At 38.9% G+C, this 60,948-nt stretch overlaps 3 protein-coding genes and 1 long non-coding RNA gene across 7 annotated transcripts; all 4 read left to right on the top strand.

The window, feature by feature from the left end:
- The first annotated feature begins 291 nt into the window (after nt 1–291).
- On the top strand, nt 292–14,268 carry LOC111343132 (hemicentin-1). The gene is made up of 11 exons (XM_088749735.1): nt 292–506; nt 2,654–2,947; nt 4,748–5,044; nt 5,253–5,636; nt 6,845–7,117; nt 8,181–8,213; nt 8,822–9,118; nt 11,231–11,599; nt 12,041–12,175; nt 13,205–13,336; nt 13,564–14,268. Exons 1-11 carry the CDS (start codon nt 419–421, stop codon nt 14,013–14,015), a joined length of 2,754 nt encoding a protein of 917 aa, XP_088605861.1. The 5' UTR covers nt 292–418; the 3' UTR covers nt 14,016–14,268.
- A 7,402-nt stretch (nt 14,269–21,670) lies between these two features.
- Nucleotides 21,671–30,706, top strand: LOC111343133 (fibroblast growth factor receptor-like 1). Of its 3 annotated transcripts, none has more exons than XM_088749812.1 (8): nt 21,671–21,811; nt 24,049–24,150; nt 24,257–24,426; nt 25,967–26,260; nt 27,645–27,968; nt 28,084–28,467; nt 28,995–29,042; nt 30,032–30,706. In XM_088749812.1, the coding sequence occupies exons 3-8, from the start codon at nt 24,342–24,344 to the stop codon at nt 30,325–30,327; spliced, it is 1,431 nt and encodes a 476-aa protein (XP_088605938.1). In that variant the 5' UTR covers nt 21,671–21,811; nt 24,049–24,150; nt 24,257–24,341; the 3' UTR covers nt 30,328–30,706. The 3 variants fall into 3 exon arrangements, with proteins under 3 accessions (XP_088605938.1, XP_088605942.1, XP_088605946.1); XM_088749816.1 differs by lacking the exon at nt 21,671–21,811 and adding an exon at nt 23,120–23,137; XM_088749820.1 differs by lacking the exons at nt 21,671–21,811; nt 24,049–24,150 and having other exon boundaries at nt 24,182–24,426.
- A 13,150-nt stretch (nt 30,707–43,856) lies between these two features.
- On the top strand, nt 43,857–45,254 carry LOC148742094 (uncharacterized). Its single transcript, XR_015996909.1, has 2 exons — nt 43,857–43,897; nt 44,255–45,254. It is a non-coding gene; the product is annotated as an uncharacterized LOC148742094 (long non-coding RNA).
- Nucleotides 45,255–49,066: 3,812 nt separating this feature from the next.
- LOC148742093 (fibroblast growth factor receptor-like 1) lies at nt 49,067–55,808 on the top strand. 2 transcript variants are annotated; one of them, XM_088749833.1, is made up of 7 exons: nt 49,067–49,191; nt 49,310–49,467; nt 51,034–51,327; nt 52,737–53,060; nt 53,182–53,565; nt 54,095–54,142; nt 55,134–55,808. In XM_088749833.1, the coding sequence occupies exons 2-7, from the start codon at nt 49,383–49,385 to the stop codon at nt 55,427–55,429; spliced, it is 1,431 nt and encodes a 476-aa protein (XP_088605959.1). In that variant the 5' UTR covers nt 49,067–49,191; nt 49,310–49,382; the 3' UTR covers nt 55,430–55,808. The 2 variants fall into 2 exon arrangements, with proteins under 2 accessions (XP_088605959.1, XP_088605954.1); XM_088749828.1 differs by having other exon boundaries at nt 49,096–49,191; nt 49,298–49,467.
- The last annotated feature ends 5,140 nt before the right edge of the window (nt 55,809–60,948 follow it).

The raw sequence follows: 60,948 nt of genomic DNA, 5'->3' as shown, positions 1-60,948 counted from the left end.
CCACATTGAAAATAACGCTAACACAATGCAATTTGATCGGAGTGCGCACACCGCCTGTAAGTCCCTAAAGCGTACAACGACTGCAAGTCCATTTTCATTATATTATATTAAATGATACTGGGGTAGAAAATGTTGACGAATCGACACAATGCGCACGGATCGATAAACGATAAACAAGAGCACAAAAAAACTGCATGAAGGTGGGCGAGGAAGGGATAATTTTGCGTAACCGAGGCTGTGGTGAATTTTGACCATCCGATTTGTCTTAATTTTGGTGACGTCACCTTTTCCGAATTTCCGCTTTGACGGTGGATGTCCTCAATTGGTCAGTCTACCGACAACTTCCTCGGTCATTTATTCTATAATCCGAGATATTTAAACGGAATCAGTCATACAAGAAATCAGGCAGTTCGTCAGCATGATCTCACGTTCGCTCTTGTTCAAAGCGTTACTTCTTGGTGTTGTGGGTTCCCTGGATAGTGAGAAGAACGCCCCTGTGTGTTCAGGTAAGTGTCAATTCGCCCTAAATATTAGTCACCAGAAGAGTTTGGAGTAGTGCACTTACTGGTTTGCGAAATGAACTCGTTTCCATTCAATCATAAGCCAATAGACTATGTGATGTTCTGGTCGATAATCTAAAGAAATACGAATGAAATACTGACGTCGCTTGCAGTATTTCCATATTTTTATCGCGCATTATTAGCCGCGTGACTACAAAGAATGAGTTTCCAGTAATAAGTATCTTCGAATGGATGAAATAAGCGATGAGAAACACCAGGAAATCCCTAGGTCAAGTAAAACAGCGGTGAAAAATCTATGATCTATCACAATCGTTTAATTGCAAGCAGAGACTGCGTAGACGTGAAATCTAGATCCTTAAGCTCGATGCTAATCGAACATCGTCCTCTTCTTACACTATACCAAAATCGCTCACAGTCTTTTTCTATATCCTAATTCTGATAGCAAAGTATATATTTGAACGCGGAGACTGAATTGCAAATTTACCTTCAATATTATATTGTTGTTTATCTCGTTTACTTTTCACGGTTACATCGTGGATAATTCTGCATAGATTAGCTTACCTGACGTCAGACCACGAGGGGTCCATATTTCGGGTATATATATTTGTGGTAACCGGACCCTTTCGCCAGTGCTTATTCAAGGAAAAAAATCTTAGGATCTTTGTTTATTATTTTGTATCGCACCAATTTTTCAATACAATGCCTTTGGGACAATTCAGGTGAGAGACACTTGGCTCGTTTGTTATTCCAGGTGGTGCTGTTCTACATGTAGGAACGGAACACAGGCAAAAAATCACGCAGTGAAGCTATTTTGGGAAATACTTCCGGTGGCTCTACAAAATTATGTAACTTGATAATATTTTTTGCGAAGTGGCACTAGGCTCGATTTCTGCCGCTCTCTCGAGTCCGGTCTTTTTCGCTCTTCTCCGAGAAGAGACGGCCGTCTCTTTGGGGAGGAGCGCACGCTCCGGTCAACGAACAACAATTGGTAATCGAGTCTAAAGTGGCACGTGCTAGCGCGATAAGCCTGCTGAAAAGTAATCGAGGTACCCAACAACATTCAAGTGAATTAATTTTCTATTTCTCCGCGTAAATTTGTAATTCAGTGTCCGCTTTCAAAGATACACTTTGCTATGAGTGATTTTTAGTATAGAATTGATGGTTTTCACCGTCGCACCATCATCAAAATCATTTTGCAAATAAAGTCAAGCATCAATGCGATAAAAGAAGATGAATATTCAAACAGTTTCGCAAAGGTTCAGGTCTGTGCGATGTTTCGTGCGGGAGATATTCGAAGAAATGTTTTACTCAAATCCACAAGGCTTTGTATGGAAACGTTTGTGCCCCTCAGAGCACGAGCGGCCCAAGCGTACTGTGTGTGATTTTGGAGTCTCAAGGTCATTAAGATCAAATTTTAAGCGTAAGCGTGGGCCGTTGAAAAAGTGATGATTATGAAAAAATAATTAAACTGATAAAGGATAATAAAAGGGAGGAATATAGCGTGTTGAGTCTCGTTACCCCTTTTCCACAGCTGCTTTGTCGCTTACGATTGTTTTCACGCTATTTTGGCGACTTCTTTGTAACGCGTGTAGTGCTACTTGTCAACTGTATTTAAAAAGCATAGGCATGCTACGCATGCAGGAGTTATTTTTGGGATATGTGGGTTGGAATGGGACATACGTAAAATACGTAAATTTTAATTAAAACCGCACTTCCATCACAATATACTTGTTTGTATTAGACAACTAGACCATTCACTAGTCTTCGAGGACCAGTAATTTTCACTGATAAAGTTATTGGGATGCGTTTGACGAAAAAAAATCTTAATTAAGCGCCCTTCTACCTATAAACACCCGCCTTTTCAACCGAAATTTAGAGTAAAAATAGGCACACAAATGCTTATTCCGGAAGAAATGCGATATTCTCGATTCTTGATGATCGCAACTGTTAGCTATTACTTAGCGTTCCTTAGCCTACTTGCAGGCTCTCATCGGCTAAACCATTGCTGTTTAAGAATGCAAGGAGTAAAGACCAGTAGAAAGCTTATTTAGATTTAAACGAACTACCACATGACTATTAAATTTTGTATTATTGGAGACGTGGAAGATATAGAAATAGCTCTCCTTTTTCAGTCCCTTACATCCGTCACCAGAACGGGAACGGTAAAAAGGTCATCCAGGTGACTAGCGGGAAAGATGTAAGACTCATTTGCCACATCAGAACTACCGTTCAGACCCCAAAACCAAGGTATTACTGGCTCAAAGATAATCAGACGCTCATTCCATCAGATCATCAACGCATGAGGTTAAAACCACACAGATACCTAAAGATAAAATGGGCGAAGAAAGAGGACTCTGGCTTTTACACCTGTGTCGGGGTAAACGACTGCGGAAAAAATTCCTATACATTGCAGCTCTTAGTCAGAGGTATGTAACATGCTATGAAATGTATGTCAAAGATTTAGTCGACAGATGTGTACGAGTTACTTTTTCTGGCCACTTCGTAACACTTTTAATGCTTTTCTCCTTTCTTAGGGTAATTTTCACACGATGTTGCAACGTGATACATTTTCTTGGCAGACTTCAGAATTGTTTTTTTGTTATTTTTTGCACAGCAACTTGCATCTTTGAAAATATAACTGGACGTTGTAGTGTGAATATTTTAAAGCATCAGGCCACCTTTCCTTTTTGTCTAAATGCTGAAGATTAATAGCTTTGAAAAAACCCCTCGAATTAGATCCCGCAAAAAAAACCTATTTTAAACCGGCAGCTGGCTGACTGAAGGAAAATGCGTGGTCATCCTCCCGGCTCATAACTCGCGCACACGCATCAAGAATCGAGAAACTAGTGTCATCTCCGTCTCCGACGTGGGAATAATAAAAAAAAGACTCTGAAGAGAGAACGCACAAAGTATGCCTCGGTATTACACTGCAGGGCGGTTAAAAATACGGAGCGACAAATTGTCCGTTTGTTTCTCAACAACTCACAAAACTGATGGTAAAATTCAATAACGATAGCTTAAGTGGCTTCGTCCATGGGTAGATTGTAAAAGTGAGAAAGTTGCAAAACCCACATTTGCAGGAACCTTAACCCTAACCCAAAATCATTACTCAAATGTTGTGACTGTTCTGTGCTTCATAGCTGCTCCAATGTTCACGGTGTCGCAAAACAAGCTGAGGCGCAACCTTCTTAATGTACCCGTTAGTTCTATACTGTAGATCGCATCCGGCCTAAACTTTACAGAAAACAACATCGAAACAGAGTTTAGAATTCTCTAAAGAGGCAAAGGTGGTGAGAGGTTGGATCCGAAACTCTTAATTAGACCCTCAGTGTGACCAAGATATTCCGCCTTATTCATGATAAAAAAAAGACAAAAAAAGAAAGGGAAGAGCCGATTACCGACTTCTATAGAGAAGGCTGAGAGAAAAACAAAACCAAAAAAACAAAAAAAAATTGTCATTGTTTACCAACCATGTGACCCAAAAGGAACTCGTAGAGATACGCTTCTCAGAGATTAATAATCTAACGAAGACCACATAAAATAATTTCATTTATATTTAGGAAGTGAGCTGTTCCCAGCTCGCGAAATAAGTTCAACTAAATTACATTGTTTGATACCGAGAGGAAATGAGAGGAAGTCCTGTCCCCGGAATTACTCTTGTTGGTAAGCTTCCCCATCTCAGTAAAATCTCCATCCCCTCTTAATATGTGGTATTTCCAAAGATTAGTGTATGGATAAAATCGAAAACCTTTCTAATAGCCTTTCATTTACCAATAAAAAGCCATTAGCTTTTAACTGGATTGACCTCATCCTCTTAGAACTCATTGAAAATGCAACAGCAAGTATGACAAATGATTGGCTGCATGATGATATTCGTCATCGAGCAACGAATCCTAAAGCGAATCCTTTCTTCTTCTTCTTCTTTTTCAATTTATTTTTTTATTTTTTTAAATACCTTAATCTAGCTAGAATATTAAAGAAAAGAATACAAACGCTCTTTCTCCAATGCAAATATTTGAAAATCTCTCTCCATGTAGCGGTCCACTGGTTTTGATATATTACGTGAAGCATCACCGTACTGAACCAGTACTGTAGAACACTTAGAGTAAAATAATGTTGAGATTTCATCTGTAGCTGTAACCTAAAATGTCTTAGTAAGGGCCAGATAAGGGGCAGCTGTCGACAAAATCATTACTCAAATCCTGTGGCTGTTCTGTGCTTCACAGATGCTCCAATATTCACAGTGCCGCAATACAAGATGAGGCGCAACCTTCTTGCGTTACCCGTTGGCAACTCTGTAAAGCTGGATTGTTCTGCCGATGGAAACCCTCGTCCTACAGTAGAATGGTACAAAGACAGAAAATTGTTTAAGGAAAGGAAAGGTGGCAGGAAACTCTATTTGAGTCAATGGACAACCTTGTTGAGTCTGAAGGACTTGGTTCCCTCCGATACTGGGTCATACATGTGTATTGTGAGCAACTCGTATGGATGGATTAATCATACCTACGAATTAGATGTTCATGGTAAGCACAAAAAGTCCTTCAAACTTTCCTGGCTAATACAGACTGAAAGGTACTTAAGGTTTTCTTTATCTCAGAAAAACAATCTTCAAACTCTTGTGGTCAATGTAAACCCCTTTCAAAAAAACCAAATTGAAATTAACATTGCAAATAACGAAACGTTGGATGTTTTTGCATTACATTGACAGTATTCCCTTGGTAATTTTTTTAGAACGAGTTCGTGCTGAACCAGTGGTTCTACCCATGGAAAATGTCACTGTTAAAAGAGGAGAAAATGCCAGCTTAACGTGCAAAGCATTAAGTGATTCCATGCCTCATTTCCAGTGGTTAAGGTGGTTTCCCATGCGTACCAACGGTTCGGCCAACAGTTCACCCAACGGTGCAATTGAAAGGCCACACTACCAAATCTTGAATAAAGACGACACAGACCAAAATGTAATTGTGACACCAAGTAACGGAAAAACGTTTGATTTCCACGGTGTGAAGATGACTTTGGTGAATGTCACAAAGAAGGACGAGGGAAAATACACTTGCATTGTGGGAAATGCTGTTGGTTACGCAGTCGAACATGCTAACATCATTGTTGAACAAATTGGTAAGAAAGAAATAGAGAAAACTAAAGGGCCGGTTAGAGATACGAAATTTCTCTTTGAGTGCTGAAAAATACAAGCGGCCGTATAATATCCTATGTTATATGGCCGCTTGAGAAAATTACATGGCCGTATAATATCCTATAGTATACGGCCGCTTGAGAAAATTACATGGCCGGTTAGAGATACGAAATTTCTCTTTGAGTGCTTAAAAATACAAGCAGCCATATGATATCCGGCCATACAATATAAACACTGATGAAATACTAAAACAATAGGCCATTTCCGAATTACCTCTGACCTGTTTTCCAAAACGAGGCCTGATGCTTAACCATTCTTGTAAAAAAGAGTTTAATTTTCATGTGAATGAAGATGAGCACCAGGACTCGCTTTGCCGTGAAAAGAGGCTAAATGTACTCCGAAAATGGGTATTGACTTTCGGCGCGATTTATTATGTAACCATAGTAACTGTGTTATTTTCATCGATACAAAGAATTGGTTTCAAATTTTGCTAGTTAAAACTTACCACAAATGCGTCGCACGAGTCAAATATAAATTGTTACATATAAGTGAATTCGGAGCTCTTTTCGTTAACAATATCATTTCGCAGCTGATAAATCAACAACTGAATGAACTGTCGGTATCAATTTTAAAACAGCTGGAGGTAGTAGGTTGAGAAGTTTTTGAGACCGTTAATGGGCTTTCCCGTAACATTAGGGTATTAACCACGATTGCCACGGCACGCCAACCATTTCAAACTTTCATCCATTGGTCAACAAACGTGTAAAAAGGGGAGGGTTGGAAGTACGCGCTCTGAATATTACCGATCAGAACTTAGGAAAACTGTATTCAGCCACCTTAAAGAATCCTTGCGATAAATAGCTGATGAAAACAACTCAAATTCAATCCCGAGAGAAAAAAAATTTAGACATATATGTATATAGATATATTTATAAATATGGGAGGTAGAGTCTACCTTGGCATAAAGTGCTCAATGCTGTGGTAGGAGAGCTAAGTATACATAAGTTAAAGAATTAAAGAGGACGCATCGATTCTCTGTGACTCTGAGTTTCGCGCCTAAGCGCTCGTTAGACAGAAAATATGTGTGTGTGTGTGTGTGTGTGTATGTGTGTGTGTGTGTGTGTGTGTGTGTGTGTGTGTGTGGGTAGGGCTAACGGTCAGACATTCATTTATTGTTGTGCCTTTGTTGCAGCTGAGCCTCAACTGAGGCAGTCGTCTCCTTCAAGGGTAGTTAAACCAGTGGGACAAGATGAAGTGAAGCTGATCTGTGACGTGAAGAATGCTCAAAATTATACTTGGTATAAGTTCGATAGAAAGATTCATCTGCCCTCTCTTCGATACTTTGTGAAAGCTCCGAGTTATTTGCAAATAACGGACGTTGTGAAATCGGACAGTGGAACGTTTGTTTGCGTGGCTTCTAATGATTATGGAAGAGTAAACTGTACAGTGAGGCTGATTGTTGAAGGTAAGAGTTTTTTAATGAATTTGACAGAAAATTTAAAATTTGACTTTTGAAATTTAATTGTTCCAGTGTTGAATGGGGAAGGAAAAAGAGATGGGGAGGGAGATAATAATAATCATTGATAATCATAAAATCTGTAAACTTAAGCTTATACTCCGACTAATTTTAAAACAAGGAACCAAAGGAATGGTTTAGTCAAGGAAAATAACTTTAAGTTGTCAAACCCTTCATCTACTTCGGTGAGTTGTTAAAGGATGGGAAAGATTCAGTTGCCGCCATTCTTCCTGTGTTTTAAAAAGAAAGCGTCCGCCGCATTGTTAACGAATGTACTACATATACATGGCTCAAAGTCGGCATAACGAACATCGTCTGACTTCCACATAAGTAGAAAACATCCCAATCCACTTGTTACATGTTTGGTTTTAATAAAGTAATTAAATTATACTCAACCAAATTTCCGAAAACACAAAACCAGGCTAGCCTGAAGGTGGGTCTAAACCAAACCGTTCTAGAGCAACTGAAATTATTACCAAGGGTGCGTTTTGAGAATAAACGTACAGTGGGTACTCGGAAAGCTCATAAAGCACCCACCTTCGGCTCGTGATTTATTAGCTTTCCTCGTGTTCTCCAAACATCCCGCGTGGTTTTATCACGTTAGAGAGCCCTGAAAAAATGTGTTAAATTTATTTTTGCGAGTGTCACAATACAAAAAGCTCATCCAATATCAGCCGAGCCGACAATGATCAACATAACACCATGCTGAAGTTCGTTAAAAATCGCAAAGCGTCTTCGGATCCTTAAAATAGCCAGTCAAACAAACTTCCGCAATTTCTCAAGGTAAACGCCATGTTTTCCTTGTAAAACTTACTACCCGTCCGCACAGAAGCTATCCGCTGACAATTTTCAGTGAGATTGTTTTGCAAGTTGTGAGAGCATCGTTTCGAGTTCAATTAGAGAATGTATGGGAAGTTACCTCCCCCCCCTCTGATCCAATCCCTCCCCCCCTCCTTCGGTCCAATATTTACTTGGTCAGTATTTACAAAAATATGTTTTTCTTTTATCTAAGATCCAGCAAGTTCATCTACAAATGTCTCAGGAGGTACAGTTCCTTGATCATTTGTTAAATTTTATAACTCAGTAATATGGTATCAATCTGATCAACCCCATGTTTTTTTAAGACACTTTGCTGCAGACATTTCTTAAGAAAATTCATGGTAAAGTTTTCTCTTCTTAATGATAGGGTTTTTTTTTTTCAAAATTATTTTCTAAAGGTCACTTTGTCAGTAGAATCTAAAAAGGTGGTCAATCTTATGATTTAATTTCACTTTTTAAAGAAAAGAATGAATATTTCTTCGGGTATGAGGCATACTTCTCCCTTAAAGGCTGAGTGGCAGAAATTTTCAGAACCAATCGTTGATTGTAGATTGTAATAGTATAATAGATTGTAATAAGAATCTGATCGATTTTTGGTTAGGAGACCAGTATAAAATTAAGATCTTCTATATGAACGACTAGATTGAAAAACCCTCACGACAGTAATCCAAGTGTCGCTGTTGAATGTTAACGATCTATCACGCCGGTCCCATGTCACTGCACTGTAGTTTTATTGGGTCCAGTCCTGCGTTTTTCCTACATCGTAAACCTCAGTAACCAAGCGAAGGCTTCACCCCCTTTTATTTTTATACATTTTCTTGTCACTTTTTACAGCCAAGAAGCCCCAGTTTCTGTACCCAGACCGAATGGCGATGATCAATTCACAGTATACGAAGGGAGATAAGTTTCAACTAATATGTGACGCCATGGGAACTCCAGTTCCGACGGTCACGTGGTACAAGGGTAAATATATTTATCTTGGGCATGGATCGGACGAGACGATAACACCGGAGCGTTACGACTATGTAATATCTTTCAACAAGGTGGATATTATGGATAGAGGAAATTACACATGCGTTGTGAAAAACGCATATGGTCATTTGACTCATTCATACGTCTTCGACGTTCAGGGTAAGTGGTGTGAAATAGTGGATATTTTGAATAGAAAATTACACGTTGTGGTATAAATTACCTGTTAAGAGCAACTGTTTTTCAAGACCGCGTGAGAGATGGCACATCGACCGAACAAGTTTATTAAAAGTGTTATTCTCTATTACAATCAACTCTATTAGCTCTTATAGGTAAATGTCACTATTACGATCAACTCCACATGAGATCCCCGCTGCTAAGTTAACAAGTTTCACAGCAATGACTAACTTATAAGAAGTATTATCATATAAACAAGTTTTTTTAAAAACGCTATTCATCGATATTCGTGGCCGTAAAATTACAAGATGGGAACAAGATTGAAATAATTTTAGCCTTGCGTGACAAATGCTTAAGTGTGTCACATCTACACACAGATAGCTTCCCGTCTTCAATGTCTTCGGCAAAGAATATTTGACCTGCCGTTAGAAATGATTGAATTGGCCTCTTTCAAGTCCACAATGAAGCTCAAGTTTACCCCAGAACTTTCTTAAGACTTATAGGTGTTCGAATACCCAAAGAAAAACAGACGCTCTCCGCGAGCTTAAGGAATGTGTTATTGAAAATAATTCCGCCATGGGAAATGGATGAGAATTTGAAACGAAAGCAGAGATAAAAACCAATCTGGCGTGGTTAGCTATGCAAGGCTAGCTTACTGTATTGATTTCCTGATCGATCACAGTGCTAACTTATAAAATGTGCTTGGAATTCCGGATTTAACCACGGGGTGCCTAATTAGATTATGTCGTGACGTAAATGACGATTTTTGCGTTCTTCACAAAGTTCAGCCTGGTTTTTCCGTGTGGAAAGGAAAAGCCGCAAATTAAAATTTTATATCCTCGAAAACAACACTGTTTCCACTTATCATGAGCTTAACCTGAACCGATCCTGAGTTATACCGCATGGTGAAAATGATAATTGAAAATGTGCTACAAAATGCGATACAGTTTATATTTTGAAATATTGGTGATTTTTAAAAGCGTTCCGTGATGTCAAAATTAAATGAAACGGTCCCGTTTTAGACTTAAACCATACCTCAATCCCTCCCACATTTTTCAAATTGATGCGAGCTCGCTTTCTTTTGCGCTTTTCATGGGCAAAGTTCATTTGCCTCTACTCGGGGCACTTATTTCCGCCATTTTACGGCTACCGACGCTCGTTTCAGTTTTGGTGAATTTTCTAAAATAAAGAAGCAAGTCTGGGGAAAAAACCATGCCACGTTTCTAAGCTCACTATAAGGTTTCTATGTGCAAAATATGAAGATTTTCAATTTTTCGATCATGCGCCACATTTTTCGATTTTCACTCGGTCAATTTAAACATTCGCTCTTAAATAGTTATCAAGGTAAATGATTCTCAGGTTTTGAATATCGTTGGCATTCCTACGATCTGCTATAAAACTCCGATATCTCCTAACTCCTATTATGAGACAGTAGCCAGCAAAACCCACATTAGCAGTGATCAGTCGTTGATATATAGCAAAGAGGTAGCAAGGGGCGTATAAGATTCCCGTCGCTGCATTAGCAATCTTTTTAAAAGGAGAAATGTTTCCTTTAAAAATTTTTACTTAATTTTTTTTAAAATAAAACTCCCGTGGTCATTTGACCATAAAAACCGAGTATTTGTAATTTTCCTTCATCCTTTCAAACTTGTACCACATGTCGGAAACCCAAAGACGTAAAATCGCAAAATCGAAGTGTCGGGATAGATTCATACCAGAACCACACCTAATAAACATCCTTGAATTTATATCAATCTTGAACCTTTTTGCAGTCGCAAGTTTGCAAGAATTGACCGGACTTTATGAAACTCAATGAGAGTGACTGCCAGTAGACTGTTCCTTTAATTGGTTTCTCAATTCATAGCAAGCACGCTCAAGTCGCGACCTAGCCCCTCTGAGTGACTAAACTCTATGCTTAAGGGGCTCAAAGATTAGTTGAAAATTCAGTCGAAAAGACAAATATAGATTTACTTTTAAACGATTCAGTTCCTTGCAGGCCAACCCTGGTTGGAGCAAAGCTATTGATGACACCAAGGTCTCTCCTTGACTGTTTGTTTACGTTTATCAGACATTTACTCATTTCTGTCTCTTTTACAGAGAAAATTGAAAGTCCTCTTCTCTATTTACATATTTGGAAACAGGAAGAATCTATTCAGTACGCTGGAACCGATTTGCAGCTACACTGCGTTGCCTTGTCCAAGGATAATAAGACCAAATTACGTTGGTATTTTAGCAATAGTACAAGCAACCCAAGCACTTTAATAAACCGTACTTTGTTTGAAAGTCATCAGAAGACAACATCCAATGGAGATGGTTCGTGGCTAATATTCCATGACCTGAATTTGAAACTTATTTCTGTGGCTGATTCGGGTTCATATTCTTGCAAGGCTGAAAATGTCGTTGGAAATGTTGAACGTCAGACCTATCTTAATGTGACTACAAGGCCCATTGCACCATCTCAACCAGGTAAGAAATGATTAAGCAAACTTGCAGGGCAATAGAATTAAGTTATACTAGACACTTGCTGGAAGACTCTGTCAAAAGGGTTAGGAAGCGACAAGGGATAGATTGATTCCAAATACCAGTATTCATTGGGATAAATGGTGACTTAGCGGTTCGTGTGCACTGGCCTCCGGGTCGGTGGTGGTACTGGAGAACGACATCACTAGTATCATGTTGGGGATGCAACACCAATCAATACAGAAGTTATAGGATAGGAGAATATACAATTTGTGCTGTACTTGATTACGTGGTCTCGAGGCGTGGACTATCGCAGTATCATATTAACTGAAATAAGGAAAATTCCTTTAAAAAAAGTAGTTATTATTTCATTTGGAACCTTTGATATAACAAGCTGTGCATGTTATCAGAGTTGGTCTTGACTTGATTATTTCCCCAAACTTTCAGCCCCTTTTGGTTGCGACCTCAACAGATCAATGTGCAGTTCTATGCCTTACAAGATTGATGAGTTCAGTTCGACGAATGAACATGGGAGCACTTTTTCTCCAGACAAGGATCATTCCTTTTATTACATTGGAAACGGTATGGAAAACGTCGAAACATTTTATTGTGATGAACATGAAATTAGTATATGTGAACTTCTTTAGAAAAATAACGCTTACGGGAAGAATGAGACAATTAAATAAACTGAATGAAGTCTGCTAATCTAGTCCCTGGACATTTTCAAACGCTAAATATTGTTGAAGCTACAGGAAACTATTGGTGTATTAAGCATCGACTGTCACACTCGTCTTCGTTTTAGTGAATAACTACAATTCCTTAGGGAATAACGTTCTTCGATGTCATCATATAATGTTTCTCTTTTTGTGGATATCACCCTTAAAAGGTTTGGACCAACACATACAGTTGGGAATTTAGGCGCCGGGCTCTTTCGCGTCCGCAATGGCACTCGAAAGAGACATTTACTTCTGATTGAAGCTTTGAATTTTTTTCTGCAATGTTAAAGTAGAGCCTATATGAATAAAAACTTTATATTGCAATGCTGTGAGACCAAATATGGAATTTAAAAGCGATACAGGAATGACTCGGATATAATGACTCGGATATAATGACTCGGATATAATGACTCGGATATAATGACTCGGATATAATGACTCGGATATAATGGCTCGGATATAATGACTCGGATATAATGACTCGGATATAATGACTCGGATATAATGACTCGGATATAATGACTCGGATATAATGACTCGGATATAATGGCTCGGATATAATGACTCGGATATAATGACTCGGATATAATGACTCGGATATAATGACTCGGATATAATGACTCGGATATAATGACTCGGATATAATGGCTCGGATATAATGACTCGGATATAATGACTCGGATATAATGACTCGGATATAATGACTCGGATAGAGGATTCTGAGGAGTGGCCTTCTCCTCCAACTCCGAATTGATATCAAGAAAACATCAGCTGATATCATAAAAATAATGCTTTCAGTTTTATCTTGAATTTTTAAGGTTAGTTTTATTCTGACTTCTACCGTTCATGATGTCATTCACGATAAACTAACACTCCAACGTATGTTGTTTATCAGAAGAAAAGACTAGTGATGTTCTTGTCCCTGGAATTGTCTCAGCATGTCTGCTAATTACTGTGGCTACACTAGTTGTTATCTGTTGGTGCCGTCAGTCCCTAACCAAGAAATCCGTTCATAATCCAGTTTCAAGTAAGTCTACCTTGAATCTAAAGTTCGGCAGTTTTTTTGAGTACGTCTTAGATTGTTTAGGCCTTACACACAAACCCGAAAGCTAGTCCTTTTCTGCCATTATGAATTTTAGCCTTGCCAGTCCTTATTTCATTGTTTTCAATGGGATTGGAGTCAATATTGACTCTAAGGAAATTTTGATATCAACCCTTATAGCTAAAAACATATCTTTACTTTTTTTCTTTCAGAAGATGAATTTGAATACGATGCGTTCATTATTTTCAGCTCCCAGGACTCGGATTGGGTGACTAAAACTCTGATTCCAATTCTTGAGGAAAAACACCATTTTAAATGCTGTGTACACTACAGAGATTTCGTTCTTGGGGTACCTTTCCGTGAAAATATGGTCAACAGTGTTTACAAGTCGAGAAAAACAATAGCTGTCGTGTCGATTAACTTTTTCAATAGCAATTATTGCGGTTCTGAAATGGATTACGCCCTTCATCGACTTATGGAAAGGAGAGATGATAGTTTAGTCGTCATCAAACTTGATGACGTTGACAGAGGAAAACTTCCAAAGGAGCTGCGAAAAAGAAGCTATATAGACTATCAAAAGGATGTTGAAAAAGATCACTGGGAGAGAAAACTGGTCAATTGTTTAAAGTACCCCAACGATCTGTTTAAGGAAACAATTTTGTAATCAGTTCTTTAATAAATAAGAAGCTAATTAATTTTCTTTTTATTACCGTTGTATATGCAGTCACTAACTCGAACCTTGGTGGTGTATGATTAACTATATAGGCAACATTTTGCATTTGTGGAGAACGAATTTACTCTCTACTTTCCTTTCAATTTCTTGTGCTTCCAAGTGAGGTATCGCCTCCTTTAATTCGCTCAGGCTTCCAAGTATCATGCAATTTTGGAATAAAACTTGAAATAGTTTATAATTTGAAGTATGTATAAAGCAATCATATAAGAAAATCGAATAGTATCGTATCGAAACAAGAGAAGAAGAGTGAATGAGAACTTTGTGGTCACATTGTCTAATCACAACATCTTGTGAGACCTTGAAATTCCTTATTTTCATCAGTCTTGGATTTCTGCACACCTCTTGCAATTGATTAACCAATCTTGTGAGAATTTTACCTTCGTAGCATAGGAAATAAATACTTATGGATACCAACAGATATGTTTTCATCATACTTTGAGGTTTAATATGAACAAATTGGAGCTCTTTGATAAATACTTATCTCGTGAATAAGATTTTAATGCGAAATCCCCGGTGATATAAGTAATTTACTTTATTGTCAATAAGTTAACCACTTCGCCGGGTCGTGAAAGGTTTTGAAGAGTTGTTGAGAAATAGAAGGATACGATTGCTGGAGTCTTTATTTCCAGTTGTTTATTTTCTCTTGTTGCAAAAATAATTTTCCCTGCGTGAGGTATATTAGACCATGCTTTCCATTCCATCACCAAAACATTTAGGAGCGAATGTCATCAATGGTCAAACATTTGGTGGCAACAGCTGAAAAATCAATTTCGCCCATATTTCAAAGTGGAGTAGGTCTCAATGAGAAATAAACCACTGCATACTTCGTTTGGCTGAATATCCATTTATTTTCGATAAAATTGAGTTCCGCCAAAATATGGCCAAAATATGGCTTTTCAGGCTCAAGATTTCTCGGAGCGTCGCGTCACAAAATGAAAGAATCTGGACTGATAAAAAGTACCAAATCTTGAAAAACAACATCGGAACATATGTTGATTGCAATTTGAGCAATTTTTGACCATTTATTTACACAATCTAATTGAATTTATCCGACCTAATTGCAACTAGATTAAAAATAGGTCAAAAGTAGCCGGTGATTTAACTGTGTGCCATACAAATTAAAACCATTAACTGGAAATCTGGGTTTCGGAAGGCGGAAGGTAGTTCTTTGGATCTCCAAAGGATTTTTTGGGAAATGATTTAGGGCGATTGATCAAATTTTAAAATGCTTCTGCGACCAAAAATGCACCTTTTCTTTTCTCCTCAGAAGTTGGAAGTACTTACCCTAAGTAACAAATTTGCCAAATCTTAAGGCAAAACTCCATCGAGAAGTAATATTATTTTCCCTGTAGATTCGCGATCTAAACGGCCGCCATTCTTCGAACAACAGAACTCCGCGCGAAGAAGAAGAAACTGGGTCGAGAACGGAAGTGACGTCAACGACTCAACAAACGGGGCTAATCTGGTATGCCGAGAGAGAGTTGTTTTTCTGGTTCCGCAGGAAAGAAGGAACAAAATTCGAAAGAATTGTTTCCAAGCTTTCTTTTGCGTATTTCTTGTAAAGGCATGCCTTCGCGACGTTGTCGAAGTGAGTCGATGACGTCACAACTAAAACCGCTGTAGTTATTTTCGCGGGCTCTCCTGTGCAGTGTGTTATTCGAGCAATAGCGGAAGAATTTTTAATGTCTTCGCGGCGCTGTTTTTAAGGAATAACGTTGTCAAATTCGAGAAAATTACGCTTATTCTTATAGTTTAGGGTCTAAATGTGAAGTTAACACCAGAAAATTGGGAAAATAAAAAGCAAAAATTTCGTCGCAGTGACACTTAAATTTGGATAAAATGCGCCGATTCGACGGTGTACATATACTCACGCAAACTCCATTTTTTCGCATTTTACGTCCAATCTACTGCTTATTTAACATAGTCATGCTCTTACCTTCCATGTTTCTGAGGATTGCAGTCCTGAAATTGTTGCATCTCCCTCACAATAGCGATATTACTTGGAAGGATAGTCAACGCCTCCAAATATGATTGTTCACGAAGCGTATCTCGGGGTTTTTGATTTGACGTTTCTCTGTATTCCCATTTCGTTGAAAAAGAGGTTGTAATTGCCTCACGTAAGAGATCTTTGCTTAAATTTTAGTCTTTAAGCGAACCACGAACAAAATGTAAGCGGAATTTTGCTAGCTCAGAAAGGTGCTTCTCGTAGGAGGAACAACGCAAATTAATTCAAAATGAGATCTACTGAAATCGACAACTTCGCAAAAATAGAACATTGTACTGTGAAACACGTGGCTTCAGGAACTTAAGTCTTGTTTTAAATGAACGAAACAGGAGTAAACAATCATCTAACCTCGTTCGTGGTTTTAAAAATATATCATGATTAAAATTATCATGGTATTTTTTAAATCATTGTTTTAGGTGGATAAAGCTCATATTAGGTCAAAATGAGCGAAGGATCTGCAAATGGCATAGTCCATCACTTCAGATGTGCAGTTAGAGAAAAATGCAGCGTTGGAATACTTGTTTATTTCAAAGGAGCTGTATTAGAGTTAAAACTGGAAAACCACAACCTTTACTGAAAATTTTGTATTAGCCAACGTTCAACAGATTTATATTTACACTACTTCTTTCCTTGAGCCTACCATGCCTTGTTAAGTTACTCGTGCCGCTAGTAAGACTACGACCCAAGTAGTGCGTTCTCGTATTCACATTCATCTATTACTGGCAGCGGTCCAAAAGCTCACGTCTGGTACTAAAACCATTCATTCTGCGTATCTCGAAACTCAAGAAAAGCCTAGAGTAATCACTGTACCAGCTGATACACTGAGCAGACTCGAGTGCGGGTCGGTATGCCTAAGGACTTAAAGTAAAATACATGTTCACCGAGCGTTCATTGTACTGATATTGTATCTTTGAAACAATGGCTTTGAAAGAATCAACCCAACTAGTAAGTTATTTGGTTCTCTTGTCGAAGAAGCTAGCCAAGTAAGAACTCATTTATCCCCCTCAAATACGGTCGGGTTCAAAGCCACCAATGAATTACATGGCGATATATTATCAAGTGTAGATGATGCGTAAAGACACATCATAGGCCTGTTGCCTGATCAGAACAGAATTTTCACGCCCACTGCGTAAAAGCTATTATCTACATTTTGATAGCAAAAAGTGAGTAAACAAACCCATGTTGTGTTTAATATAATCTGTCCTTCCAAGTTAATTAAATTTAAGAAGTAAATGACTTCTTCCTATAAACGGCCTAAAAAACACTTCCCTGTTTAGCTATAGCCGGATCAGCAAGGTAAATTAGTAATCCGTTAGATTTGCAGACAGGGCGCGGGTCTTTTCGCAGGCAAGGAGTTTAAGGTTTACATTAGATATTTAGTCCATACTTTTTTTGACCACAATTTTCTACCAATTCCCACAAAATATCTATACAGGGCTGCTTCCGCTTGCTGGTTATTGAAGAAACGTCTAGTTCAAGCGCGGTGCATATCTCCCGTAGGATCCCGGCAACGGAAAACTTTGACAACTTAGACTGGCAAGCGATTTCACAAATGTTGTACTTGTCAGTACCATGATAAATGACCATGATAAAATACCCTGATAAATTACCATGATACATTTAATTATGATACATTTAACCACGAAATGTTTCGTATATTTAAAACAAAGACCTAAGTTCCTGAAGCTACAGTGGCCCGTAGGGGACATGACACATTTTTTTTTATAGTGCGATAAATGGAAATTATCGCGCGATAAATGGAAATTATCGCGCGATAAATGAAAAATTATCGCGTGATAAATGAAGATTATCGCGCGATAAATGGAGATTATCCCACGATAAATGGAGATTATCGCGCGATAAATAGAGATTATCGCGCGATAAATAGAAATTATCGCGCGATAAATAGAAATTATCGCGCGATAAATGAAAAATTATCGCGCGATAAATGAAGATTATCGCGCGATAAATGGAGATTATCGCGCGATAAATGGAAATTATCGCGCGATAATATTTGTTATTATCGCGCGATAATATTTGTTATTATCGCGCGGTAATATTTATTATCGCGCGATACTTTATCATTTATCACGTGATAAATGGAAACTTGTCAGGTCACGTAATCGGCTGTCATGCATGTTGTTTCCGTGGACGACGATGACTGCCACAGTTGAGGAGCTATGTTTTGAGGTCGATGGTTCGTTTTATTCATGTAAAAAGATCATTTAGCAGTACGTTGCAATACTACGACACATAGCTCTTCGAATCAGTATAGTAAACCTTGATTTTGCGAAGTCCGAGCCCGTGGAAATTTTGTATTGTTCATTTATATTTTGTGATAACATTTTGATGATTGCATGACTTACACTGTCACGGTTGTGTTACACTAAAACCTTGAAATAAACTTTCATCAGTTTGCTCATCTTTCAGTCTATACTATATGCCCTCTAAATTTCATTGTCATTGCTCAAATATTCTGGAGGTTACGGAGGTGAAAGGGGCGGAATTCGCTTCACTCCGCGGTCTGAAAAGATTAAAAAAAAGCTCGGGCCGAATAAGGTCAAATTACTTCGTGCACACGAGTAGTTACACAATGCCTATAGGCTTTTAAAGTATCCTCTATTTCGCACAGAAATGTAAACACAGTAACTTTGACACATATGTCACCAGAACTGTCGGTCCTCTTTTGCCAGAAAGGCCTCGCACACAAAGAGAGGGTGGTATCAGGGACACATGAGGCTAGGTTTTCGGGTGTAATTCATTCCCCTTCAAAAAAAACATCATACAAGAACTGAACCAACTGTTGTCGATGAGATAAACGAGATCCACGAAAAGGTTACGGGCTTCTAGAGCAGTTGAAGTCACTTGCAACGGTTGCTCTTACATAATGATATCAATCAGTTCTCTTCATTCGTCCAAACAATTTGTGGGGCTTGTTCAGTCGCAGCATTCACCATCAATCACATCAGTGTCATCTACGTCAACTTCTGTCCGGTAATCCGTTGCATTTGTCCATGCAGGAACAGTATTGGTTATCGCCAAATGCACCAGCGATTAAGAATTGACTACAGTCTTGTTGTCCAGAAGGAGACGGTACGAGTCATAATTAAAGAATTGGATCCTGCTGGCGAACAGTCACGATCATAATTTTTGTTTGGAGGAATGCAGAGAATTGATTGATATAATATTTGATAGAATATTTGAGCAATGACAATGAAATTTAGAGGGCATATAGTATAGACTGAAAGATGAGAAAACTGATGAAAGTTTATTTCAAGGTTTTAGTGTAACACAACCGTGACAGTGTAAGTCATGCAATCATCAAAATGTTATCACAAAATATAAATAAATAATACAAAATTTCCACGGGCTTGGACTTCGCAAAATCAAGGTTTACTATACTGATTCAAAGAGCTATGTGTCGTAGTATTGCAACGTACTGTTAAATGATCTTTTTACATGAATAAAACGAACTATCGACCTCAAAACATAGCTCCTCAACTGTGGCAGTCATTGTCGTCCACGGAAACAACATACATGACAGCCGATTACGTGACCTGACAAGTTTCCATTTATCACGTGATAAATGATAAATTATCGCGCGATAATAAATATTATCGCGCGATAATAATAAATATTATCGCGCGATAATAATAAAAATTATCGCGCGATAATTTCCATTTATCGCGCGATAATTGCCATTTATCGCGCGATAATTTCCATTTATCGCGCGATAATTGCCATTTATCGCGCGATAATTTCCATTTATCGCGCGATAATCTCCATTTATCGCGCGATAATCTTCATTTATCGCGCGATAATTTCCATTTATCGCGCGATAATCTATCATTTATCGCGCGATAAAAAAATGTTTCATGTCCCCTATGGACCACCGTATAAAGCCGCGTGTTTCACAGTACAATGTTCTTTTTTTGCGAAGTTGTCGATTTCAGAAGATCTCCTTTTTAATAAATTAGCGTTGTTCCGCCCATGAGAAGCACGTTTCTGAGCCCGCAAAATTCCGCTTACATTTGGTTTGTGGTTCGCTTAAAGACTAAAATTTAAGCAAAGATCTCTTACGTCAGGTAATTACAGCCTCTTTTTTAACGAAATGGGAATACAGAGAAACCTCAAATCAAAAACCCCGAGATACGCTTCTTGAACAATCATTTTTTGGAGGCTTTGACTATCCTTCCAAGTAATATCGCTATTGTGAGGGAGGTGCAACAATTTCAGGACTGCAATCCTAAGAAACATGGAAGGTAAGAGCATATATACTATGTTATATAAGCAGTAGATTGGACGTAAACTGCAAAAAAATCGAGTTTGCCTATGTATGTTTACATTTTCGACTAATTGACGACACGGTCGAATCGGCGCATTTTATCCAACTTTAAAATTTGATTAAATCACCACGAATCATTTCCCCGAAAAATCCTTTGGAGATCCAAAAGAACTATCTTCTGCCTTCCGAAACCTAGATTTCCAGTTAATTATTTTGTATAGCACATAGTTAAATCCCCGGCTACTTTTGACCTATTTTTAATCTAGTTGGAAGTAGGTCGGATAAATTCAATTAGATTGTGTAAATAAATGGTCAAAAATTGCTCAAATTGCAATCAACATATGTTTTGATGCTGATTTTCACGATTTGGTACTTTTTATCAATCCAGGTTCTTTCATTTTGTGACGCGACGCTCCGAGATTCGTCTGAAATTTTGAGCCTGAAAAGCCATATTTTGGCGGAACTCAGTTGTTATCGATTTTCTCGAAAATAAATCGATATTCAGCCAAACGAAGAATGCTGCGGTTTGTTTTACTCTTAGGCCAACCTAACTTGAGAATATGAGCCGAATCGAATTTTTGGCTGTTGCCACTATATTTTGAAAATGTTCGTTTTTTGGGCACATTTGCTCTTAAGTCATTGGGTAAAATACCCGGGAAACTGGTCAAACTAAAACAACAATTGGAAGGCAAGCTTCAAACAATGAAAGCGAATCTACTGAGAGACAAGGAAAAACCAGTATTAACAGAAATGAAATATTCTGGGTACTTATTAATAACCTAAGAAACAAGTGAATAGATGAACGATCACATATTTGAACTGCTAAACTGTACCCCTCTCAAGCAGAAAGCCTGCGACAGTGAAATATGATAAAGAATAAATCAATAAGCGAAATGCTTGTCATGGAGCTTCGTGCGTTTTTCCGATAATAAATGCAGCGATTCCAAAACAGTTACAGGCTGAACTGTTGAAGAAAGACTGAAGCCGGAGGTAGGGATGTTTCAACATCTTTGTTTTAACCATATCATAACTGATTTATCGTTTATATATGAATAAAAAATAACTACAAAGCCGGATTAACGAAATTTCGAGCAATCGAGCACTTGTTAGCGAGAATGCGAGCATGCGAGCAGCGGGAAAAATTTTGCGAGCACGAGCAACCGAGCACCTGTGTAATTTCTGCGAGCAATTCGAGCAAAGGCCAGATTTTGCGAGCACTTGTAAATTGAATGGGACCATTCGATACCCCTATCATAATTATGTCTTCAAAATAATTACTTTTTGGTTCATAATGAGGTAAATGCTGGGATAAATTAGCGTGAAAATAGGAAAAGTATCAATCTTGACATTCGTGACATTATCCGGCAGTTTTCAATTAGTAAGAGCACGACACATGACTGCATCAACCCATTCTCGTGGAGATGTTCTCAAGCTCTGGTAAGACACGAAGTTCTCTTCATCATGACATATTTTGAATGAGCGTTTCTAAGTCCGTAAGTGACAGCACGCGCAATTTTAGTTTTTTACAGCATAAGACAGCAGTCACGATTAACTCAATGGAATTTCGTCAACATGTTTTAGCCCGCTTGAGACATGTACAGTTCAAACGTAATGTCACACAGAAGCTGTTCATTTGTACCTTCGTAATTGCTAAATTTGGGGCAAGTTTGGATGAATTTATTGCCAGACATCCTCAGCTTAATTGAACCGTGCTAGTTTTGAAAAGAAGCACTGCCTGATTTTGAGCGAGAAACGGGTAACTACAAATATAGGCATAAATTAAGTCATATACTCTTTGATCGTCGAAAATTAGTAAAGTTCATCGAGCTCCTGTAGCTCGAAAAGAGTAGTTGCCAAAAATGTTTTTGTTGTTTTCGGTACACCAGCCCTAATACTAAACACAGATAGTGGTTAGGACTCCAGATTCCGTTATACTATTGAGAAAAGCGTCCTCGAACAACAGCACGCTTACCAAAATTTGAAAAGCGCTGTTTGTGTGGTATTTTCGAAATTAAATAGCGTAATTCTTATATTTTGGTCAAAATTTACATATTTTGATTAACCGACAGAAGAGATGTAAAATAATACCACATATCCGATTTATGCTATTTGAACAAATGCGTAAGTTTTTAGAGGCTCCAGCGAAACGCTGAAAATTAACGCTGAAATAAACAATTTTCTTTGTTTTTGACCATCCTCACATCTCGTTGCCAAAAATTTGATAAAATATAGCATTAGGAACCAAATAAGTACAACTTTTGCCGATAGAATAGATCGAATATCTCACAGTAAAACTTTGAGGGAATTCTGTGATCGGCCGAAATTCGAGTGGTCGGTTCTTACGCGGACAGCTTCTTAATGATTTGGCAAATAACGTAAGTCATCTAAGACAATAATGCAATAATGCTATAATTATCTAAGAATATTTACTAGATAAGGTGTTAAACTGTTAGCTTATGTATTCTGTAATTTTGCCCCAATAGAGTTGAGTTAAGTCACTGTGCTTTAATTTTTCAAGAACCGAATGCTCGGTTCTAGTTTGTTTTACTCTTAAACGCTTTTATTTGGCTTTTTTTTTTTTCCCTTTCATTTATTTGGCACTTGATCAAATTCTAATTGAAGAATATTGATGTACAATATGCAGATCGAATAAAAAGACTATGGATAAGTGTTACTGCTATACGGACTAAGACTTCTTCTTCGCGTCAAATTCTTTCCTTTCTTTCGAAAAAACCATTTCCAAAACAAGTACCTCTACTATTGGTAAGTCTGGAGTGTTCTTGCAGGTCTACAGACTGGATAAAAAATTGAAATTAGTGTAAATTTTACCTGTTAATTGGGCGCTCTTTTGGAAGTTATGGGCCAGTCACAATTTACTGTCAAGGCGCAAGTGTACACGCTGGCTTGCAATTTTTTTTTTTGTTTTTTGTTTTTTTGCACTTTAGCTCTAAGCAACTACCTGAAAACATTGTGTAACAGACATTTTTCGATTTGCTTTTCAAATTATTTTCACGTGCCTTCTACCATTTGTGAAAACAGTATAAGGATTTTTTGCTACTGAGTACACGCAGATATGCATGTAGGTATTTTAAGACTTCCGCCTCGTGTTCAGTGTTGTCTTTTGTTACAGATATATTGATAACATGCACAATACCCGACTCTGGTCGATGAATATTGAGCAGGAAGCTTTGCTTTGTGCGAGAAAACAAATCTGTCATCTTGGTTTCGTAACTCTGGCAAACCCTTCTCATGATCAAAAGGAAGTTGTGTCACAGCCTGTGTATTTGTCAAAAAGAACGTTCTCCGTATGTTCAGAGAAACAGGTCACAGATGTGCATTTTAAATTCCATCTTTTGAGATGTAATATTCATCATTGAGAGAAGATACAAATATCAAATATTTTGCTTGCACCAAAATAGTCTTTTGTTCAAAACCCCAAGACTTTACAGACAGGTGGATTAGCCTATTACGCCACAAGTTAGGAATTACGTTTGCTAATTTGCTTTTTCTCTTCGAGATATATCGTGAATATTATAAATAGGAGAGAGTTGTCGGGACCTTGTCCACAACTGACTGTCTGCAAAGTTTTGACTTTGATGTAAACTTGCATATGGTATAGATATGTGCATAATCTGCAATTAACCTTGAAGTACTGACATTATGTTTGCCCTTAGGGTCTTGGTCATCAGCCAAAGTCTGAATCCAACGGAAGTTGTCACTTCCGCTGGCTGCTGTAGCATCCGGCGCAAAGTTATTTGTTTCTCCATGAACAACAGGTAAGCAAATAGAATTTTCTTTCTTTGTAATCTTGCCCCAAATTCTGCTCTATCAGTAGCTTGGTTTTCTAAAATCTTCGACGGTCAATGATCTCTTTTTCCTTAGCGGTCTTAACGGGCTCTAGAAGAGGGTACAACTGAAGCAATTCGCCGGAGTGGAATCAGCCAAGGGAGGTTATCATTTCATCGCCATGTTGCTCACTTCGCTTCTGTTCAAAACGATTCTTGTTGCCTTCTTGGGCTCTCTGGATAATCATCACACGGAAGCATGTTCAGGTTGGTGTGAATCAGGAATAAGCGGTTTATGTTGTTACGTGTTGTTACGGGAACCTCATTAAAATTTCTCCTGATTTTAAACGCCATCTATTAAACCATAGTTATTTCATGGAACACGATCATGTAAATACACTAAGGTGAAACAAAACCTTGAGAGTTCGATTGATTCTGTATTGTTGGACGTTGTCATGTCAAAATACATAACTCTATCATGGCCTCTTAGGTAGCCCGTCTAAAAAAAAAATTCACTTAACTTGCTTGCCAACAGAACCATTATATCACAAAAATATAAAATGACTGCCCAAAATTTCATCTCTGCGGCATTTGTAGGAATTCAAGCAATAAATTCTAGTTAAAAATCTGAAGACGCGCCATGTGGGGTCACTTTAACTCTTCCTATTCAAGCTGCACCGATGAAACTGAATGCATTGTGGACATTTTCCCAAACATGATGAAATTGGGAAACCGGATGTGGACGAATGAAATCACATTTGCAAATTGTTGCTTTGGGTAAACCGGCAATTTCTTGATGTTGCGCCATAGATGCAACTAGACATTTATCAGTGATAGATATTTCGTTGATCAAGGTCTGGGTTCACATCCTAAGCTAAACAGAACTTTAAACAACATTAGTGCGAAACAATGTTTGTAAATCTTAAAAGGGTGGTGGAAGGTAATGAAAACAGCACGCTTCCACCCCCACGTGGGCCCTTTTCCTTCCTCGTCATGTTGAACATCCCGACAGCTCCGCTGGACAATCAATAAATTTCATCTATTTAAACCGGACAGCAAGTTTTTCCGCCTTATTCACCAAAAAACAAAAAAACACGAGAGCCGATCGATTACCCACTGAACGACTAAGAGGAGAAAAAGCAACACATTTACCAATTGCCCCAAACACCTGAGTTCTGTCATGGAGCAGGAAGAAAAAATGGAACCATTATTTTCTCCTGGGACCGGTCATTATATTTATCGCCTGGGAGGCGAAGGAACAAGGGGATTCAGACTGAGGATTTTGGAGGGATCTTTTTGGGTGGCTTTTCAGGGGGAACGGAGGAGATATAAATCGTCGCTAAAAGTGTAAAAAGGGGGAGAATGGAAATCTGACTGCCACTGGAATGGATCATTAAAACACAACAGAGCCTTGGGGGGATGGGGGAATTAGTGACACAACTAAAATTCCTCGACCCCCCTCTCCCGCGAATAATATTGACCGGTCCCCACGTTAGGCATTCCAGGGATATCAAGCTGGGAACCTTTGCAAATTTATTTAGTGATGTCGAGGATAGTAAGCTGGTTACAGCTGGTGAAAAGTGCAAGTCATATACCATCGACTATTCGATAGCTATTGTTATAAATATTGCTCATCCTCCTTACACGCGCTCATGGGCTAAACCAGTGTTATTCAAAGATTGATCCAGTACCCAAAATAAAGATTAAGAGGCACTTAAATGTAAACGAACTATAGGAATTTAAAAGGACTTTTAAATATCTTATCATTGGAGAACTGGAATTTACTGAAATATCTCACATTCTTCAGTGCCTTACATCCGTGAAAAGAGTGGAAACAAAGCAAGGGTCATAAAAGTGAACAGCGAGAGAGATGTAAAACTGATGTGCCAGATCAGATCCACCGTTCAGATCCCAGAACCAGGGTATTACTGGCTCAAAGACAATCAGACGCTTACTCCATCAGATCATCAAGGAATGCGTTTAAGACCCTACAGATACCTAAAGATAAGACGGGTGAAGAAAGAGGACGCCGGCTTTTACACCTGTGTTGTTGTGAACGACTGCGGCAAAAATCGTTATACAATGCAGCTCTTTGTCGGAGGTATGTAAACTTCACAACTTCATAAGTTATTTTTTTACATGAATTGTCAAAGATTTAGTTGATAGCTACCTGTATTGCAGTAAACGACTACGGAAAAAAAAATCATACAATGCAGATTACCGTTGTTTATGGAAGTATGTTAACTTCACAACTTATGTTCTGAAATGTAACCTGTAGTCAGTGTAAAAAAATGCTAGTATTGGTGATAGAAAGTGGTGCAGTCAGCTAAGATGCGTCAGAGCCTTAAATCGTAACGGTTACTTCATTTTCTGTCCCATGGTAATTTTAGGCGATTACACGAGAAAAAGCTAATAGCATTTCCATCGGTTTCCCAGTATTTGTTTCCGCCTTTGCTTGCCTAAAGAGCTAGCAGTTAGTCAAAACAAATTAATTAGTAATTTTAGTAGGATTAGCGGTACCTCTTCCCAGCGGTAATATCGCGATAAATTTCGATTAGTGTGGATTTTAGAGATGAATCAGGAGAGGCATTTCAAGGACGGGGATGGATGGTCGGATTACCCTCCCTTCCCCCCTCCCCCCCTCCAACCCCTCCTTCCTTCCTTCAGTGCAGTTCACCCAGCGCACACGTACAAACACAAAGCTTATAAACTAAACTAGAAATAAATTAATAGTAAAAACGCTACCACGCATGTTACACGTATTATTAAGTTCTATACTGTGGATCGCATCCGACCTAAACTTTACATGGGTTGGTATGAGGTTAGATCCCAAACTCCCGATTAGACCCTCAATAAAACGGTCTGACCAAGATATTCCGACTTATTCACAAAACAAGACAATAAAAGAAACGGAAGAGCCGATTACCTACTTCTATCGAGAAGGTTGAGAGGAAAATAAAACAAAGAATTTATTGTTGTTTACCAACTGACCCAAAAAATCAACTTGTTGGCCGAGAGGAATACCAGGACAACCAAGCCAGGAACTTGTGAAAATACACTTCTTAGTGATGTATAATCTAACGAAGAGCAAGTGAAACAATTTCATTTAGGAAGTGAGCTGGTTCCAGCTCGTGAAATAAGTTCAACTAAATTTTATTGTTTGGTACTAAGAGGAAATGAAAGGAAGTTCTGTGACCTAAATTACTCTTGTTGGTAAGCCTTCCCCTGTGAAATCTCGATCTCCTGTGTGGTATATATTTCCAAAGAGTACTGTATGGATTAAATCGAAAACCTTTCTAATAGCCTATCATTTGCCAAGAAAAAGCCATAGCTTTAAATGACTGGATTGACTCCATCTTCTTAGACCTCAATGAAAATGCAACAGCAAGTATGACTAATCATCGAACAGCGAATCCTAAAGCGAATCCTAAAGCGAATCCTTTGCTCTTCTTTTGTTTTTTTGGTTTTAAAATACCTTAATCTAGCTAGAAGATTAAAAGAAAAGATCACAGCTGCTCCAAAATTCACGGTGCCGCAATACAAGATGAGGCGCAACCTTCTTGCGGCACCCGTTGGCAATTCCGTAATGCTGGATTGTTCTGCCAATGGAAACCCTCGTCCTACAGTAGAATGGTACAAAGACGAAAAATTGTTTAAGGAAAGGAAAGGTGGCAGCAAACTCTATGTGAGTCAATGGACAACCTTGTTGAGTCTGACGGACTTGGTTCCGTCTGACACTGGGTCATACATGTGTAATGTGAGCAACTTATACGGGTGGATTAATCATACCTACAAAGTGGACGTACATGGTAGGCACAAAAACCAATGTTAATCCCTTCTAAAAAGCCAAATTGAAATTAACATTGCAAGTAACGAAACGATGGATGCATTACATTGACAGTGTTCTCTTTGTAATTTTTTAAGAACGAGCTCGTGCTGAACCAGTGGTTCTACCGATGGAAAATGTCACTGTTAATAGAGGAGAAAATGCCAGCTTAACGTGCAAAGCATTAAGTGATTCCATGCCTCATTTCCAGTGGTTAAGGTGGTTTCCCATGCTTACCAACGGTTCGGTTAACAGTTCAGTAGACGATTCTATCGAAAGTCTACACTACGAAATCTTGAATGAAGACGTAACAGACCAACATGTAATTGTGCCACCAAGTAACAACAAAAAGTTTGAATTCCACGGTGTGAAGTTGACTTTGCTGAATGTCACAAAGAAGGAAGAAGGAAAGTACTCTTGCCTTGTGGGAAATGTTGTTGGTTACGTAGTCGAACATGCATACATCATCGTCCAAAACATCGGTGGGTGAACCATAATTAGATTACCAATTCTTAATGATTTTTGTTATCATAGATTTTGCTATTATCAGTCTTATGAGCTTCCTGCGATGAGCCCATAGCAGTTGTTTTGCCTAGCATATTTTGACGTCATCTGTGATCTATTACTGAACAGACGCACGGCAACATGGAAAGTATATGTAACTCTATTTGGTGTAATTCCTCGTCCATGAATCCCTGCAAAACAGCTTTCTTTTCTTGAGTCTCCTCTGCTTCGGGAGTCACGAAGGGTCGATGTTTGCTTGACTACGTGCTGAGTTTGGTTGACTGAAAAGCTAACGCCACGAAGTGGCCTGTGGCCGTTCAGATTACTTTGCATTGGTTTACAGCACTCAGTTACATCCATTTGTCGTGATTCTGTATAGTGCCACTTGGGAGTTAACAAATCAAACACATGCAGACCGAAAAAGTAACTGCTTTATGGTAGATGATCATTTGCTGAAGATTGTACCCATCAGAGCACAACTCGACATTTTTTTTTATTCATGCAGATGAAGCAAAACCAACTGAGCTTCAGAAAACTGAAAGCACCACAGATGGTAAGCGTAACCGTGAAAAACAGATATGATTCATTTATTTAACGTCATAACTAATTCTTCTACCTTAGAAATAAATGGAGAGGGCAACTGGAGGATTTTGGTTGTGTCACGCTAAAGTTTACTTGATTTTTTTCTTCCCTCCCCCCCCCCCCCACGATATAGAGTTAATTAGCAATTCAATTAATATTTTGTGTGGTCCCCCTTTACACTATGATGGCGACGACTGTTGTACCTCCGTTCCTTCTCAAAATCATGTAATTCGCACCCATAGTCCTCCGCCCCTCCAAGCGATATATAATAACTTGTCCCTTAGGTGTGCCATTTGTTAAGCAGGTACACACCACTTAATGCATAACGTTCTGACTAAGTTTAAGAAAGGCGCGCTCGTCATAATTTTGACTGATGGCTGCTGCAAATAAGGATCACCATATTTTCGTTGGATGTGTCTTGTATTTGTGAATCTCTTACTTTCATTATTCTTTCCACCTTGCCAAGCAGATAAAACACTTAATGGTGATACTAGACATGGATCAAGAAGCCTTTTTGTTAGTATTCTTCTAACTAAACAGGAGCTTAGTTTTGGCATGAGGGAGTTACTTTAGTATCAAACGGAATTATCGTTTTATTTCCCTGTAATAGCACACAACGTCTGCTTCAAAGAATTTTTTAGGGTGTAGCACTCATGTCGCATTTAGTAAGAACGGGCTAAGGCTCAATCTCGGTCAAAACCAGATTTTTACCCTTTTTTCTTACAATGACTTTAATTACTAATAATCTGTGGATATACATGTACATTCCTCTTTTGTAGTCGTATCATCCTTAAATCAAGCTAGCATTTATTTCACTTTTTCTATTTGTGGTCAGGTTCAACTCGTGGCTTCGTAGCTCAGTATATAGTATGTAGTAGCATTGTGTGCAACAGCATTCAGCCTGTATTAGGAAGGCCCCATCGAAGCTTCAAGTATTCAGACTTCTTTATTATTTTGTAGATTTTACTGTTAGCCCAACATCCGTCAGCTCTGAAAATGAAGCAGTTGTACAGACGTCAAGAGGTTGGACTGATAGAATTCGGTACCCGGAAGCTGTAATCGCAGTGTCAGTGGGCGTGGTCGTTCTGTTGATCATAGCTTTCGGTGTCTGTTATTGGCACGTAAAGAAATCTCGAGCAAGTTCGTCCACAATGATGCCAAGGCGACACAACATCGCATCACTTCGAACGACGTACGTAGCTCAGCCGAATGAGTACGTAATAGTGCCAGACCTAAAGAGACTTTACGTGGATTGAGATAAAAAGTTATTCCAGCTCTCTGTCCTTTAACATTTCCTTTACATCATGATAGCTTCGCCAACGAAACTTGCAACAACCATTTTCTTTTGAGGCAGAGACTTAAGCAATAGGTTATTTAGTGTTTAGTAGCTAGCAAGCTTTGCTCATCAAAGACAAGAAAATATTTCTAAACATGGTTCTATTCAGGAGAATCCTAATTCAAGTTTACATTCAACACGCTAGTTTTTAACTGAGCGATTTATAAAACTAGTTTCGTCTAAGACATCGTCACGCAGTTGATTTTTATATATTTTGATTTTCCTGAAAAAGATGATGCTCCACAGCTTTAAATGAGGTAAAGAATAAAAAGTGAATAAACAAATAACGCTACAACCTAGTACCTGAATGTGTTTGGCGATTTCGCATGGACCTCATGGATTGATTTTGTATTGTTGGACGTTGATAATCTTAAACCACACAAGTCTATCTTGTCCTCTTAGGTAGCCCGTCAAGAAAAAATTCACCTATCTTGCTTGGCAACAGAGCCATTATATCATAAAAATATGAAACGACTGCCCAAAATTTCATCTCTGCCGCATTTGTAGGAATTCAAGCTATAAATTCTAGTTAAAAATCTGAAGACCGCCATGTGGGGTCACTTTAGCTCTTCCTATTCAAGCTGCACCGATGAAACTGGCTGCATTGTAGACATTTCCCAAACATGATGAAATTGTTGAGATTGTTAACAATCATCTCTACCGAGAAGTTCGAAAGTCTTGCAGATTGCGATGATAAACTGAAAAGGGAAAAACACAGAAGTCTAATTTTGGCAACTCGTCGATTTATAGTTATCAACATGGTTACCGCTCAGTATCGCCAACAGAATTTTGTATTGCCTCCTCGTTCCTATTTTATTATATGACTTAGATGTCTGGGGATGTCCACGATAAAGGACTCCTAGTTACAACTGGGAGAAACCGGATATGGGCGAATGAAATCACATTCACAAATTGTTGATTTGGGTACTCCATAGATGAGACCGGACTTTTCTCAGTGATAGATATTTCGTTAATCAAGTCCTGCCGATTCACATCCTAAACTAAACAGAAATTTAAACAACATTAAAGCGAAACAATGTCTATAAGTCTTTAAAGGGTGGTGGGAGGTAATGAAAACAGCACGCTCCCACCCTTTTCCTTTCACCTCATGCTGAAGATCGCGACAGCTTCGCTGGACCACCAGCAAATTTTCATCTATTCCAATCGGACAGTAAGTTTTTCCGCTTTATTCACCAAAAAAAACAAAAAACAATAAACAGGAGATTACCTACAGAACGACTGAGAGAAAAACAAGCAACACATTTACCAACTGCCCCAAAAAACTGAGTTCTGTCAGGGTGCAGGAAGAAAAAATGGAACAGTTATTTCCTCCTGGGAACAGTCATTCTATATATCGCCTGGGAAGCGAAGGAAGAAGGGGATTTAGAGGATTTTGGACGGATCTTTTTGGATGTTTTTCAGGGGGGACGGAGGAGATATAAATCGTCGCTAAAAGTGCAAAAAGGGGTGAGGATAGAAATTTGAGTGCCATTGTGAAGGGCTGATTAAAATGCAACAAAGCCTCAGGGAGATCAGTGACACTACTAAAGTTCCTCGACCCCCATCCCCCGCGAATAATGGTGACCGGTCCCTTTGTTAGGTATTTCAGGAATGTGAAGTTGGGAACCTTTGCAAATTTATTTGATCAGTAAAGCCATGTGAAAAGTGAGCAGGTTACAGCGGGTGAAATAAGTTCGTCACTTATCATCGACTCCTCGATAGCTATTATTAAAAATACTGCTTAGCCTCTGCACACTCTCATTGGTTAAACCACTGCTATTCAAAGATTGATAGAGTACCCAAAATAAAGATCAAGGCGCATTAAGTTTTAAGCGAACTATAGGAATTGAAAAGGACTTTTCAATGTCTCATCACTGGAGAACTGGAATTTACAGAAATACCGCTCCTTCATCAGTCCCTTACATCCGTAATAAGAGTAAAAACAGAGCAAGGGTCATCAAAGTGCATGGACAGCAGGAAAGATGTGAAACTCATTTGCCAGATCAGATCCACAGGTCAGATCCCAAAACCAGGGTATTACTGGCTCAAAGACAATCAGACGCTTACTCCATCAGTTCATCAACGTATGAGGTTAAAACCCTACAGATACCTAAAGATAAAACGGGCGAAGAAAGAGGACTCTGGCTTTTACACCTGTGTCGGGGTGAGCGGCTGCGGAAAAAATCCCTATACATTGCAGCTCTTAGTCAGAGGTATGTAAAATTCTATGAAATGTATGTCAAAGATTTATAAAGTCGATAGATTTACACGGTTACTTTTTCTGGCCACCTCGTTAAACGTTTAATGCTTTCCTCCTTTCTTAGGGTAATTTTCACACGATGTTGCAACGTGATACATTTGTTTCGCAGACTTCAGAATTATTTTTTGGGGTTTTTTTGCACAGCAACTTGCATCTTTGAAAATATAACTGGACGTTGTAGTGTGAATATTTTAAAGCACTAGGCCACCTTTCCTTTTTGTCTAAATGCTGAAGATTAATAGCTTTGAAAAAACCCCTCGAATTAGATCCCGCAAAAAAACTTATTTTAAACCGGCAGCTGGCTGACTGAAGGAAAATGCGTGGTCATCCTCCCGGCTCATAACTCGCGCACACGCATCAAGAATCGAGAAACTAGTGTCATCTCCATCTCCGACGTGGGATTAAAAAAAAAGACTTGGAAGAGAGAACGCACGAAATATGCCACGGTAATACATTGCTGGGCGGTTAAAAATACGGAGCGACAAACTGTCCGTTTGTTTCTCAACAACTTCTCACAAAACTGATGGTAAAATTCAATAACGATAGCTTAAGTGGCTTCGTCCCTGGGTAGATTGTAAAAGTGAGAAAGTAGCAAAACCCACATTTGCAGGAACCTTAACCCTAACCCAAAATCATTACTCAAATGTTGTGACTGTTCTGTGCTTCATAGCTGCTCCAATATTCACAGTGTCGCAAAACAAGCTGAGGCGCGACCTTCTTAATGCACCCGTTAGTTCTATACTGTAGATCGCATCCAGCCTAAACTTTACAGAAAACAACATCGAAACAGAGTTTAGAATTCTCTAAAGAGGCAGGGGTGGTGAGAGTTTGGATCCGAAACTCTCAATTAGACCTTTAATAGACGGTGCGACCAAGATATTCCGACTTATTCACAGAAAAAAAAAAGACAAAAAAAGGAAACGGAAGAGCCCATTACCTACTTCTATAGAGAAGGCTGAGAGGAAAACAAAACAAAAAAAAAAAACCAAAAATTATCACTGTTTACCAATTGGCCCAAAAGGAACTCGTGGAGATACGATTCTCAGATATTAATAATCTAACGAAGACCAAATAAATTAATTTCATTTAAGAAGTGAGCTGGTTCCAGCTCGTAGAATAAGTTCAACTAAGTTACATTGTTTGATACCAAGAGGAAAGTAGAGGAAGTCCTGTCCCCGGAATTACTCTTGTTGGTAAGCCTCCCCATCTGAAATCTCGATCCCCTCTTAAAGTGTGGTATTTCCAAAGATTAGTGTATGGATAAAATCGAAAAAATTTCTGACAGCCTTTCATTTACCAAGAAAAAGCCATTAGCTTTTAAGAACTGGATTGACCTCATCCTCCTAGAACTCATCGAAAATGCAACAGCAACTATGACAAATGATTAGCTGCATGATGATATTCGTCATCGAGCAGCGAATCTTAAAGTGAATCTTTTCTTCTTCTTCTTTTTTAATTTATTTTCTTATTTTTAAATACCTTAATCAAGCTAGAAGATTAAAAGAAAAGAATACAAACGCTCTTTCTTCAATGCAAGTATTTGAAAATCTCTCTCCATGTAGCGGTCCACTGGTTTTGATATATTGCGTGAAGCATCACCGTACTGAACCACTACTGTAGAACACTTAGGGTAAAATAATGTTGAGACTTCATCTGTGGCTGTAACCTAAAATGTCTTAGTAAGGACCAGATAAGGAGCAGCTGTCGACAAAAACATTACTCAAGTGCTGTGGCTGATCTGTGCTTCACAGCTGCTCCAATAGTGTGCAGTGCCGCAATACAAGATGAGACGCAACCTTCTTGCGGTACCCGTTGGCAACTCTGTAAAGCTGGATTGTTCTGCCAATGGAAACCGTCGTCCTACAGTAGAATGGTCCAAAGACGGAAAATTGTTTAAGGAAAGGAAGGTGGCAGAAAACTCTATTTGAGTCAATGGACAATCTTGTTGAGTCTGAAGGAGTTGGTTCCCTCCGATACTGGGTCAGACACGTGTAATGTGAGCAACTCGTTCGGATTGGATTAATCATACCTAGAATGAGATGTTCATGGTAAGCAGAAAAAATCCTTCAAACTTTCCTGGCTAATACAGACTCTGAAAGGTACTTAAGGTTTTCTTTATCTCAGAAAAAGAATCTTCAAACTCTTGTGGTCAATGTAAACCCCTTTTAAAAAAACCAACTTGAAATTAACATTGCAAGTAACGAAACGATGGATGCTTTTGCATTACATTGACAGTATTCTCTTTGTAACTTTTTTAGAACGAGCTAGTGCTGAACCAGTGGTTCTACCCATGGAAAATGTCACTGTTAATAGAGGAGAAAATGCCAGCTTAACGTGCAAAGCATTAAGTGATTCATTTCCAGTAGCTAAGGTGGTTTCCCGTGCGTTCTATAGGTCTGGCTAACAGAAAGTCCACAGTACGAAATCGTGAATAAAGACGAAACAGACCAACATGTAATTGTGTCTGCAAGTAACGGCAAAAAATTTGATTTCCACCGTGGGAAGATGACTTTGGTAAATGTCACAAAGAAGGACGAGGGAAAATACACTTGCATTGTGGGAAATGCTGTTGGTGTCGCAGTCGAACATGCTAACATCATTGTTGAACAAATCGGTAGGAAAGAAATAGAGAAATTACATGGCCAGTTAGAGATACGAAATTTCTCTTTGAGTGCTGAAAAATACAAGCGGCCATATCATATAAACACCGATGAAATACTAAAACAATAGGCCATTTCCGAATTACCTCTAACCTGTTTTCCAAAACGAGGCCTTTTGCTCAACCATTTCTGTGAAAAAGAATTTAATTTATGATATGAAAGGATGAGCACCAGGACTCGCTTTGCCGTGAAAAGAGGCTAAATGTACTCCGAAAATGGGTATTGACTTTCGGCGCGATTTATTGCGTAACTATGGTAACTGTGTTATTATCACCGATACAGAGAATTGGTTTCAAATTTTGCTTGTTGAAACTTACTACAAGTGCGCCTCACGAGTCAAATATAAATTGTTACATAGAAGTGAATTCGGAGCTCTTTTCGTTAACAGTATCATTTCGCAGCTGATAAATCAACAACTGAATGAGTGGGTATCAATTTTAAAACGGCTGGAGGTAGTAGATTGAGAATTGTTTAAGACCGTTAATGGGCTGTCCCGTAACATTAGGATGTTAACGACGATTGCCACGGCACGCCAACCATTTCAAACTTTAATCCATTGGTCAAATGGATGTAAAAGGGGAGGGTTTAAAGTACGCGCTCTGAATATGGCCGATCAGAACTCAGGAAAACTGTATTCAGCCACCTTAAAGAATCCTTGCGATAAATAGCTGATGAAAACAACTCAAATTCAATCCCGAGACAAAAATATATATATACATATATTTATAAATGTGAGGGTGGAGTCTACCTTGGCATAAAGTGCTCACTGCTGTGGTAGGAGAGCTAAGTATGCATAAGTTAAAGAATTAAAAAGGACGCGTCGATTCTCTGTGATTCTGAGTTTCGCGCCTACGCGCTCGTTCGACAGAAATTTCTGTCTGACGAGCGCTCAGAGTAACAGAGAATGGATGCGTCCTCTTAAATTCTTTGACTTATATATATATATATATATATATATATATATCTATATATATGTCAGTTGAGGCAGCCGTCTCCTTCAAGGGTAGTTAAACCAGTGGGACAAGATGAAGTGAAGCTGATCTGCCACGTGAAGAATGCTCAAAATTATACTTGGTATAACTACGGTAGAAAGATTCATCTGCCCTCCGTTCGATACTTCAGTGAAAGCTCCGAGTTATTTGCAAATAACGAACGTTGTGAAATCGGATAGTGGAACGTTTGTTTGCATGACTTCTATTGGTCATGGAAGAGTAAACTGTACAGTCAGGCTGATTGTTGAAGGTAAGAGTTTTTTAATGAATTTCACAGAAAATGTAAAATTTAACATTTGAAATTTAATTGTTCCGGTATTGAATGGGAAAGGAAAAAGAGACAGGGAGGAAGATAATAATAATCATCAATAATCATTAAATCTGTAAACTTACTCTGACTTACTTTAAAAAAAGGAACCAAAGGAAAGGTTATTCAAGGAAAATAATTTTAACTTGTCACACCTTTCATCTACTTCGGTGAGTTGTTAAAGGGTGGGAAAGATTCAGTTGCCGCCATTCTTCCTGTGTTTTAGAAAGAAAGCGTCCGCCGCATTGTTAACGAATGTACCACATGGCTCAAAGTCGGCATGACGAACATCGTCCCACTTCCACAAAAATAAAAAACATCCCAATCCACTCTCAATGTTTCCTTTCAAAATTTTTACTCAATTTTTTTTTGTTAATAAAACTCCCATGTTCATCTGACCATGAAAAACCGAGTGTTTGTAATTTACCTTCATCCTTTCAAGCTTGTACTACATGTCGGAAACCCGGAGACGTAAAATCGCAGAATCCAAGTGTTGGAAATAGATCCATACCAGAACAACAACTAATAAATATCCTTGAATTTAGATCAATCTTGAACCTTTTTGCAGTCGCAAGTTTGCAAGATTTGACCGGATTTTATGAAACTCAATGACAGTGACTACCAGTAGACTGTTCCTTTAAACTGGTTTCTAAATTCATAGCAAGCACGCTCAAGTCGTGCATTAGCCCCCTCTGAGTGACTAAACTCTATGCTAAGGAAAGCGGCTTAAAGATTAGTTGAAAATTCAGTCGAAAAGATAAATATAGATTTACTTTTAAACGATTCAGTTCCTTACAGGCCAACCCTGGTTGGAGCAAAGCTTTTGATGACACCAAGGTCTCTCCTTGAGTGTTTGTTTCCGTTTATCAGACATTTACTCATTTCTGTCTCTTTTATAGAGAAAATTGGAAGTCCTCTTCTCTATTTACATATTCGGAAACAGGAAGAATCTATTCAGTATGCTGGAACCGATTTGCAGCTACGCTGCGTTGCCCTGTCTAAGGATAATAAGACCAAATTACGTTGGTATTTCATCAATAGTACAAGCAACCAAGCACTTTAATAAATCGTACTTTATTTGACAGTCATCAGAAGACAACGTCCAATTTACCACTTTCAAAAATGGCTGCCGGATTAATATTCTTTTGTTTAAATTTAAATTAGCCTTTCTGACCTCGCTTGAGATAATGTATTCTCTTGTATTTTGTACTGGAGAGCGAGGCCAGAAAGGCTAATTTAAATTTAAACAAAAGAATATTAATCCGGCAGCCATTTATGAAAGTGGTCTATAGAGATGGTTCGTGGCTAATATTCCATGACCTGAATTTGAAAAATATATCTGTGGCTGATTCGGGTTCATATTCATGCAAGGCTAAAAATGTCGTTGGAAAAGTTGAACGTCAGACCTGTCTTAATGTGACTAAAAGGCCCATTGCACAATCTCAACCAGGTATAAAAAATGATTCAACAAATTTGCAGGGCAATAGAATTAAGTTATACTAGAAACTTACTGGAAGACTCTGTCAAAAGGGTTAGGAAGCGACAATGAATAGATTGATTCCAAATACCAATATTCATTGGGAGATATAGTGACATAGTGGTTCATGTGCACTGGCCTCCGGGTCGGTGGTGGTACTGGTACAATTCCTTAGGGAATAACGTTCTTCGATGTCATAATATAATGTTTCTCTTTTTGTAGATATCACTCCTAAAAGCTTTGGACCAACACATACAGTTGGGAATTTAGGCGCCGGGCTCTTTCGCATCCGCAATGGCACTCGAAAGTAATATTTACTTCCGATTGAAGCTTTGAAATTCTTTCTGCAATGTCAAAGTAGAGCCTATATGAATAATAACTTTATACTGTGAGACCAAATATGGAAATTAAAAGCGATACAGGAATGACTCGGATATACTGCCTCGGATAGAGGATTCTGAAGAGTGGCCCTTATCCTCCAATTTCGAGTTGGTATCAAGAAAGCACCAGCTTATATCACAAAAATAATGCTTTCAGTTTTACCTTGAATTTTTAAGGTTAGTTTTATTTTGACTACTACCGTTCATGATGTCATTCATGATAGACTAAAACTCCAACGTATGCTTTTCATCAAAAGAAAAGACTAGTGATGCTCTTGTCCCTGGAATTGTCTCAGCATGTGTGCTAATTACTGTGGCTACATTAGTTGTTATCTGTTGGTGCCGTCAGTCCCTAACCAAGAAATCCGTTCATAATCCAGTTTCAAGTAAGTCTACCTTAGCCGCGTGTTTCACAGTACAATGTTCTATTTTTGCGAAGTTGTCGATTTCGGTAGATCTCATTTTGAATAGATTATATTAGCCGCGTTGTTCCACCCACGAGAAGCACGTTTCTGAGCCTGCAAAATTCCACTTACATTTGGTTCGTGGTTCGGTTAAAGACTAAAATTTAAGCAAAGATCTCTTACGTGAGGTAATTACAGCCTCTTTTTTAACGAAATGGGAATACAGAGAAACCTCAAATCAAAAACCCCGAGATACACTTCGTGAACAATCATCTTTGGAGGCGTTGACTATCCTTCCAAGTAATATCGCTATTGTGAGGAAGATGCAAAAATTTCAGGGCTGCAATCCTCAGAAACATGGAGGTTAAGAGCATATTATGTTAGACAAGCAGCAGATTGAACGTAAAATGCGAAAAAATTTAGTTTGCTTGAGTATGTGTACATTTTCGACTAATTGACGACACCGTCGAATCGGCGCATTTTATCCAACTTAAAAATTTTATTAAATCGCCCCGAATTATTTCCCAAAACAATCCTTTGGAGATCCAAAAGAACCACCTTCCGCCTTCCGAATCCCCGCTTTTCAGTTTCCAGTTAATTTCATAGCACATAGTTAAATCACCAGCTACTGTGGAAGTCAGTCGGATAAATTCAATTAGATTGTGTAAACAAATGGTCAAAAATTGCTCCAATTGCAATCAACATATTTTTTGATGTTGTTTTTCAAGATTTGGTACTTTTTATCAATCCAGGTTCTTTCATTTTGTTACGCGACGCTCCGAGATTCGTCTGAAAATTTGAGCCTGAAAAGTCATATTATGGCGCAACTTAGTTGTCATCGATTTTCTCGAGAAGAAATCGATATGCAGCCAAACAAAGTAGGCAGTGGTTTGTTTCACTCTTAAGTCAACCTAACTTGAGAATATGAGCTGAATTGATTATTTGGCCCTTGCCACTTTATTTTGAAAATGTTCGATTTTTGGGCACATTTGCTATTATTAAGTCATTGGGTAAAATACCCAAGAAACTGGTCAAACTGAAACAAGAATTGTAAGGCGAGCCTCAAGCAATGAGAGCGAATCTACTGAGGGAAAGAACAAAACCAGTATTGACAGAAATTAAATATTATGGATACTAAACGCCTCCCGGTTAGCTCTATTGGTTAGAGCGCTGGACTGTTGTGAGAGAGGTCGAGGTTGATGGTTCGAGCCCCGGCCGGACCAACAGTCAAGGTCTTAAAATAACTGAGGAGAATGCGCTACCTTTCTTTAATAAGAAATGGATAGACATTCTAGTCTTCTCGGATAAGGACGAATAAACCGTAGGCCCCGTCTCCTGCATCTATTAATTAGTTAATTTGGTTAGGCAGGGGACGTTAAAGAACCCACTCACGAGATTACTGTGATGTGGTCAGGCCTGTTTACTGGGAATTGGGGGAAGGGAGAATTTTCAAATAAGTTTCCTTCGATTGTTTGTAAACTGCTGATGCAGTCAAGCCAAAGTCCCCCGAAAAGTGTTGTAATGCGCGTTTGATCATATCCACATGTTAATTTGCGCAATATAAATATTAAATTATTATTACTTATTAATAACCTAAGAAACACATGAATAGATGAATGATCGCATGTTTGAACTGCTAAACTGTACCCCTCCCAAGCAGAAAGCCTGCGACAGTGAAATATGATAAAGAATAAATCAATAAGCGAAATGCTTGTCATGGAGCTTCGTGAGTTTTTCCGAAATAAATACAGCGCCTTCAAAGCAGTTACAAGCTGAACTGTTAAAGAAAGACTGAAGCCAGAGGTAGGGATGTTTTAACCTTTTTGTTTTAATCATATCATAACTGATTCATCGTTTAAGTCTGAATAAAAAATAATTATGATATAGCGCGCGCGCTAGTCCTATCTAATTCCTATTGCGTCAACAAAATCTTTATGTACGCATGGCCGTGCTCAATAAAATGACGTGTGCGGTTTCAAAATAACTGCAAAATTTCCGTCGTGGGACGTATACAAAACATGGACCGGGGTCCATGGACCACCCCTATGGACCCGGTCCATTGACCACCCCTATCGACCACCCCACTGGAACTGAGTTTTGTCGTACACGTGGGAAACATGGAGGAAGGTGAGAAGGGAAAGTTTCGCTATTTTACAATTTTGGATGTTCCTTTGGAAATACATTCATATCTGTTAAGTCAGCCGGCATATTTTGATTTAAATAACTTTTTATTTCTAGAAATGTATGGAAATCAAAGACGAGCTATGGAAGAAGCTGGGTAAGTTTAAATAATAATTTCAACTTTCCACTCTGCCGTGTATCTGTAACATCGTTCGCGCGCTTTAAGGGAGTTTTTCATATAGGATAACCTCTTGACTTCCTTTTCTAGAAGCGTCTTTCCTTTGTTTTATTTTTTAGCTTTTAATTGTACATATAAATTGCTTCGGGAATAAAAAAAGTATGTATCTATGTATCGTAAGTTCGAAAACTACGTAATTGAAACCGCGTGTGCGAGAATTCCTTGTCATGTTTTCTGCCAGTTTAAATTTATTGTCAACACTTTGATATCAACACAAAAATCAGGGTGTAAGATTATGTACTCTATTTTACAGGACCTTGGGGGTAGAAATGCACTCGATCTTCTGTATCTCAAAACGAGTTTATGGTCTTCCCATTTATGGGGGCGCGTTAAATACGAGTCCGTGTTTTTCATACCCTGACCTCAGGTAAATTTTCATATTAATAGGGGCGATCTTCTTTTCAAAAATCAGGGGTGGTCCATGGACCGGGTTCATAGGGCTGGTCCATGGACCCCAGTCCATGTTTTGTATACGTTCGACCTTCCCGCAAGTAGTAAAGCCAACAAGCACTACGAAAACAAAACACAACAGGCCCGTTTCCCGAATTTATCGGAACCGGAGCTGGAGAAAATTTTAGCTGAAAGACATTCAGCAAGAACCAAGAAGAACACAAATTGGTCTGTGGCGACTTTTAAATGTAAACGTCTCTGTTGATGACGTTTTTTTTTTTCAATATATCAATAAAGTTGAAATGGTAAATTGGCCACCGTTACGATTATAAAAGCTGACGTTTCGAGCGTTAGCCCTTCGTCGGAGCGAATAGGGGAATTGTGAGTTGTGTGTGCTTTTAAAGGCAGAAAATGGAGCTACGTGATTGGTGGGAACATGGCAACGAGAAAAACACGAATAAATTAGTGGAATGAAAAGCGTTCGTTGATACCTGTGGGATTTAGACTGCCGGTTTGAAAGATGAGCTTTTGTTCAAGAGTTTTCCGGCTTTCCGTGCTACCTAAGTGTAAGGAAAGACCGCAGATTACCATGTGTTGCTTAGAATGGTTAGGTAAATTAAAATGTCTAGCGACTGGTGTCGATGTGTCCTTGTCATTCCTTTCCACGTCGCGAAGGTGTTCTCGGAATCGGTCACCTAGTCTTCTGCCTGTTTCGCCGATGTAAATCTTTTTGCAATAAGGGCAAGTTATGCAATAGATTACATTGGCGGAGGTGCACGTGAAGTGATCGGTGATCTTAATGGATCGTTTGGGTCCCGATATTTTCTCAGTGTTGTGAATGAAAGGACACGTTTTGCATCGTGCACGAGCGCATTTAAAAGTGCCTGGTTGGTCATTAGTCTGAAAAGAACTTCTGACCAAAAAAATGCCTATGTTTTTGTCGCGTTTGAATGAAATGAGCGGAGGCTGCGAAAATATAGTGCTTGTCTCTGGATCGTTTTGAAGTAATTTAAAGTTTTTAAGAATGATGGATTTAACTGAGAGGTTTTGAGGGTGAAACGTGAGAGTGAATGGAATGCGATCGGAATCTTCCTTTTGTGACGTTTGTAGTGCTGAATGTCGATCAATAATTTGGGCGCGGTGGTAACCCGCTTGAACGACAGAATCAGGGTAACCACGTTTATCGAAAAATTGGCACATGGACTCTGATTTGTGGTGAAAATCAGAGTCATCACTACATAAACGACCAAGTCTTAGAAACTAAGAAAAAGGAATGGGAATTCTTAACGTGAAATGGATGCGAAGACCAATACAACAAGTAATTGTGCGAGTCTGTAGGTTTGTAATACGCACTAGTGCATAAACCGTTGCCTTCATTGAAACTTTGATGTCTAAAAGGGATAAAGAACTGTCAGAAATTTCCCAGGTATATTTCAGAGCCGGGTGAAAAGAATCGACTGCGGTTATAAATTGAGCCAGCTCTTCTCTGGTAGAGGAGGTGGCGCCGATGCAGTCGTCGATATAGCGACCGTAGAGTTCAGGTTTGGAGCCGTTGTATTTTGGTTACATTTGTTAACTCTACCGAAAACCATTTAATTACAAAATCAACAAACAATCGGAGACGCCAACACTTTCGGGTAATTTTCATTCGAAAAACATTACAAAAACGTCATTCAGTGCCCAAATTGTTTTCGTATGTTATAAAAGAATTGTTTCATGCTTTTAGCTGTGCGTATATCGAATTATTGATGCACTTGGGAAGTTTGGAGACCACTCATGAAGCTAGAGTTGCTCTCGGCTGCGCCTCGAGCAACTCTTACGCTACTCTCGAGCTCTCCAAACTTCTCGCGTGCATCCATAACTCGATAGACGCACGCTAAGCATGAAACAATTCTTATCTACAAAGCAGGATTACCGAAATTTCGATCAATCGAGCACATGTTAGTGAGAATGCGAGCATACGAGCAGTTGCAAAAATTTTGCGAGCACGAGCAAGCGAACACCCCTGTAATTTCTGCGAGCAGTTCTAGTAAAGGCCAGATTTTCCGAGCACTTGTGAATTGGATGGGACCATTCGATACCCCTATCATAACTATGTCTTCAAAATAATTACCTTTTGGTTCATAATGAGGTAAATGCTGGTATAAATTAGTGCGAAAATGTATTTAACTATGGATTCGTGACATCATCAGGTTTCAATCAGTAAGAGCATGACACATGACTGAATCAATCCATTCTCTTGGAGATGTTCTCAAGCTCTGGTAAGAGACGAAGTTCTCTTCATTATGACATATTTTGAAAGAGCGTTTCTAAGTTCGTAAGTGACAGCAATTTTTAGTTTTTTACAGCATAAGACAGCGGTCAAGACAAACTCAATGGAATTTCGTCAACATGTTTTAGCGCGCATGAGACAGTTTAAACGTAATGTCACACAGATGTTCATTTGTACCTTCGTAATTGCTAAATTTGGGGCAATTTGGATGAATTTATGGACATCCTCGCCTTAACAAAACAACCGTGCTAGTTTTGAAAATAAGCACTGCCTCAAATGCTGATTTTGAGCGAGAAATGGAGTAACCACAAATATGCATAAATTAAGTCATATTCTTGGGTTTCAGGTGACGTCAGAAGCTTTGCTGAAGTTAATGTCCGCCATGTTGGTGTCCCTCGGGTGTCAAATTTATGAATAATTAGTCGATTTCTAGAGTGAAGCCCTCTCTCTTATCGCCGTATTCTTTCGCCAACTACATGAATATCCAGAAAGAAAAAAGCGTTAAAAGTATCTGGCATTCATCTTAAGGTATCTCAGTGCTCTCTGAGTTTGCCGAAAGCTTAGAGAGTTGGAAGGAAAGATGTTTGCAAAAGATCTCGGTCATCGGGGTTGACCCTGCAAACATACCAGCCGAGAAGTTCAGTCCAAAATGCTTGCCTCCTGTAGAAGTGTCGGACTTGCTGAGTTACCTCGTTCTTGAGACCAGCTTCTACACCAAGAAGCAGTTCAAGGCGTTTAAGAGTCTAGAGGCGTTTAATCAAATGGCGTCGGGATTTGTAACCTCAGTTGTAGGCAAAGTAATCGCCGGCAAGTATGTCGTGAGAGCACGAGTTTGGCATTCACAGCATATGAATGATCCTTTTGTGAACATTTGGGTCATTTCCGAAAACGATGGGACTATCTTGTAAGCCCATTGCTTGGGATGCAAAGCTGGACTGGCTGAGTCATGCTCACATATCGCGAGTGTTTTATTTTATGTTAGAGGCAACTACTCGAATTCATGGCAAGCTCGCTGGGTGTCACGAAAACTCAGACCCCTCGAAGTGTTCTCCAAGCTTCCGAAGTGCTCCATTTAACAATTATTCCACGAGCGCGCGTTGGATATGAGATGATAGATAGCCAACGAGGCGCGTAGCGCCGAGTTGGCTATAATCATCTCATATTCAACAAGCGCGAGTGGAATAATTGTTTTATTAAAAAAAAAAAACGCCTCCAAGATATTAGACAAATCTCGACTTTATTTTTGTAAGAAGAAACCGGATGTTACAATGTACAGATGTTAGATCATGGTATATTGGCTCATATACCATAATGGCTAAGCCAATAAAAAGTCTTGAATTGCATTATCCAATGACCTAGTTTTTAATAAAATTCGATAGTGCATAGCATAAAGCATGAACCAATTGTTTTATAACATAACCGGTGGAATAATGCAACAAACCGACGCGAAAGACGGATAACAATATCAAGAGTGATTCTTCAGTGAAGCGAATCGTGACGGCGCTCAGGAGATGCCGAGTCTTCTTTCCCGTTGTTTTTCTCTTTCTGCCTCATTTAGGACCTCTAGCCCAAGGGTCGCAAAATTGTCTTCGTTTTAGGAGTGGTGGGCCGAGTCTCTGTTTGTATCCATTATTATCGCGAAATATTTAAGAATTTTAACAGAGCGACAACAAGGATCTGTGCGACGAAGTACAAAACAGTTAACAAACGTCCCTTTCGGCTCGTCAAAATCACGCCACATTTTAATACTTTGGTGTTGGAGCGAGCGCATTTGATCCAGTTAACTGTGAATGAAAAGCTCAAAATTAACGGGAAAAATGGAGGAAATCTAAGCTAAATGAAGTCTTGTGTCACTCTAAAATGTTTTAATTCTCAACGATAGGACGATTTTGCGAAACGTGCAACTTGCGGCCTTGTTTATGCTGCTTCAGTTGGATCAAGACCCAAAAGGTCAACATACACGCGGCATTACCAGGAGTGATCATGAGTCGAGTTTATCCCTTGAATTTTCAAGGGGTCTGAGTTTTCGGGGTCTGAGGTCTGAGGTCTGAGTTTTCGGGGTGTGAGTTTTCGTGACACCCCAAGCTTGCTTGCACTCAGGTAAAATGCTCATGGATTTTGCCGACATATGTCAATGAAATGCCGTATGCGAGGGCTAAAGACATCGATGTCTCATCGGCTAAGAAGCTCAAAGAAAAGCTCGACCAAAAAATCGAGGATCTACAACAGCCGCAAGCCTCCAACCATACAACAACTTCTAGTTCTTCCTGTTCTTCCCCTTGATCTTAGGTATAGCGCATTAGATCATATATCTAATGAATTTTGCGCTATAAAAATAATAAAATTATTAAATTATACGAAAAAATCCTTAGTCTTTATGCTTTCCACTTTTGCTCGAACAGCCAACAACAATGCATAAAACCATCCCTTCTTTTATCACATGAACTCTTCGTTAGATACGGTTTGTTTACGCGCGAGGGACACCAAGATGGCGGATAGTAACCGTTGCTAAGCTATTGGTCACGTGGGTGAAACCCAAGAATACACTATGATCGTTGAAAATTAGTAAAGTTCATCGAGCTTCTGTAGCTCGAAAAGAGTAGTTTCCAAGAATGTTTTTGTTGTTTTTGGTACACCAGCCCTAATTCTAAACACAGATAGTGGTTAGGACTCCAGATTCTTTTATACTTTTGAGAAGGTATTTTTTATTTCCAACGACGAATATCTTCGAAGATTTACCTCTGTTCCGTTTTAAAATGTCACGGAAAGTCAAATTGTAAGTGAATGCAAATATGTGTTTTGGAGTTGTCAGTCTGCTTGTTTGTTTACTGTAATGGCGTGTGTAAATCGGTTTTTCTTCCACCGTAAAGCTGAAGTCAATGAGACTCTTTCTACCTAGACACAAGGAGATTTAATGCGACTTTTATTCATCGAATTCCTGCGTTTCTGCCGTGAAATTTACGACGAAAGTGTATTTTAAGATTTTGAACTGCTGCTAAATAAAATTCTTTCTTTGTTAGCCTAAACTTATAAAAATCGTTTGTATCTGGCGCATGTCAAACCCATTTGTAGCTTAAAGGTCAAACAGTGATTGTCACTCACTGAATTGGCTAAACATTAAGTCTTGTGATTGCCTTCATATGAAATTGTTTTTTGTTGTTGTTGTTGTTGTTTAGTCTGCGTTTTACTAATGAGCGTTTTACTAGTCCGCGTTTTACTAGTCCTCGTTTTACTAGTCCGCGTTGTACTAGTCCTCGTTTTACTAGTCCTCGTTTACTAGTCCCCGTTTTACTAGTCCGCGTTTTACTAGTCCGCGTTTTACTAGTCCGCGTTTTACTAGTCCTCGTTTTACTAGTCCGCGTTTTACTTGTCCGCGTTTTACTAGTCCTCGTTTTACTAGTCCGCGTTTTACTAGTCCGCGTTTTACTAGTCCTCGTTTTACTAGTCCGCGTTTTACTGGTTCTCGTTTTACTAGTCCGCGTTTTACTAGTCCGCGTTTTACTAGTCCGCGTTTTACTAGTCCTCGTTTTACTAGTCCTCGTTTTACTAGTCCTCGTTTTACTAGTCCGCGTTTTACTGGTCCGCGTTTTACTAGTCCTCCTTTTACAAGTCCTCGTTTTACTAGTCCGCGTTTCACTAGTCCAGTCTAGTCCAGTCCAGTCTTCGAATTACCATATGCCTTTTGAGAAAAGCATCTTGGAACAACAGCACACTCGCTAAAATTTGAAAAGCGCTGTTTGTGTGGTATTTTCAAAATAGCGTAATTCTTCATTATTTGGTCAAAATTTACCTATTTTGCTATTAGTCGACAGAAGAGATGTAAAATAAATATATCTTATTAGACGTTTTGTTGTGTAGTATCGCTGAGTATTTTTACGAGTTGTGCCGTATTTTGACGAGCCCGTAGGACGAGTCAAAATACAAAAAACGAGTAAAGATACTCCGCGATACTACACAACAAAACGTCTAATAAGTTATTTATTATCCAACACGCCAAACTGTTATTTCAGTGCGGGCGAATTTCGTGGATATTTCAGTTTACAAGGAGTGCGTGACAGAAGTATGCGAAGCAGAACGGAATTGGCGCGTTGTGTTACTGTTTCAATTTTCTTCATAAAATGAAGAAAATTTCTGGTCGCCAATCTGTTTTTCTTCGTTCGATTCATCTAATAAACTTGAATCTATATTTTCCAGCCATTCTGACTCTTCGTCAACGGAAATATGATTCAAATTCTCCACCACTTTTTTTTTTCGTAACTACAATCCAATTCTTCGCTTGCGCGATGCAAGAAAATCTGTTTAACCGGTAAGAAAAAATTAAAAAAAGATTGAAAAATTAAAAAATTAACAAGATTAGCTAGGATGGGTGCTAAACGGAGAACCTATCGCTACTCCATCAACTTGATCATAAGTTGTAGCGAATAAAAACAGTTTCTTAAGGTCGAGTTTTTTTATCGAAAATTTAGGGTCATGCTACCTGAAAACATTGTGTAACAGACACTTTTCGGTTTACTTTTCAAATTATTTTCACGCGCCTTCTACCATGAGAGAAAACAGTAGAAGGATTTTTTACTACTGAGTACACGCAGATATGCTTGTAGGTATTTTAAGACTTCCGGCTCGTGTTGTTGTCTTTTGTAAGTGATTGATAACATGCACAATACCCGACTCTGGTCGATGAATATCAGCAGGAAGCTTTGCTTTGTGCGAGAAAACAAATCTGTCATCTTGGTTTCGTAACTCTGGCAAACCCTTCTCATGATCAAAAGGAAGTTGTGTCACAGCTTGTGTATGTGTCAAAAAGAACGTTCTCCGTATGTTCAGAGAAACAGGTCACAGATGTGCATTTTAAACTCCATCTTTTGAGATTTAATATTAATCATTGAGAGAAGATACAAATATCAAACATTTTGCTTGCACCAAAATAGCCTTTTGTTCAAAACCCCAAGACTTTACCGACAGATCAGCCTATTACTCCACAAGTTAGGAATTAAATTTGCTAATTTGCTTTTTTTCTTCGAGATATATCGTGAATATTATAAATAGGAAAGAGTTGTTGGGACCTTGTCCACGACTGACTGTCGACCAAGTTTTGACTTTGATGTAAACTTGCATATGGTATAAATATGTGCATAATCTAGCAATTAACCTTGAAGTACTGACATTATGTTTGCCCTTAGGGTCTTGGTCATCAGCCAAACCCTAAATCCATCGGAAGTTGTCACTTCCGCTGGCTGCTGTAGCATCCGGTGCAAAGTTATTTTGTTTCTCCATGAACAACAGGTAAGCAAATAGAATTTTCTTTCTTTGTAATCTTGCCCCAAATTCTGCTCTCTCAGTAGCTTGGTTTTCTAAAATCTTCGAAGGTCAATGATCTCTTTTTCCTTAGCGGTCTCAACAGGCTTTAGAAGAGGGTACAACTGAAGCAATTCGCCGGAGTGGAATCAGCCAAAGGAGGTTATCATTTCATCGCCATGTTGCTCACTTCGCTTCTGTTCAAAACGATTCTTGTTGCCTTCTTGGGCTTTCTGGATAATAATCACACGGAAGCATGTTCAGGTTGGTTTGAATCCGCGATAAACCTCTTCTGCTGTCAGGAATAAGTTTATTTTGTTACCTGTTGTTACGGGAACCTCATTAAAATCTCTTCTGATTTTGAACGCCATCTATGAAATCGTAGTTATTTCATGGTGCAGGACCATGTATATACACTAAGGTGAAACAAAATCTTAAGAGTTCGATTGATTCTGTATTGTTGGACGTGGTTAATTAAATCTCAAAATACATAACTCTATCATGGCCTCTTAGGTAGTCCGTCTAAAAAAAAATTCACCTAACTTGCTTGACAACAGAACCATTATATCACAAAAATATAAAATGACTGCCCAAATTTTCATCTCTGCATCATTTCTAGGAATTCAAGCCATAAATTCTAGTTAAAAATCTGAAGACCCGCCATGTGGGGTCACTTTAACTCTTCCTATTCAAGCTGCACAGATGAAACTGAATGCATTGTAGACATTTTCCCAAACGTGGTAAAATTGGAAAACCGGATGTGGACGAATGAAATCACATTTACAAATTGTTGCTTTGGGTAAACCGGCAATCTCTTGATGTTGCGCCATAGATGCAACTAGACATTTATCAGTGATAGAAATTTGGTTAATGAAGTTCTGGATTCACATCCTAAGCTAAACAGAAATTTGAACAGCATTAGTGCGAAACAATGTTTATAAATATTAAAAGGGTGGTGGAAGGTAATGAAAACAGCACGCTTCCACCCCTTTTCCTTCCTTCTCGTGTTGAACATCGATATCGCGACACTTCCTCTGGACCATCAATAAATTTCACGTATTTAAACCGGACAGCAAGTTTTTCCGGCTTATTTACCAAAAAAACAAAAAACAAAAAACAAGAGACCCGATCGATTACCCACTGAACGACTGAGAGGAGAACAAGCAACACATTTACCAATTGCCCCAAACACCTGAGTTCTGTCAGGGAGCAAGAGGAAAAAATGGAACCATTATTTTCTCCTAGGACCGGTCATTATATATATTGCCTGCGAAGCGAAGGAAGAAGGGGATTCAGACTGAGGATTTTGAAGGGATCTTTTTGGGTGGCTTTTTAGGGGGAATGGAGGAGATATAAATCGTCGATTAAAGTGTAAAGAGGCGGAGAATAGAAATCTGACTGCCACTGGAATGGATCAATAAAAAAAACACAAAGCCTTGGGGGGGGGGGGATTAGTGACACAACTAAAATTCCTCGACCCCCATCTCCCGCGAATAATAGTGACCGGTTCCCGTGCTAGGTATTCCAGGGATATGAAGCTGGAAACCTTTGCAAATTTATTTAGTGATGTCGTGGATAGTGAGCTGGTTACAGCTTGTAAAGAGTGCAAGTCGTATACCATCGACTATTCGATAGCTATTGTTATTAATATTGCTCATTCTCCTTGCACGCGCTCATGGGCTAAACCACTGTTATTCAAAGATTGATCGAGTACCCAAAATGAAGATTAAGACGCACTTTGATGTAAACGAACAATAGGAATTTAAAAGGACTTTTAAATATCTTATCATTTGAGAACTGGAATTTACTGAAATATATCACATTCTTCAGTGCCTTACATCCGTCAAAAGAGTGGAAACGAAGCAACGGTCATCAAAGTGAACAGCGAAAAAGATGTAAAACTGATGTGCCAGATCAGATCCACAGTTCAGATCCCAAAACCAGGGTATTACTGGCTCAAAGACAATCAGACGCTTACTCTATCAGATCATCAAGGTATGAGTTTAAGACCCTACAGACACCTTAAGATAAGACGGGTGAGGAAAGAGGACGCCGGCTTTTACACCTGTGTTGTTGTGAACGACTGCGGAAAAAATCGTTATACAGTGCAGCTCATTGTCGGAGGTATGTAAACTTCACAACTTCATAAGTTATTTTTTACTTGAATTGTCAAAGATTTAGTTGATAGCTACCTGTATTGCAGTGAACGACTGCAGAAAAAATCATACAATGCAGATTACCGTTGTTTAAGGAAGTATGTGAACTTCACAACTCATGTTCTGAAATGTATCCTGTATTCAGTGTAGAAATATGCTAGAATTGTCGATGGAAAGTGGTGCAGTCAGCTGAGATGCGTCAGAGCCTCATGTCATAACGGTTACTTCATTTTCTGCCCCAGGGTAATTTTAGGGGATTACACGAGAAAAAGCTAACAGTATTTCCATCGTTTTCCCAGTATTTGTTTCCGCCTTTGCTTGCCTAAAGAGCTAGCGGTCAGTAAAAACAAATTGATTAGTAATGTTAATAGGATTAGCGATACCTCTTCCCAGCGGTAATATCGCGATTAATTTCGATTAGTGTAGAGTTTAGAGAGGTATCAGGAGAGGCATCTTAAGGAGGGCGATGGATGGTCTGATTACCCTCCCCCCCCCCCCTCCAACCCCTCCTTCCTTCCTTCAGTGCAGTTCACCCAGCGCACACATACAAACACCAAGCTTATAAACTAAACTAGAAATAAATTAATAGCAGAAACGCTACCACGCATGTTACACGCATTATTAAGTTCTATACTGTGGATCGCATCCGGCCTTAACTTTACAGAAAACAACATTACTAACACATTTTAGAATTCTCCGAAAGACGCGGGGTTGGTATGAGGTTAGATCCCAAACTCCCGATTAGACCCTCAATAAAACGGTCTGACCAAGATATTCCGCCTTATTCACAAAACAAGACAATAAAAGAAACGGAAGAGCCGATTACCTACTTCTATCGAGAAGGTTGAGAGGAAAACAAAACAGAATTTATCATTGTTTACCCAAAAACATCAACTTGTTAGCCGAGAGCAATACCAGGACCCCCAAGCCAGGAACTTGAAGAGATACACTTCTTAGTGATATATAATCTAACGAAGAGCAAGTAAAACAATTTCATTTAGGAAGTGAGCTGGTTCCAGCTCGTCAAATAAGTTCAACTAAGTTATATTGATTGGTACTAAGAGGAAATGAGAGGAAGTTCTGTGACCTAAATTACTCTTGTTGGTAACCCTTCCCCTGTGAAATCTCGATCTCCTGTGTGGTATATATTTCCAAAGAGTACTGTATGGATAAAATCGAACCTTTCTAATAGCCTATCATTTGCCAAGATAAAGTCATAGCTCTAAATGACTGGATTGACTCCATCTTCTTAGACCTCAATGAAAATGCAACAGCAAGTATGACTAATCATCGAACAGCGAATCCTAAAGCGAATCCTTTCCTCTTCTTCTTTTGTTTTTTGTTTTGTTTTTTTGGTTTTAAAATACCTTAATCTAGCTAGAAGATTAAAAGAGAAGATCACAGCTGCTCCAAAATTCACGGTGCCGCAATACAAGATGAGGCGCAACTTTCTTATGGCACCCGTTGGCAATTCTGTAAAGCTGGATTGTTCTGCCGATGGAAACCCTCGTCCTACAGTAGAATGGTACAAAGACGGAAAATTGTTTAAGGAAAGGAAAGGTGGCGGGGAACTCTCTCTGAGTCAATGGACAACCTCGTTGAGTCTGAAGGACTTGGTTCCCTCTGACATTGGGTCATACATGTGTAATGTGAGCAACTTATACGGGTGGATTAATCATACATACAAAGTGGACGTACATGGTAGGCACAAAAACCAATGTTAACCCCTTCTAAAAAGCCAAATTGAAATTAACATTGCAAGTAACGAAACGATGGATGTTTTTGCATTACATTGACAGTGTTCTCTTTGTAACTTTTTTAGAACGATCTCGTGCTGAACCAGTGGTTCTATCCATGGAAAATGTCATTGTTATTAGAGGAGAAAATGCCAGCTTAACGTGCAAAGCATTAAGTGATTCCGTGCCTCATTTCCAGTGGTTAAGGTTGTTTCTCAAGCGTACCAACGGTTCGGTCAACAGTTCAGCAGACGATTCTGTCGAGAGTCCACAATACGAAATCTTGAATGAAGATTTAACAGACGAACTTGTAATTGTGCCACCAAGAAACGGCAAAAAGTTTAAAATCTACGGTGTGAAGTTGACTTTGCTGAATGTCACAAAGAAGGAAGAAGGAAAGTACTCTTGCATTGTGGGAAATGCTTTTGGTTACGCAGTCGAACATGCATACATCATCGTCCAAAACATCGGTGAGGGAACCATAATTAGATTACCAATTCTTAATGATTTTTGTTATCATAGATTTTGCTATTATCAGTCTTAGGAGCTTCCTGCGATGTGCCCATAGCATTTGTTTTGCCTAGCATATTTTGACGTCATCTGTGATCTATTACTGAACAGATGTACGGCAACATTGAATGTATTTGTAACTCTATTTGGTGTAATTCCTCGTCCATGGATCCCTGCTAAACAGCTTTCTTTTCTTGAGTCTCCTCTGCTTCGGGAGTCACGAAGGGTCGATGTTTGCTTGACTACGTGCTGAGTTTGGTTGACTGAAAAGCTAACGCCACCAAGTGGCCTGTGGCCGTTCAGATTACTTTGCATTGGTTTACAGCACACAGTTACGTCCATTTGTCGTGATTCTGTTCAGTGCCACTCGAGAGGTAACAAATCAAACACATGCAGACCGAAAAAAGTGACTGCTTTATGGTAGATGATCATTTGCTGAAAATTGTTCCCATCAGAGCATAACTCAACATTTTTTTTTTATTTATGCAGATGAAGCAAAACCAACCGAGCTTCAGAAAACTGAAAGCACCACAGATGGTAAGCGTAACCGTGAAAAACAGATACGATTCATTTATTTAACGTCATAACTAATTCTTCTATCTTAGAAGTAAATGGAGAGGGCAGCTGGAGGATTTTGGTTGTGTCACGGTAAAGTTTACTTGATTTTTTCTCTTCCCCCCCCCCCTTCCCCCACGATATAGAGTTAATTAGCAATTCAATTAAAATTTTGTGTGGTCCCCCTTTACACTATGATGGCGACGACTGTTGTACCTCCGTTCCTTCTCAAAATCATGTAATTCGCACCCATAGTCCTCCGCCCCTCTACGCGATATATAATAACTGGTCCCTTAGGTGTGCCATTTGTTAAGCAGGTACACACCACTTAATGCATAACGTTCTGACTAAGTTTAAGAAAGGCGCGCTCGTCATAATTTTGACTGATGGCTGCTGCAAATAAGGATCACCATATTTTCGTTGGATGTGTCTTGTATTTGTGAATCTCTTACTTTCATTATTCTTTCCACCTTGCCAAGCAGATAAAACACTTAATGGTGATACTAGACATGGATCAAGAAGCCTTTTTGTTAGTATTCTTCTAACTAAACAGGAGCTTAGTTTTGGCATGAGGGAGTTACTTTAGTATCAAACGGAATTATCGTTTTCTTTCCCTGTAATAGCACACAACGTCTGCTTCAAAGAATTTTTGAGGGTGTAGCACTCATGTCGCATTTAGTAAGAACGGGCTAAGGCTCAATCTCGGTCAAAACCAGATTTTTACCCTTTTTTCTTACAATGACTTTAATTACTAATAATCTGTGGATATACATGTACATTCCTCTTTTGTAGTCGTATCATCCTTAAATCAAACTAGCATTTATTTCACTTTTTCTATTTGTGGTCAGGTTCAACTCGTGGCTTCGTAGCCCAGTATATAGTATGTAGTAGCATTGTGTGCAACAGCATTCAGCCTGTATTAGGAAGGCCCCATCGAAGCTTCAAGTATTCAGACTTCTTTATTATTTTGTAGATTTTATTGTTAGCCCAACATCCGTCAGCTCTGAAAATGAAGCAGTTGTACAGACGTCAAGAGGTTGGACTGATAGAATTCGGTACCCGGAAGCTGTAATCGCAGTGTCAGTGGGCGTGGTCGTTCTGTTGATCATAGCTTTCGGTGTCTGTTATTGGCACGTAAAGAAATCTCGAGCAAGTTCGTCCACAATGATGCCAAGGCGACACAACATCGCATCACTTCGAACGACGTACGTAGCTCATCCGAATGAGTACGTAATAGTGCCAGACCTAAAGAGACTTTACGTGGATTGAGATAAAAAGTTATTCCAGCTCTCTGTCCTTTAACATTTCCTTTACATCATGATAGCTTCGCCAACGAAACTTGCAACAACCATTTTCTTTTGAGGCAGCGACTTAAGCAATAGGTTATTTAGTGTTTAGTAGCTAACAAGCTTTGCTCATCAAAGCCAAGAAAATATTTCTAAACATGGTTCTATTCAGGAGAATCCTAATTCAAGTTTACATTCAACACGCTAGTTTTTAACTGAGCGATTTATAAAACTAGTTTCGTCTAAGACATCGTCACGCAGTTGATTTTTATATATTTTGATTTTCCTGAAAAAGATGATGCTCCACAGCTTTAAATAAGGTAAAGAATAAAAAGTGAATAAACAAATAATGCTACAACCTAGTACCTGAATGTGTTTGGCGATTTCGCATGGACCTCATGGATTGATTTTGTATTGTTGGACGTTGATAATCTTAAACCACACAAGTCTATCTTGTCCTCTTAGGTAGCCCGTCAATAAAAAATTCACCTATCTTGCTTGGAAACAGAGCCATTATATCATAAAAATATAAAACGACTGCCCAAAATTTCATCTCTGCCGCATTTGTAGGAATTCAAGCTATAAATTCTAGTTAAAAATCTGAACACCGCCATGTGGGGTCACTTTAGCTCTTCCTATTCAAGCTGCACCGATGAAACTGGCTGCATTGTAGACATTTCCCAGACATGATGAAATTGTTGAGATTGTTAACAATCATCTCTACCGAGAAGTTCGAAAGTTTTGCAGATTGCGATGATAAACTGAAAAGGGAAAAACACAGAAGTCTAATTTCGGCAACTCGTCGATTTATAGTTATCAACATGGTGACCGCTCAGTATCGCCAATAGAATTTTGTATTGCCTCCTCGTTCCTATTTTATTATATGACTTAGATGTCTGGATATGTCCACGATAAAGGACTCCCTGTTACACCTGGGAGAAACCGGATATGGGCGAATGAAATCACATTCACAAATTGTTGATTTGGGTACTCCATAGATGAGACCGGACTTTTCTCAGTGATAGATATTTCGTTAATCAAGTTCTGCCGATTCACATCCTAAACTAAACAGAAATTTAAACAACATTAAAGCGAAACAATGTCTATAAGTCTTTAAAGGGTGGTGGGAGGTAATGAAAACAGCACGCTCCCACCCCTTTTCCTTTCACCTCATGCTGAAGATCGCGACAGCTTCGCTGGACCACCAGCAAATTTTCATCTATTCCAATCGGACAGTAAGTTTTTCCGCTTTATTCACCAAAAAAAACAAAAAACAATAGACAGGAGATTACCTACTGAACGACTGAGAGAAAAACAAGCAACACATTTACCAATTGCCCCAAAAAACTGAGTTCTGTCAGGGTGCAGGAAGAAAAAATGGAACAGTTATTTCCTCCTGGGAACAGTCATTCTATATATCGCCTGGGAAGCGAAGGAAGAAGGGGATTTAGAGGAATTTGGACGGATCTTTTTGGATGTTTTTCAGGGGGAACGGAGGAGATATAAATCGTCGCTAAAAGTGCAAAAAGGGGTGAGGATAGAAATTTGAGTGCCATTGTGAAGGGCTGATTAAAATGCAACAAAGCCTCAGGGAGATCAGTGACACTACTAAAGTTCCTCGACCCCCATCCCCCGCGAATAATGGTGACCGGTCCCTTTGTTAGGTATTTCAGGAATATGAAGTTGGGAACCGTTGCAAAATTATTTGATCAGTAAAGCCATGTGAAAAGTGAGCGGGTTACAGCGGGTGAAATAAGTTCGTCACTTATCATCGACTCCTCGATAGCTATTATTAAAAATACTGCTTAGCCTCTGCACACTCTCATTGGTTAAACCACTGCTATTCAAAGATTGATCGAGTACCCAAAATAAAGATCAAGGCGCATTAAGTTTTAAGCGAACTATAGGAATTTAAAAGGACTTTTCAATGTCTTATCATTGGAGAACTGGAATTTACAGAAATACCACTCCTTCGTCAGTCCCTTACATCCGTAATAAGAGTGAAAACAGAGCAAGGGTCATCAAAGTGCATGGACAGCAGGAAAGATGTGAAACTCATATGCCAGATCAGATCCACAGGTCAGATCCCAAAACCAGGGTATTACTGGCTCAAAGACAATCAGACGCTTACTCCATCAGTTCATCAACGTATGAGGTTAAAACCCTACAGATACCTGAAGATAAATCGGGCGAAGAAAGAGGACTCTGGCTTTTACACCTGTGTCGGGGTGAGCGGCTGCGGAAAAAATCCCTATACATTGCAGCTCTTAGTCAGAGGTATGTAAAATTCTATGAAATGTATGTCAAAGATTTATAAAGTCGATAGATGTACACGGTTACTTTTTCTGGCCACCTCGTAAAACGTTTAATGCTTTCCTCCTTTCTTAGGGTAATTTTCACACGATGTTGCAACGTGATACATTTGTTTCGCAGACTTCAGAATTATTTTTTGGGGTTTTTTTGCACAGCAACTTGCATCTTTGAAAATATAACTGGACGTTGTAGTGTGAATATTTTAAAGCACTAGGCCACCTTTCCTTTTTGTCTACATGGTGAAGATTAATAGCTTTGAAAAAACCCCTCGAATTAGATCCCGCAAAAAAACTTATTTTAAACCGGCAGCTGGCTGACTGAAGGAAAATGCGTGGTCATCCTCCCGGCTCATAACTCGCGCACACGCATCAAGAATCGAGAAACTAGTGTCATCTCCATCTCCGACGTGGGATTAAAAAAAAAGACTTGGAAGAGAGAACGCACGAAATATGCCACGGTAATACATTGCTGGGCGGTTAAAAATACGGAGCGACAAACTGTCCGTTTGTTTCTCAACAACTTCTCACAAAACTGATGGTAAAATTCAATAACGATAGCTTAAGTGGCTTCGTCCCTGGGTAGATTGTAAAAGTGAGAAAGTAGCAAAACCCACATTTGCAGGAACCTTAACCCTAACCCAAAATCATTACTCAAATGTTGTGACTGTTCTGTGCTTCATAGCTGCTCCAATATTCACAGTGTCGCAAAACAAGCTGAGGCGCGACCTTCTTAATGCACCCGTTAGTTCTATACTGTAGATCGCATCCAGCCTAAACTTTACAGAAAACAACATCGAAACAGAGTTTAGAATTCTCTAAAGAGGCAGGGGTGGTGAGAGGTTGGATCCGAAACTCTCAATTAGACCTTTAATAGACGGTGCGACCAAGATATTCCGACTTATTCACAAAAAAAAGACAAAAAAAGGAAACGGAAGAGCCCATTACCTACTTCTATAGAGAAGGCTGAGAGGAAAACAAAACAAAAAAAAAAAAACCAAAAATTATCACTGTTTACCAATTGGCCCAAAAGGAACTCGTGGAGATACGCTTCTCAGATATTAATAATCTAACGAAGACCAAATAAATTAATTTCATTTAAGAAGTGAGCTGGTTCCAGCTCGTAGAATAAGTTCAACTAAGTTACATTGTTTGATACCAAGAGGAAAGTAGAGGAAGTCCTGTCCCCGGAATTACTCTTGTTGGTAAGCCTCCCCATCTGAAATCTCGATCCCCTCTTAATGTGTGGTATTTCCAAAGATTAGTGTATGGATAAAATCGAAAAAATTTCGGACAGCCTTTCATTTACCAAGAAAAAGCCATTAGCTCTTAAGAACTGGATTGACCTCATCCTCTTAGAACTCATCGAAAATGCAACAGCAACTATGACAAATGATTAGCTGCATGATGATATTCGTCATCGAGCAGCGAATCTTAAAGTGAATCTTTTCTTCTTCTTCTTTTTTAATTTATTTTCTTATTTTTAAATACCTTAATCAAGCTAGAAGATTAAAAGAAAAGAATACAAACGCTCTTTCTTCAATGCAAATATTTGAAAATCTCTCTCCATGTAGCGGTCCACTGGTTTTGATATATTACGTGAAGCATCACCGTACTGAACCAGTACTGTAGAACACTTAGGGTAAAATAATGTTGAGACTTCATCTGTGGCTGTAACCTAAAATGTCTTAGTAAGGACCAGATAAGGAGCAGCTGTCGACAAAAACATTACTCAAGTGCTGTGGCTGATCTGTGCTTCACAGCTGCTCCAATAGTGTGCAGTGCCGCAATACAAGATAAGACGCAACCTTCTTGCGGTACCCGTTGGCAACTCTGTAAAGCTGGATTGTTCTGCCAGTGGAAACCGTCGTCCTACAGTAGAATGGTCCAAAGACGGAAAATTGTTTAAGGAGAGGAAGGTGGCAGAAAACTCTATTTGAGTCAATGGACAATCTTGTTGAGTCTGAAGGAGTTGGTTCCCTCCGATACTGGGTCAGACACGTGTAATGTGAGCAACTCGTTCGGATTGGATTAATCATACCTAGAATGAGATGTTCATGGTAAGCAGAAAAAATCCTTCAAACTTTCCTGGCTAATACAGACTCTGAAAGGTACTTAAGGTTTTCTTTATCTCAGAAAAAGAATCTTCAAACTCTTGTGGTCAATGTAAACCCCTTTTAAAAAAACCAACTTGAAATTAACATTGCAAGTAACGAAACGTTGGATGTTTTTGCATTACATTGACAGTATTCTCTTTGTAACTTTTTTGAAACGAGCTCGTGCTGAACCAGTGGTTCTACCCATGGAAAATGTCACTGTTAATAGAGGAGAAAATGCCAGCTTGACTTGCAAAGCATTAAGTGATTCATTTCTAGTAGCTAAGGTGGTTTCCCGTGCGTTCTATAGGTCTGGCTAACAGAAAGTCCACAGTACGAAATCGTGAATAAAGACGAAACAGACCAACATGTAATTGTGTCTGCAAGTAACGGCAAAAAATTTGATTTCCACCGTGGGAAGATGACTTTGGTGAATGTCACAGAGAAGGACGAGGGAAAATACACTTGCATTGTGGGAAATGCTGTTGGTGTCGCAGTCGAACATGCTAACATCATTGTTGAACAAATCGGTAGGAAAGAAATAGAGAAATTACATGGCCGGTTAGAGATACGAAATTTCTCTTTGAGTGCTGAAAAATACAAGCGGCCATATAATATCCTATGTTATATGGCCGCTTGAGAAAATTACATGGCCGTATAATATCCTATAGTATACGGCCGCTTGAGAAAATTACATGGCCGGTTAGAGATACGAAATTTCTCTTTGAGTGCTGAAAAATACAAGCGGCCATATCATATAAACACCGATGAAATACTAAAACAGTAGGCCATTTCCGAATTACCTCTAACCTGTTTTCCAAAACGAGGCCTTTTGCTCAACCATTTCTGTGAAAAAGAATTTAATTTATGATATGAAAGGATAAGCACCAGGACTAGCTTTGCCGTGAAAAGAGGCTAAAGGTATTTCGAAAATGGGTATTGACTTTCGGCGCGATTTATTGTGTAACTATGGTAACTGTGTTATTATCACCGATACAGAGAATTGGTTTCAAATTTTGCTTGTTGAAACTTACTACAAGTGCGCCTCACGAGTCAAATATAAATTGTTACATAGAAGTGAATTCGGAGCTCTTTTC

The sequence above is a fragment of the Stylophora pistillata genome, chromosome 1 (genome assembly GCF_964205215.1).
Source record: "Stylophora pistillata chromosome 1, jaStyPist1.2, whole genome shotgun sequence".
Classification (NCBI taxonomy): domain Eukaryota; kingdom Metazoa; phylum Cnidaria; class Anthozoa; order Scleractinia; family Pocilloporidae; genus Stylophora; species Stylophora pistillata.
The sequence above is the reverse complement of the archived record's forward strand: the minus strand, read 5'-3'. Positions and strand labels throughout refer to the sequence as shown.

What these genes read in the sequence shown, in the direction of transcription:
- LOC111343132 (XM_088749735.1), top strand. Translation starts at nt 419, where the DNA reads ATGATCTCACGTTCGCTCTTGTTCAAAGCGTTACTTCTTGGTGTTGTG. An exon ending in CTACGAATTAGATGTTCATG is followed by an intron (nt 5,045 to 5,252) that starts GTAAGCACAAAA and finishes TAATTTTTTTAG; the next exon opens with AACGAGTTCGTGCTGAACCA. An exon ending in CATTGCACCATCTCAACCAG is followed by an intron (nt 11,600 to 12,040) that starts GTAAGAAATGAT and finishes CCAAACTTTCAG; the next exon opens with CCCCTTTTGGTTGCGACCTC.
- LOC111343133 (XM_088749812.1), top strand. Translation starts at nt 24,342, where the DNA reads ATGTTGCTCACTTCGCTTCTGTTCAAAACGATTCTTGTTGCCTTCTTG. An exon ending in TCACACGGAAGCATGTTCAG is followed by an intron (nt 24,427 to 25,966) that starts GTTGGTGTGAAT and finishes CACATTCTTCAG; the next exon opens with TGCCTTACATCCGTGAAAAG. An exon ending in CATCATCGTCCAAAACATCG is followed by an intron (nt 28,468 to 28,994) that starts GTGGGTGAACCA and finishes TTATTCATGCAG; the next exon opens with ATGAAGCAAAACCAACTGAG.
- LOC148742093 (XM_088749833.1), top strand. Translation starts at nt 49,383, where the DNA reads ATGTTGCTCACTTCGCTTCTGTTCAAAACGATTCTTGTTGCCTTCTTG. An exon ending in ATACAAAGTGGACGTACATG is followed by an intron (nt 53,061 to 53,181) that starts GTAGGCACAAAA and finishes TAACTTTTTTAG; the next exon opens with AACGATCTCGTGCTGAACCA. An exon ending in AACTGAAAGCACCACAGATG is followed by an intron (nt 54,143 to 55,133) that starts GTAAGCGTAACC and finishes ATTATTTTGTAG; the next exon opens with ATTTTATTGTTAGCCCAACA.